Source organism: Cavia porcellus, unplaced genomic scaffold (genome assembly GCF_034190915.1).
Source record: "Cavia porcellus strain 051 isolate PalLab524CR breed Dunkin Hartley unplaced genomic scaffold, mCavPor4.1 scaffold_13, whole genome shotgun sequence".
NCBI lineage: Eukaryota > Metazoa > Chordata > Mammalia > Rodentia > Caviidae > Cavia > Cavia porcellus.
Window position 1 is genome coordinate 29,246,470 of NW_026947496.1, and position 51,463 is coordinate 29,297,932.

The following is a 51,463-nucleotide window of genomic DNA, read 5'->3' on the forward strand; positions in this document are numbered from 1 at the left end:
CTGAGGCTCACTGTATCTGGTTCTGCTCACTTACACAATTCTTTCTACTTTATTAAGATATTAGGACCAAAGCCCCATTTATTCCTGTACCTTTTGAGTAAGGAATTACTTGTCAAGAATTTCAGCCCTAGAAAAGAATATGGTCCATGGGATTTTAGGACACCTGTGGGCTTGATCCATAGACTCACTGGACAGAAATCACAAATTCCTAAGGTGGCTGTGGGTCAGGTCCTTTGTTGCCCCCACAGAATCCTTCTTGTCACCCCTATGTATGTTGGAGAACTCATTTTCTGAAGAGTATATCTTTTTTTCAGGTTCTTCTTCCTTTCACACTCTCTACATAAACATAGCTCAATCATCCAAAGCCAATATCAGGACAACAGATCTTGCATATGTAAACAAACAATTTTTTTGAAATATGACACAATTTTTTTGAAATATGAGCCGAAGTGTTCACAACTGGGGACTATGGAAGCTTATGGAGGTGAGGATTGGGGATACTGAATACAAAATGTGACCCTCTTTGGAAGGGAAGCCAGAGAGTTGCTGTGAGACATTATAAAGCAAAATAACCTGTGTTAGAGTTTTCTGGCACAATAGAGAAGTGAAACATATAAAAAGATAAGAACAGGTTTACTGAGGATGTGGAAAGAGCACACACCCCACGGTAGTTGGGCTGTCTTCTTCGACCAGATACAGAGAGGCAGAGGGTTATAGGGCCTCTGATCAGAAGGTAGAGCGTGGGGCAGGCATTGATGGTGTGTGAGGAACTGATTGGAATTTTCTTTGCATGAAAACAGGAAAGGGAGTCACAATGCGGGCTGAAGAAGAAGAAGGAAGTGGTAAGCACTCCTGCTTTGGCCTTCTGCCATGTTAGGCCACCACCATAACTGTATAGTAATTTATTCCAGGGCAAGAACCTTTCAACCAGCAGGCAGGTGAGCACAGAAATGAGCCTTGAAAATGGGTTAGAGCAAGACCTAGGGAAGAATGAATCTGGGGGACTCCACCTCCCTCAATTTTTCATGAACATACTACCCAGCACCCTATCTATGTAGAGCCAGCCTTACCTTGGGGTCTCTCTGATAAAAAGTGGTAGATCCTCTCTGCCTACATACTACATGGGGAAGAAAAAGAAAGGGTGCTTTTATTTTCATGGCCTGAAATGATACTCTTGGACTTTGGGATTCCAGGGCCTCACATTTTACAAATGGCTCTGGGCTGTGATCTCAAGAAGGATGATAAATATGAGAACTTCTGGAAGTACAGTTGTAAGGGACAAAGCTACCTCACCTTCCATTCACAGATACTCAGAAGGCTGACATCGCTAAGGCTCAAAACATGGTATAGATATTGATGAGAAATTGGACAAATTCCATCACATCTTTGTTAATTTCCTGATCAGAAATTCAACATGGGACTCCCAATTACTATTGTTTCCCATTAATAAGGTAGAGAGTCAAAACTAGGTAAATTTTAGAATGTAATGAAGTATCCCTTCACCTAAGATAAACTATAGTTCTCTCTCTCTCTCTCTCTCTCTCTCTCTCTCTCTCTCTCTCTCTGTCTCTGTCTCTCCCTCTCTCTCTCTGTCCCCCCATACTTAGTAGATATGGAGTTGAGTATTCCCTGTTGTGAATCAGGGCTTCCATTCTTGCTCATGATGGTTTTATATTTTTCCTAATTCCTCATGAATATTTGCTGGTCATTGTTTTGTCTTGTATTTTTGCACATTGTTTCTTCAAACTATGTTTTAATAACCATAGCTTGGACTACAGGGTGTGTGCATCTACCATTAGAATGACCTTAGTCAATTAGTCACATCAGGTAAAGGCTGTGTCTGGGTGAAATCATTTATACAACTGTTCCCTGTACCCAGAAAGCTAGGAAAAACAAAGGTGCCACTTTGATAATATATAATTATTACATGGATTTGGGCTGGAAGAGGAGTCTGCAATAGGCTGAGGTGCCTCTTCAGAGACTCATGGCCTAGAATTATAAATTATGATCAGTTTCTAAAGAATTCTTCCTAGGTAGTTTCTAAAATTATTATCTGACCAAAAATCCCTCATCAGCTAAAAGAAGGGCTTCAATGAGTTTTCCAAAGAGGTAAGCAGCCACATAGCTGGCTGGAGGTAGGATCACAAAACGGAGAAGGTAAATGTGTTTTTAACTCCAGGAAAATTTAGATTTAATATAAGTGATGAAGTGAATCAAACCCATTATGTTTATATTTTGTGTTAAACAAAATATGCATATTTCAATAATTTAAGTATTTCAAATAATTAAAACATTCTGACTCATGAGACTGTACTTTAGAAAATAATTATCCTTGTGATTTTTTATATGGTAATTATTAAATTGATAAGCTTCTGAATAATAATACTTAAGATTCAGCATAGTATTAGCTGATTAGATTTTTTAAAAGCTGTTAATGCATGTGGAACAGTTTTGTTAGTCGGACAAAAATTGCACACATTAAATTTATAATCCTAATTCAAGGAATTTTTTAACATTTTGATTAGTTTTTTTTGTTTTGTTCTGGTTTTTTTTTTCTTTTTTTCTTGTTTCTTTTTTTTTTTTTTTTTTTTTTTTTTTTGGTACTGGTGATTGAACTCATGACCTTGTACTTGCCAGGCAGGCACTTACACTGCTGAGCTAAATCCTCCACCTATTTTGGTTAGTTTAATTGCAAAATTCCCATCAAAAAAGACTTTAAAAATTGAGACATTAATAGTTGCAGTAATGAGCTTTGTGAATTATCTTTAAAAGTTTAAGAGCTAGTTTAGTATTGCTCTAATAGTCAATTGAATGATATGTTTTGAAAATGTCAAAGTAGTTTTTGAACAACTACTTGTATGGAAAAGAACATAAAAGCACGTCCATCATGTTAACTCTGTTTTAGTGGAGAAAGAGGAAACCCCACCTGCAGGATCCAGGTGATGTTGGTACATTTCTCTGCATCTTTCTGCTATGCATGCAGCAACCGCCCTGGTAAGCCCGGTCTCACTACAGACAGCTCAGAGCTGCACTGGCCAGTCCAGAAACCACTAGCTACATGTAGGTATCAGAATGAAAAAAAAATTATGTAAAATTAAACATTTTGTTCCTCGTACACACTAGTCATTTTTCAAGTAGCCACATCTGGGTAGCTATGGTTTTGAATAGTGAAGAAAGATATCTGCCAACCTGGACAGTGATATTAGCACTGTTTTAGAGCATTCTCCAGCTCTTGCCAGCTAGTCAGGTTCCTTACTATCAAAAATAACTTAATTCATTTGAATTTTGCTCAGAGATTCAGCCAAGATTTTTCTGGAGGCACAGACTGCATTATTCATCCTTTATTACCATATCAGTATCCTTGGGTTCCATTGGTCCCTATAAAAATAGAAATCATCTCCTCATAGCTCTGGAAGCTGGGGCACCTATCAAGGATCTGACCAGTTCTGTTCCTGGTAAGAATTGCCCTCTGGGTTTGTGAGAAATTGCCATCTCCCCATGCTCATGTGACGACTGGGCTGTGTGTAAAAGGAGGGCTCTCTGGTCCTTCTTATGAGTACACTAATCCCATTATAAGAGCTGCATTCTTGTAGGTCGCATCATCTTACCATAATTGCCTCCCAAAAGCCTCATCTCCAAAGATCATCATATTATGAATTAGGGCTTTAATATATATGTTTTTTGAGGGGCATGGCTCAGTTTATAGCACCCTCTGTGTTAATTTTATGGGGCTGCAGTGACTGAGTACCTCAAACAGGTTGTTTAAATAACAGATTCTTTCATTCTCAAATATTCTCAAATTCTCAAGGTTTAGAAGGTTTAGAAGATTACAGTGTCATCAGAGTTGCTTCCTTCTGAGCACATGAGAGGAAAATTTAGCCCCTGGTAGCTGCCGCCATCCTTGACTAGAAGGGGCATTCTCCCTGTTTCTTTTCACAGTTTTCCTGTGTTAGTGTGTGTGCTGAATTTTTCCCTGAAGTAAGGTTACTAGTCACAGTAAATTAGAGCCACTCTAGCGAACACTTCTTAACTTGATCATCTGCAAAGACCCTATTTCCAAGCAAGGGACTTCACGACTCTTGGCACGGAGAGATGCATTTCACCCTAAAATGCCTGCTGCACTTTCATGCAGGTTTCTGAAGATGTGAAAGTCTGAGGCTGAAGTGCTGGCTGAAGGCCTGGGGCCAGCTATGTGGAGGACCACCTGGATGACTCTCTTTGAAAAAAGAGCAATCACCTCCATTTTGGCTGTCTGGCCATTTCTATGGCTAAATCTGGCCCTGTTTCCATGTATTGACATGTACAGAGCTGGCTAGGACTTTTCCTTATCCTTTCAACTGGCTTTAAGCAATGCAAATGGGTCTAGCCAAGGTGCTGATGTGTAGTCTTTGAAGCAAGACAACAGATCAGTGTTATCCCGCCCTGTATCTCTCAGAAAACATGTGAACCAAGCAGGAGGGAGAGCCCCCCTACATGCTGACATGCTGTCAGGTGGGATCAAGTCTCAAGATAAAGGGCTATGAATTCCCTGGAGGGAGGGAATTACACATGAGAGCTGAAGCACTGACTCAAAAACATTAAAACTACTCAAATTGTATTATGCAGATTCCTCCTTCTGCAAGCCTTCTCTCTTATATTGCAGAGATGATTTCAGGTCTCCTACCTATACCAGCTCACAACACTCATGTACTTCCCGCCTTTCTCACATACATTCATCCTTGAGCTAATCCTTTCTTCAGAATAAGTAAAATCTGGATTTGGTCCTGGGTCAATGCCTTTGCTTTGGTTGACCATCACCCTAGCTGCATTTAGGACCCCGTGGCTCCCCACAATTGTAAATATGCCTTAGTGTCTTTGTTGTCCCCAGGGGTTGCTTTGGAAGGTAAATTGGAATTAACTTGCCAGGATTCCAATAACTTTTCAATGGGATTACAAATATAAACTTCTCTGACTACGTCAAGGTCTAGGAAGGGCTCTTTATAAGCCTCCAAGTGGTTCTGCATCACACAAAGTACACTAACATCTGTAAGGCAGAGGAAAGCAGCCCTGGGCAGAAGAGAGCTCAGGATTCATTTTTCATTTTGCCTTGATTCTCAGAACCACCTTCAGTGTATGTGATAAGCCATAGGCTTCCCCATAAAGAAGCAGTACTGCAGTGCCAAGCCTGTGTCTCCTCCCCTGTGCTACCAAGCTGAGCTAGTTGAGGGGTTAAGAAGACCTGAACTTGGACCACGAAGGATGCCAGTCTAGTGGGAATGGAATTTGTAGGCTCTCCATGAATGTGATCATACTTAGAGGAGAAGAAGACAGACGTGCCTGCCACACTGAGCATAGAGGCTTGAATGAGACTCTCATTGCCAATTGGGGAGAGGACCTGGGTGTCAGGGTTAGTGGTACAGGTGGTTCTGCTGGATCCACCTGAGTAAGGGATTAAGGTAAAATTTGTGGAATCTCACATACTGGTGAGCTGGGGAAAAGTCAGAAACGCTGTCCTGATACACTCAAACTGCTTCTCGTTTCAGAGGCCTCATCTGCCTCCATGAAGAGCCCTACTAAGTACCCATTTTAGAATGCATTTTGGCCAAGGCTATAATCACTTTCTTTGAAAAAAGTTCTTCCAATCAAGTGGAAAAGATGGGAAAAGCATGGTGGGGTTCACTATCTACTGAAGTCAGTTCATGGAGCCCTAAATCAGAGAACAATCTCCAGTGTCTACTCAGGGAGTAAGAAGTCCAGCTTGGCCATTTGCTATGTTCAGCAAGTTGGGGATGCATAAGGCCTTTAATCCTCCAGTCACAGCCACTGAGACTGAAACAACATTGAGAGAAAGGAGGGAATTATGTATTTACATATTCCTTTTGCCCCCATCTTTGACTCTTACTTGCTTGCAGAAAACCTTCTTAAAGAGGTAAGTGAATATTTTTATTGAAAGTGTTTTATAGAAATGTGTTGGTTTGCATATATCTATTTTTCATTTACTTAAGTAGTGTCTTGTGGTTCTTCTAGATGGCTATAAGGTTGAATCCATCACTCCCAATTCCATAAAACACAGTCAGCCCATCTCTCCACTGTCTCAGTGAAGGTGGCCACTCTGTCCACACCTGTGGCCACCTTTATGTGTTGTATTCTTTGGAAAACACTTTCAAGAGTGGAATGGAAACACACATCTGCACTTCCACCAGTAACATACCAGGATTCCTCTGCCAGCAGATCCACACCAACACTCTCAGCTTTCTAATTTGTTAATGATCTAGTAAAATGATATGTTGTTTTATATTTCTTTTATTATTAAGTGCTTTTGGTTTTCCTATATATAAATTTCATATTCATTTCTTTCACTTGTTTTTTCTTGATCTACAAGAGTTCCTTCTGCATTCTAATTACTCATACTTTATCTCCGTCAAACATTGTATGTAAGTTCCTGTCATTCTATCAGCTGTGTATTCACTGTGTATATAATACTTTTCATTGAACAAAAGTCCCCCTGCCCCACCCCGGCCTCTATACTGGAGATTCAGTTCAAGGGCTTCACACTGGGCCACATCGCCAGCCATTCTATTTTTTTATTTTGACACAGGATCTCACTAATTTGCTAAGCTACCCAGGCTGAGCTTGAACTTGGGATCCTCCTGCCTCAGCCTCCCAGAGTGTTGGGATTCTGGGCATGTACACCACAACCAATACATAAATCTTTTTGATATTAAAAAATTCATTTATCTATGTTTTATAATATGACATGTTTTTGAAATTTCTGACTATGCCATGGGTCTACACTTTGTTAAGTGCTTTTCATTTCAACTTTATTCTCCATTATAGAGGTTAGGTATGTGTTTCTATTTAGGGTGAGCAATTAGAGAGTTTGATATACATAAATATATAGAGAAAAATTAGGTACATACATAGGTATGAACAGAGGTCAGAAAAGTATCTATAAATGGGAGGGAGATTGGTGAAAGTCAAGAATATGTAAATATATGGTGTAGGTGATCCCAGTGCTCCTCATTCAGGTGTCCACTTCTTACCATAGCAGATAAAGGCAGTCTGAGGACTCAAGAAAATGCCCCTCCTTTATTATTATTATTACTATTATTATTATTATTAGTCCCTCATTTTTTTTTCATTGTTGTTTCTGCTTTACGTGACAAAGTATCTCTATGCAATTCAGGCTGGCCTTGAGCTCACTTTGTAGCCCAGGCTGGTCTCAAACTTGCAAAGATCCTCTTGCCTCAGCTTCCTGAGTGTTAGGATTATAGGCACATGCCAACATGCCCTGCTTGGCTAGCCTGTGTTAATTTAAGACTTCAAATACTTTGCTTAAATAACTATTAAAATCACAAGTGGGAGATAAGAATAGGCCAAATATTTTGTAAAAGCTTAATAACAACAAAATACACAAATATTTGTACCTATAGACAGGTATCTATTACAGTATTGCCAGCAAAACATATCATTAACTGAGAGAGAACTGGTCAGAATTTAGACATTTTAGGAAGAGATTTTTAATAATAAGACATATTGACAGTTGCTAAATCTTGCAAGATTATTTTGTTAAAAATAACATTATCAAAGATTACTGTGTTGAAATTTCTTGTTAGCAGTTCAAAGAAATTTCACTCTTCAAAGTATAGAACCTGAATTCCACAAGTTAACACTGCAAAGGGCAGAGATGTTTGAAAGTCTCAAAACACTCATGAAATGCAATAGCATTTAGTTTCCTATGAATGACAACAAAGTATTACAAACCCAGTGACAAAAAAAACTTGTCATCTCGTATTTTTAAGGGTAGAAGTCCAAAACTAAAGGTACTGTTTCTGGTTAGGCTTCCTCTGTAGCCTCTGGGGAAACTTTCCTGGTCACTTCATCTTCCATAGCTTCAGGTGTTCCTTGGTGTAGGCATCATAGCTACATCCTGCCTCTGTTTCCAACTGTCTATTTTCTTTTCTGTGTCTGTGTCTCTTCTCTTCTTAGGACATCAAACATAACTCTGCTGCACCGTGCATGACTCATCTTATCAGTTATATTTCAATGACCCTATTTCAAATAAAGACATAGTCAGAAGTACTAAGAGTTAGAACATCATATGTTTTTAGAAGACCCAAGTTTCCTCATATACATGTTGAAAAAAATGATTAGCAAATGATATACGGGTATGTTAGCATTCCACCACTGTGACAAAATAGTTGAGATAAGTTACTCAAGAAGAAGGATGTGGCCAATGGTTTAGCTCAGCAATACAAGTCATGAGTTTGATCCCCAGCACACACCCCCTGAAAGAAAAGGAAGAAAGAAAGAAAGAAAGAAAGAAAGAAAGAAAGAAAGAAAGAAAAAAGAAAGAAAGAAAGACGTATTTTGGCTCATGGTTCCAGAGGTTTCAGTGCATGGCCACTCATTTTGAGACTAAGAGAAGCTGTTTATCTGGGAGTGGGAGCATGTGGTAAAGGTGGCTAGTCGCTTGATGAAGAGGGGGCACAGAGAGAAAAAGGAGGAGGAGGAAAGAGGAAGGAGAGAAAGAGGAAATATAAAAGAGAAGAAAAAAGAAGAGAGGAAGAAAAGAGAGGAGGGGAGAGGAGGGGAAGGGAGAGGAGGGGAGAGGAGGGGAAGGGAGAGGAGGGGAGGGGAGGGGAGGGGAGAAGAGCGGAGCAGCCCAGGATTGCAAGAGCTCCTTCAGGGACACACCCTCCCCAAACCTAACTTCTTTCCACTAGGCCCCACCTTTTAAGGTTCCACCAACTCCCAAAAGTGCCACAGGCTGGTGACCCACCTTTTAGCACATAGGCTTTGGGGCCATTTCAGATCCAAACCATAACAGGGGAGATGTTCTGTTTTGCATCTACATATCATTCAACCCATTCTTTTCTCACATACGTTTTTCATCCTATTCTGTGTTACATTTATAGGGAAAAATAGTTCACCAGCTACTTCTGTTTCATAGCTTGAGCGACCTTTCTCAGTCCTTGAACTGTAGTCTAAGCATCTCCCTGAAGTACATAGAAACCCAAGTCCCTGCCAGTGTGGCATGATCCTGACTCTCGCATTCCCCTGGAGCCATCTGGTGCCATTCTCATCATACCATCCTTTGTTAGTGTTTATTGTACCATTTTTGTACGGTGAGAGTAGAAGATGGGGCCAGTGAGGAGTGGCTCAAAATTGGGGCCAGAGCTTCTTCCTCATCTGTTCAATCCATTTCTAGATCTGAAATTGCAGCTTTTTATTTGTTTCTTTCATTCCTTTCCAGCCTATTTACCTTCAGGTTCCCATAGAACCATCTGGGGCTGAAATCTTCTGGGTCGGAAAAATCACATACAATGAAGAATTTTCAGATTTGATCTGATTTTATTTCGTTGCAGCTTTTTTTTTTTTATACACTTTAACCACTATGGATTCTAGAATATGATCCATCATTCCTTTTTCTGTAACATGATAACTTTTTATAGATTTGAAACATACACAAACTATACATTGCTAAACAGATTCTAAAACTCATATGAAAATGTGGCAAACCCAGACTAGCTGAAATAAACTTGGAAAAGTGGAATAAGTTTGTAAGAATCAAACTTCTTGATTTCAGCTAGGTATAAAGCTACAACAATCAGCATAATGTCATCCTCACATAAAAACAGAAATATAAGTCAAAGGAACAGAACTGAGGGTTCAGAAATCAACCTTTATAGTTAATTGAGTCTGTTAATGGATTTCGACAAGAATATAGAAAGCATCACAGAAGAAACAGTTGTCTTCTCAAGTGGCAGTGGAATAACCAACTATCCATGTGATAAGAAATGAAATTGAATCCCTCCCTCATGTCACATACCGGACAGAAGCTGGAGAATGACAAACCTCAGTGGTATACTTCATTCTGAGTCTGAAGGCCTGAGAAGCACTTCAGAGTCTGTTTATGTATGTCCCTACAATGGTTTGGATGTGGTTTTCCTATCCAGGAGTCATAGGTTAATCCTACAATCCTTTGGAAGATGATTAGATTATGGGGCCACCATAACCTAATCATGAATGGATAAATGCCTTTCTCTAAATACGAAGTTAGGGTTCTTAAGTGTAAATTAGGTCTTACAGGACTGCATTGGCGTTCAAGAACCTGAATTATTTCCGTCTAGAACAGGTCATTATTGTTATACTAAGATGCTGAAAAATTAAAATAATTGATTAAAAGATAATTAGCAAAAATAGTTAAAAAGATAGTTATTAGCAGTATTGTCATTCTTTACTGAGCTCACTACCCTAGTAACCAAGCACCAACCACATAGTTATAGACTGCATTGTTATACTGTTCTATAGGCTCGCTCCCCCAACTAACTTGTGTGCTGTCAACCTTTGTTCCCCTTGTAAGAGACAAATGATGCTGTGTCAACCATTGTTCCCTTTCTGAAAGTTCCTAAAATTGGCAGACCAAGGGCTATAAATTGGCTAACCACCCACTGTAAAATGCCTCTGACCTCAAGCAAAGGGGAACAAAGGCCTACCTTGTTTCTGATTCTCATCACTATGCACTTAATGATCAATGAGCTAATCATAAGTAAACTATAAAAAGTCAAAATTCTAACTCAGTTGCCCAGTTTTGCAAATTCCATCTGCACTGTGCTGCTGGGCCAGCTAAAATAAAAGCGCTTCTTTTAAAAAGACATCTTGCCCCGTTACTCTTGGGGGTTTTACCCCGTTTTTCATCATGGGGCCTTGTTTTTTGGGTGGGTTACTGTTACAATCTTACAGATATTCTGTTCTAGCAACACAGAATGAACCAAGTCTTAGAGCCTGAAAGGCCAAGGACCAGGAACTACTATTGTAAAGGAAGGAGATCAATGATCCAACTCAAAATTAGAGAGCAAATTCACCCTCCTTCTGTCTTTTGTTCTATTTGTCCCTCAAAGACTAGATGGTGCCGACCCACATTGGTGAAGGCAATCTTCTTTACTCAATTTACCAATTCGAATGCCCCACTGACACACCCAGTGTGCTGAAAATCCTTGCCAAAATTTGCATGCATACTTAGAAAAGTATTGCTCATTGAATGTTAGATCCTGAAAAGATCTTGAGCAAATCAGATGTATGAAATCTGTTAATATAGTTTGCAATGTCTAAGGAAGAATTCCCCAACTTTGGGGAGTTGAAGGGAGTTTTTAAAATCCCGGTACACTGCTGGCTGGGCGTGCTGGCACACGACTGTAATCCCAGCACCTGGGCATACTGAGGCAACAGCTTGAGGCAGAGGGATTACTGCCAATTCGAGGCCAGCCTGGACTATACAGTAATACCCTATCTCAAAAAATTGAAAAAAAATAAGTAAATAAAATCCCAGTACTCTGGTTGTCACATCAGTTAAATCAGTGCCTCAAGGGACTTCATGATTTTTCAGGTATTTCCAGTGTGCTGGAAAGTTTGTGACACAGTCCTCAGGTAATTTAGTTATGTAAACTGCAAGAGATGTTTCAGTAAAATCTCATGTACTAATCTCATTAATTTTAATTGTGGATCAGAATTCCATTTTTAACCAAAAACACTTATAATTCTAAATCAACAAGATCGTCAAGTTACATTAGGAAAAAAAAGTTTTGAAAACATATGGTTGAATTTTTAATGTACTATTTAAATACTGACTGTAAGGATCAGAAAATGTGAGATATTCTTTCCCCAGGAAACAGTACTCTCCCCACCCCCACCTCCCACCTCCCGCCCCAATCTCTATTCAAGGCTGGGCGACCACTGTAGCAGCTCCAAGGGCGTCGCTAGTTGGCATCCCGACATGCAGGGGAAAGTTCGGTTCTGGACACTAGTTTCTGTTCCCTGAGGGCCCGGAAAGGGTTCGCGCTCCTCAGGAAGTTTCAGCAGGCATCCTGGAGCCCGGGCCGCGGCTCCCGGGTGACTTTTTGGGTCTCTCGGGTCTCAGAGCTACCCCGCAGGCCTGGCCCAGGCAATGGGCGCGTGGGCCGGGCTCGCGCTACTGCTGCTCCTCCTCGTGCGGACCCCGACCCCACAGGGGCGACAGCCGCGTGAGTCCTGGGCTCGGGGACACTGGGCGGGGCGTGAACCCTGATCCCGGAAAGCAAGGGTGCGGGGCGAGGGGGCCGGAGTGGGGCCGGAGTGGGGCGGCTCGCACACCTAGGACCGCGCGGCGTCCGGGCGGGTGGCTGCCAGCTGCAGGCGAGCCCCTAGCTCTGGGTCCGGCTCCCCAAACCCCACGCCCACCCCTCTCCCACACCCCACTCCCCACCCAGGCCAGGCGCCCCCAGTCCTGGGAATTGCCTTTGGAACCTGCAACCCGCTCCGCCCCTGTGACGCTCTGATCGTACAATAGATCTCTTGGTTTCTTACTAAGTGAGCTGAGCCCAGAGCCCTGGAACTGGTATCTCTGTTTCATTTTCTACTGCGGCCTGAGTGGTTTCCCCCAGTTATCAGCGGACAAGAAGTTCCTTCCCAGAGTGCCCCGGGGCAGCCTCGGTGTCTCCGCACCAAGATGTCCCTAGCCGGTAGGCAAACAGGGAACCATGCAGACACAGGGCATGACTAGGAGTCTACGGGTCGGGATCCGGATGCTACCCCATTCCTCCTCCCTCCTGCTGAGGCCCGTTGGAGGCTAGGCAGAGAGGTCTATCTTGGGGCTTCCTGACTCACCCATTTATCTTTCCCCTGGAAAGCCATGTGATTTCTGAAGGTTCGCTGATGCATCAGGTTCTGTTATTTCAGCTAGACTTTGATTTGAGATGCGCTGTACGAACCAAGGAGCCTTGTCCAAAGGATGCCGAAGTTATGATTAACATTTAACCAGTGAAAACACTTTCTGATGCATGATTTTGTGGACTCCCGTTATGCTCTGGGAAATAGAGCTAGTTGTAGCTTTACTGGTTCACTGGCCCCTGGGTTATATTAACACCCCTCAGGTTACAAAGAATACAAACAATTTGGTTTGCTCCAAACTGTGAAGGACACCAGACAGGGCAATTTTATCGAGATTCCCTGTCAAAATAAAAAAATTAAAAGGGCTTGGGATGGAACTCTGTGAGGCCCTGGGTTCAGTCTTTGGTGCCATAGGAAGGAAGGGGAGAGAAAAGGAAAGAGGGACGGGGAAAAGCAAAAGAACCACTGGGTTGAATGAAGGGCAGGAAGTACAGTGCTGGAGCCAGAGAGGTGGGGGGAGGACAGCCTCCACAGGCCCGGTCGCAGGTCACAGGCTGTGGGGTAGACTGAGCGGGGACAGGACCTTTCAAGGGTTTTGAAAAGCACACTCTGGCTGCTTTGTGCAAAACACAGTAAAAAGAACAAAGACAGAGAGATCAGCCAGGAAGCCCTTAGGCTAGTCTAGGCAAGAAATGATAGAGCAGGCTTAGCTGGGGCTGGCAGAGGGAAATAGGAAACATTTGAATTTGATTGTGTATTTTTTTTTAACGGAAATTGCTGGAAGATCCATGTATGATACCAAAGAGAAAATTCAAAAGCAACTGTCTTCTTTATTTTACTTTATTTTTATTTTATCAGGCCCACAATGGGGTGATTTGTAATGCCATTCCTGAAATGTAAAAGCACAGGAAAACAGTTTTGGTGAAAATTGAGATATATATTTGAGGTTTCAATCAAGTATCTAATAGGTGTTGTTAAGGAAGATAAGAGTCTAGATAGAGTTCAGGGCCAGAGATAAAAATGTTAAGTTATTATTATTCATCTAACATGCACTTATGAAGTACCTACCATGTGCTAGGTGACATTGTGGGCACTGGGGTGCATCCCTGAGCCCCCTCATTTTGTCATGGACTCACCTGCCATAGAGGTCTTGTCCTCTCAGCTTCTAGGAGCTCTTTCTGTGTTTGCTGGAAATTTGTTTTAAGCTGTGTATCAGCAGATCTTACAGAATTTCACCACCAACATTTTCACAGGTAAGTGTTTGGAGGTGGCAGTTCCTTAGGACTGAATCTAATAGCTGTGAACTTCATCTACTGATTTTGCCCATCACGGCTGGAGATGCTTCAGGATTTTTCCTGGCTTCAGGAGTAATGGCCCAGTCATGAGTACTAGGAGTACCGGGACAGAGGACAGCTAATAGGTGGCAGCCACTTGTGGCAAGGGAGGTGCATGGGAGACACAGCCAGGATTCCCACACAGAAAGATGCAGGACTGTCTCACTCTTCACAGGATGACACAAACCCAGTAGTGATGTGAGCTGATTCAGCTGTGTGGACTCAGAAGCTGGGCAACCTGGTGCCCCTGCTGAAGGCCTCTCCCTCTCTCTCCAGGCTCTCACACTCTACACTACCTCTTTGTATGTGCCTCAGAACCTGGGCACGGGCTGCCCTTGTTTGAGGCTCTGGGCTATGTGGATGATCAGCTGTTTGTGTCTTACAATCATGAGAGTCGCCGTGCTGAGCCCAGGGCTCAATGGATTGGGGACAAGACCTCAAGCCGGCTGTGGCTACAGCTCAGTCAGAGCCTAAAAGGGTGGGAACATATGTTCATTGTGGACTTCTGGACTATCATGGACAACCACAACCATAGCAAGGGTGAGTGAGAAAGGGCTCACCTTACCGAGGTGCTTCAGCATCTCACTGCCTAGGGATGCTTGGAGGAAGAGCTGGGGGCTTAGGGTCCAGGGGAATGAAGAGGGGAAGCATGTTCTTATTGGCATTGTGTGGGCCTTGAGGATGGTGGGGACAGGGGCCTACTCCCTTGATCTCAGTAACAAGCTGATGTGTTGCCAGAATCCCACACCCTGCAGGTGATCCTTGGCTGCGAGGTGCGGGAGGACAACAGCACCAGGGGTTTCTGGAAGTATGGGTACGATGGTCAGGACCACCTTGACTTTCGCCCTGAAATGCTGGATTGGAGAGCAGCAGAGCCTGCGGCCCATGCCACCAAGCTGGAGTGGGAAGAGCACAAGATTCAGAATAAGCAGAACAAGGCCTACCTTGAGAGAGACTGCCCTGAGCAGCTGCAGAGGTTCCTGGAGCTGGGGAGAGGGGTTCTGGACCAACCAGGTATAGTGGCAGCACCTTCCTGTCCTCACTTTCTAGTGAGGGAGTGGAGGGGTGAGAGGCATGGGGTTGTTCATAGCTGAGGATTCAGATGTGGCCAAGACTATGTACGGTCTCTCAAAGGACTTTCCTAATCATAGGGTACCCATGTGCCCTGGCTTTAATTATTTTTCCCCATGCATATGGGTAAAGAGGAAGTATGTATGATCTTTTGAGCTAGTCAGGAACCTTGTGTATATTTATACTTTTTAGAGGTTTAGAAATGTCAACTATAACTTGACTACCAAGGCAAGAAAATACCCGGTGACACAGTCCTTCAGAACAGTAGAATCCTTGCAGGATAAAGTTACTTTAGCAAGACACAGCAACAATCACTACGGTCTACTATCTTTTGAGGGTCTTTCTTGTAAGAATAACTTAGAGGATTGAGCCTGATGGAACTGACAGTCTGTGCACATATTTACATATTAGACAAAAGAGCAGACACCTATGTCTATGGTTGCTCTCCATATAATACTTCATAGAGTTGAAACTTCAAATGAGTTTTAGGACACAGTATGGTCACTTCTGGAGCCCATTTGTCTGAAAAGGATCCGTCCTTCCTCCAACCCATAGAGGGAAGTGAAAGCTGTGGTCTTCTTGGCAAGGGTAAAAAGATTCCCTCTCTTCATCCTTCCTCTTTCCTGTTAAGTTCCTCCTTTGGTGAAGGTGACTCATCGTGTGGACCCTGCAATGACCATTCTACGGTGTCAGGCTCTGAGCTTCTATCCTCAGAACATCACCATGAGATGGCTGAAGGACAGGCAGCCACTGGATGCCAAGGAGGGCGGACAGAAGAGTGTGTTGCCCAATGGAGATGGGACCTACCAGGGCTGGGCAGCCTTGGCTGTGTCCTTTGGGGAGGAGCAGCGATATAGTTGCCTAGTGGAGCACCCTGGCCTGGATCAGCCCCTCATAGTCACCTGGGGTAAGGCCAAGAACCACGGACTGAGTGGTGGGGGTTTAGCTCAGTGATGTAAGTGCCTGCTTGGCAAATGTGAGGTCGTGAGTTCAATCCCTGGCACACACACACACACACACACACACACACACAAAAACCACAAGCTGAGAAAATCTGTTGTTGAGGTACAGGGGTGTTCACCATGGAAGTGAGGGGAGGGTCTGCTTTGGGGGAGCAGTCATGGGCTTGAACTTGCTCTTGCTGTTTTAGAGCCTTCGCCATCTAGTGCCCTGGTCATTGGAGTCAGCAGTGGCATCACTGTCTGTGTCATCATCTTCTTTACTGGAATTTTGTTCTGGACCTTAAGGAAAAGGCAGGCTTCAAGTGAGTAGGAACAAGAAGAAAGCGTCATAATGCCTCTGTCCCAGAGTGTAACTCATCTTCTGGAAGCAAATGGGGTGGAGGAAAAGTCCATGAGAAGATTTCTCCTCTCTTCCTTTCTTTGGGGGCACCAGCATCTCCTGGAAGCAGGAAAGGAAATAATATGGTCCCCTCCTCTCAGAATTCAATTAAATTCAACACGTACCTTTTGAGCACTTGATATTTACAGGTGCTGTGAAAGGCAGAGGAGGCATCCTGAGGTTGATAAAGTTGCTGTGGCTATTCTTAGAACTCAAACAAAGGAGGGAATGGCATGCATGACCACTAAACAGAGCTGAAGATCCCTGAGGCCATAGGGCAGACACAGAGCAGGAGCAAACGTTGTAGGTATCAGAGCCTGAGACTTCTGAATCTTGAGAGAGAAGTGACATTCCCTTAGATGAGGTTTAGGTCTGCAAAGGTGGAATAGCCATGCAACTGAAAAACTGAAATACACAGGAAGTAACAGCTGATGCACCTTGATGTTTCTGCTGGTCACCAATTCTCCAAATTTACGCTCTAAACATCTGTGGCATGGGGAGAAGAGAGGACAGAAGCCAGATAATGTATCTCTTTGGGACAATTATTACAACTGGGGTATCAGTTAAGGAGAGAGATATAGTTTCCTTCAGATGGTAAATGGACTGTTAGGAACTGAGGGTGAGTTAGGAAGGAGATCAGGGAGAAAGCAAATGAATAAAATAGAAGAAAAACCACCAGACCTAAAATTCAGTAGTGGAAAAGAATGGCCTAATTTGAGGTGGGTAAAAGAGGAAAGTAAGGGACAGGAAAGAGGTCAGGTGTTGCCAAGGTCTGTGACACTTTTCCTTGGGTCCCTTGTCTTCTCAGGTGGAGCCACTCGGGACTATGTCTTAGCCAGTTATGACTCGTAGCCTGCAGACCTGTCCTATGGAGGAGACACAACTAGAAATTCAGAGGGAGCGTCCTGGCGGAGTTCACCGTATTTTAGGACAGTAGGACTTAATAAATAGAAACAGTCCAAACAACTTTCTACTCTTAGCTTTCCCTGTTCTAAAAAGTCTTCCTCAGTAGCTCTTTGAGTTCCTGTGTGATTATGACCTCCAGCACCAACTCTTCATGGAGAACTGGTTTGCATAAATATCAGACTGTACCCAGAAGCTTCCTTCATTTCCTTCATTATCTCAGGTCCTCTACATCTATACTGTCTCATGCCCAAGCTCTGGAAGAAGGTTTTTGAAATGTTGGGAGACTTGTGTTTCTTTTTAACATCTAAGAAAAGCTTTCCCTTGGGACATGGATAGTTATCTTCCTACTAGAATTTTGTACACACATCCTGGCATCCAAGACCCACTCAGCTTTCCCCTATGAGTCTGCCATGCAGTTAATTCCCTAGATTCCTTTCCTTCACAGCAAGATCTGGGTCACTGGTGCAGCTGTGAAGGCTGTGCATTGCTCAATCTAAAGAGGCACATTTCCTGGAAAAGAATATGTGTTTTTTGAGCTTTGGTGGTTTTACAGCAGAGAAGAAGAATCTTAAAGGGGATTTTCCAGTTTGTACAAACAAAGGTAACATAAAGGCTTTCAGAGATTAGTGACACCTGAAATTTTGGTCCCTCCCTAGCATGCTGGACTTGAAGTACCTTTGCCTATCTTGTAAGGAAAATCATGAAAAACATAATTATAATGATACTGTGGCTGACACTTATTTTTTATTCTGTTCTGCATACTGCTTAGAGCAATTACTGCATGCAATTACAATATTTTATGATGTAGTTACTTAATCCTCCACCCCTTTCGCAGTGGTGAACCCATGGCACGCAGCTAGCTATTTGTTATTGAAAGCTTTAAAGGGTTTGCCATCACTAGAGGAAGAAGGTAAAATAGAATCTCACAGCTTGCCTAGAATAGGCAGCTCCCAAACCCAACCATGCAGCGGTGAGTGATCCATGCCAGCACTGATACATCCCAGTATAAAGACACAGAGGGTAAATGGAGGAGGAGATGGCTCTTCAGTTGTCTTGTTGCATCTCTTCTCAGTAAGCTTGAGTCATATGAAGGGAATCGACCAATCTATGGACCTCATCTGCCATTTTCTTATCAAGTGGGACCAGTCAATGACTTCCTTGATCCTCTGTTACTCTGTCTGCAGCTCTGCCTAAGGACTGGGCAACTATATTGGACTTTACATTGTCCTCCCCTGGCCAGTGTCTGGAGTCAGAATCTCCTGACAAACTAGCTTGGATCACACCCAGGAATTTTCTTGGGGGCTACTGGGATTCTGTCTTCTCCAGCTGTGGATATTTGAAACAATTTGAACCAGGCCACTTGGGAATAGCTAAAGTCTGGAAAGGGATTTATCCAAACATCATCCAAAGAATAATATACACCTCAATGTCTATCCACATGCCACATGTTTATGTGGTGCATGTATTGGCCAGATAACTGGGGGGTAGCCGGCTCCAGGGGCCAAAGACAGCTCAAAAAGTTTTGCATTTCAGCAGAAATGTCAACTTTCTTAAGTCTTTTTTTTTTTTCTGTTATAAAAGTTACATGGAAAAAAAGTAAAACTAATTTGTACTTGGGGAAAAGTTGTAAAACAAATAACATTAAAGCTATAATTTCGTTAGCTTTTATACTCTATTGACAATTTGTCTAATATTTCTTGGAACCATGTTGATGTATTAAAGTGTATAAAATTAACATATTTTAATAAATGTTCATTTCTGTACTGCATGCTTTTACCAATGTTCTTGTCCCTCTTATATACATAATTATAATGTCATTTGGGGACACTTACAATATTTCTAATTTTTTTCTTACACTTTGTTTCATGGAGTGTTTTCACCAAACTGTGTTAGCTGAGTTAATTGTTTCTCTTCACTATAGGGACGCTAATAGCTAAACCATAAGAAACTGGCTATTTTAACTCCAAACCAAGCTAGAAGCACATTGATGAGTTGTTTCTCTATAAACATCAGCCTATATCAAAGATCTTGCCTTATTCTTCTTCCTCATGAACAGCTATGTTCCAGTTTAGTTTGGTTTTATCACACACAGGCTGAGATTTTAAGAAACAGTACAGTCTTCACCATGTCATTTGGCCTATTAACTTTTTCTGAAACAGCAATAATAAATTAATACCTTAATAAAAGTACATTTTCTTTCATTGTATCTGGCTTTATCAATTTTTAAATCAACCACATTCAAAAAGTCAAAAACTTTTCCTTACTGCGTTTTTCTCTCACTTCTGGCAGGGTGGAAGTCGGGAGGGGAGCGACCCCTGGTGGCCTTGGTCAGCTGTACCTCGGTATTCAGGACGCTGGAGAGCTGGGCCTAGGCTTTTCCTGAGGGTAAATGGCTGCACTCACTAGCTGGTGAAAGTGACACCATTTGCAGAATCTCTGAAGATCAAAAAAAGGCAAACCACTTACCAGCTTTTAAAGGGCTGCAATTCCTGGTCACTGTTGAGCTGAACTGGTAACAAGAGAAGGAAAACAAACAACCTAGTAATCTGAGTCAAGTGGAATAGGTGACTGAGGCCTGCTGGGAGGTGTAACTACAGGTCTCTTTATCACATAGTAATTCAGACATCAAGGTGCTGTGTCTACTTTACACAATATAAAACATTCTTTGAGGACCTATGCACATTTGGAAGCAAAATTCTTTGTTCATAAATGCCAAAATTTCTCATAAAGTTATTAGCTTTAATCTACCATTCTTTTTTAAACTACACTTTGATTTAATAATGATTAGGAGCCTAATTTGTACCTTTAATCATTCAAGATATTCCTGTGTGGGCTGGAATTTGTAATTTTCATTCGCTATGTAGAATTTGGTCATAATTTGTTCTCCTTTTTTGCTTTAGTGAATAACTCGCATTCTCTAACATATCAAACATTAATGCAATATTATAGTGTGTGATTATTTTATTAAAAAGCCTGGAAAGCTTTGAAATCCTGCATACATTTACATTTTACTGGGCATTCTGTTTCTTAGTAACTGTTTAAGATATGAGAGATAAATATGGTGTGTTTTAGGTAGATGCTTTTATTTTCCTGGCTATATGCATTTGCATGCTCAATGAAGTTTTCCAAGGCATGAATGTTTTCTAAAAGTAATTTTTAACTAGTTATTATCAAATACATACTAATGCCAAGGTTTTTGAATTTTAATTCCTTCAAAGACCTTTCTGAAGTATAAACGATTGTTATCCTCTTTATTTTCATTTTATGGAAATCAAGGCACAGGCAGGTTAACTTGCCAGTTTTCATAGAAACTGGTTGTGCTGAAATTTTAATCCATCCATTCTTGCTCAGAGTAGAATGCAAAACAACTGTAATATAATACTTACTTCTCAAGCCAAAAAAGCCAAAAACAAAATTAAAAAAAAAACCATGGTGTTGCTAACTTCTTGGGACAATATTTGAATTATTTATTCATATCCCTAGTCACAGCAGCTCTGATGTTTTCTAGAGTGACTTGGGAATCTGTTTTAATATTTCAGAATCAGTCATATTCCTATTATTTAATCAGAAGAATCTTGAAATATTTTTAGTCATTTACATTCTTAATTTAAAATATTTTTCTAAACATACACAAATTTCTACTACTGAATTCATATTTCTATTAATTCTTTTTATCATTCAGGGAGAAATCTGGTGTGGGCAGTTTAAAGAGCCTGGACAATATTTTATCTGTTAGGTTTGGGTAGGAAGTATTGTTACTATTTTTAGAAAACTAACCTATGCCTTTTGGCCTTAAGAATATACAAAGAATTTTGGAGTCACTTTAGGAAGTAAGTACCAGTATTTATATAAACAAGTGTAAGTATTGTTACTTAATTTTGCAGGCTGATTAAATGTCCTGTTTATTCCTGTGAATAACTAACCGTAGCTACTCAAAAAGCTTGGTGTGTGTATGAACATGTGTTTTAAATAGAAGTGGTTAATGGGCTTCTTTTTGTATATATTTAGGTTCACAATTTCATCATTAAAGCAGGTACAAAATGATTTGTTTTCTGCATGTCATCAAGAAAATATTCAAGAGAATTTTGAAGACATTAATCTCATTACAAATGTTTATAAAACTTTTGAAATAAATATTTAAAAAAGGATAATGCCAGAAATTATCTGTATAAATAATTTTTAAAAAACAAATCAAAGTATACTAAGGGTGTTTGTAGGAGAGCACTCAAATAGGACTCAGGCCAGGAAGTACATGTGAAAATATTTAGTGAAGGAATTTGGACTGAAGGGGAACATTTTCTTAGAAGAGTAAAGAGAGGAAGGAAAGGAAAGAGGGAGAGACATGGATTATGTTACGGAACCAAAGTCATGCCAATAGCATGACAGTGAATTCAGAAAAGGAGGAAAAGAAAATGGATCTTCATGACTAGAGTAAAGGTGGGGTAGCTGAAAAGAGAAATGCTGTGAAACCTGAGTGGAGACTGAAATCATTCCAATGGTGGCTCAAGAAACTTTCTGTCCTTGACCAGGGATAGTGCCCAGAAAAGACTGCTACAGCAGGTCCAGTCTAAGCACTCTTGTAAGACTATATGTATGTGTTTCCTCAACTGCAATGTAGTTCAAAAGTATTTCTATCTTAAGATTTTTTACTAAAATACATATATACAGTTAAAAAGTAATGGAGCATGCAGGGCTGCCTTTGCTTCTGAATTATTTGAAAAAAACACATACATACTATTTTATAATTCCAATATTCTGATGGAATTAGCCTGGGGAGCATTTTAGGCATTTCATACTTTTTTAATCCCTCTGATTAATATGTCAGCTTTCTGAGTTTTCCATGAGTCCTACTAGCCACACCAATTTGCAGATCTTTCATCTGAAGGGCCTAATTCACAAGTCAAATGCATGGTATCATGGCATGCTAGACTCACCTGGAGGATAAGAAGCTGACAGGAAAAACCAATAGTTTGGACTGAAGTGTGAACCTCCCACCTCCCAAGACATACAATATCTGTATTCTTCCAACAGTGACAAAGTCCAAGTACTGTATATTTCTACTTGTATATCTTTTTAAAAAGTCTTTTTCCAGTCCTGGAGATTGAACCAAGGGCATCGCATATACTAGGCAGGTGCTCTGCCACTAAATTACCTTCCCAGCCTTTTTTATTTTTTATTTTGAGACAGAAGGTAGGTAAATTGCCCAGGCTGACCTACAATTTGTAATCCTCCTGCCTCAAGCTTTAACTGGCTGGGATTACATATTGTACTGCCACATCAAGTTTACACATTCACTATTGTCATTGTTATTGTGAAAAGTTAGAAAATTAAATATTAGAAGTAGAGATTAGGAAAAAATAAAATGTCAAAATACATTTTTAGTGCTGAAAAAAATAAAATTTTTAATTCTGAAAAAAGCAAAATAAAATTTTTAATGCTGTAAAAAGCAAAATTAATTTGAAGAAAAGGCAACCTAGATGTGCAGTTATACTGAAAAATGGCATTTCCTGGGATGTATTTTTCAGAGTAGTGTTCACCAAAAATTTTTCCCATAAATTACCATGTTGTATATACAGTATATTTTCATTTTATTCACTTAAAAGCATGTTGAGATTTCAGAGTTTTGCCAGTAACATTGCACTTTTTCTCAGTAGTGGTTAGCTTTTTACTAGCTAAATCTGTTATAAGGTGCATGTTTGTGGTGAGTTGACAATTAGGAAATTAAAAACTTTCAATTTAGATGCAGAAGATAACCACTTATTTTAGAAATCTAACAAAGCATGGCATTTAAATATTCTGCCCTGAGTCTTTTTTCCTTCCCTACATCAGTTTTCATGTGAGCATGTTTGAGGCTATCATATGTTCTCAAAGGCCATAGGCTACATTGTATGTACCCATGGTAGGCATTTGTTTATTAGCCAAGATTTTGTTTTTTAAACAAGAATAATTCTTATCATGAAAACTCCCGAAAGCTGCTGCAGAAAGCTAAGGAGAAAATTGGTTCAAGTCTTTTCAAAACTCATGCACACGGAATTCCACTATTTTACATTTTTTCTTTGTTAAATGGGATTACCCTTATTTTAACATCAGTAATCTTATCAAAGGTCTTTAAAGGGAGGACCTTGTAGGCTTTGTAATGACCTTAATCGAGTATTAGCTCTATACAACTAATTCCCAGTTCTACAAAAGGTATGTTCTCTAAAACTGGAGCAGTCTGAAAAGGGATTTGCAAAAGGAGGAAGACAAGTATGTTTGGAACTTCAGGCATATTAGACAGGCACAGAGGCCCTGGAATAGGGCCAAATTACAGTTGATTATCCCAACAGTAGGCTTTCTGCCTCTCTTACATTCACAGAAAAGGGAATCACCCAATAAATGTTTGAACTGAGGTAAGAAAAAAGAGGAAGAATTGGAATTTAAAAGGTTTCAATTTACAGTTATATTTCCACTTTTTTTGTTCCCGAACATAGAAGCTATGAAGGCAGAGCTATATCCTGGCCAGGTCTGTATGCTAGCACAAGGCTATTAAATGTGGTGTTTTGAACAGAAAAATTAAAAGTGTTTGGAGGTAAAGCCCCTTGTTATATCAATCTACTTGTTTAGACATAATTTATATTTTACTCCATGGAATCGTTACCTAATTAGTGGAAGTTTTAAAAATTAAAAAGTGGAACTGGGATCTTTGCTTATAATGATTGCCCTCATAAAAAAAACTTTTAACTTGCAAGTGTGCAAGACACAATAATGCAATACAAAAGTAAAAATAAAGCTTTCGGTCCAATGAAATCTGTGCCTCTCCATCCAGCCCGCCCAAAGAAAGGCAAGGTTTCACTGGCCAATCAAATCATTGAAATTTTAATATAGCCTTGCCTTTGGCCCACCCCCTAGGTGATTTCCTATTTTGGGAGAAAAAAAAAAGCCTAGTGCCCTGGTTTTCAATGAGGTCCGCATAGCGAATATTTAAGGGTTGCGTCGAGTTTGGGTCTAGCAGAATAGTCGCAGACATGTCTGGACGTGGCAAAGGAGGAAAGGGCCTTGGCAAAGGCGGCGCTAAGCGTCACCGGAAGGTGCTGCGCGACAACATCCAGGGCATCACCAAACCTGCCATCCGCCGCCTGGCCCGCCGTGGTGGTGTTAAACGCATCTCTGGCCTCATCTATGAGGAGACCCGCGGCGTGCTCAAGGTCTTCCTGGAGAACGTGATCCGCGACGCCGTCACCTACACGGAGCACGCCAAGCGCAAGACGGTCACCGCCATGGACGTGGTCTACGCGCTCAAGCGCCAGGGACGCACGCTCTACGGCTTCGGCGGCTGAAAGTAGTCTTCCTTGAGAAAATAAAGGCCCTTTTTAGGGCCACCCACAAAGTCACACAAAGAGCTGAATGTGCTTTTGTGCGTGGTTTCAATCTGAGCAGTTTTGATACCTGTTCTGAAGTGACTGGTAGGTAAACAATTCCTGACGGGGTGGTGGCTTTTTTTTTTTTTTTACACAACATAATTAGAAAAATGGCGGCGAAGTCGGTTTTTTTTTTTTTTTTTTCAAATGAACGGGAAAAATGAGCGCGAATTACACCATAAAGTTTACTTCTGCACGATGCAGGAACTTTGGACTCAAATATGAGAGCGCTCTGGCGGCAGCGAGAAGGATCTGAGCATGAACACAGGCCTGTATGGCTTATAGAGACAACAGCATGTGAAGCTGCTTAGAGGCTGAAAGAATGAAAATTTTGCAAAGAATGGGATGACCCCATGGCTGAGCCCAAAATGACATTAATGAGCAGATTAAACTAGAAGAAACTTGAGTGATTAAGGGCTTGAACCGAAGTTGTTTGAGGCACTGGGAAGCTGAAATTTCAACAACAACAAAAAAAAAAAAAACGTGGAAGTGCATGTGGAAGATCCCGTATTCTGGCTTCTGGTGAGGGCACCAGGACATCTTCATCCTGGGAGTCCTGGTCAGAGGGGCTCATTATCTTGCCGGGTAGTGACTTGCATAATTGCATGATCTTCAATTCCAACTTCATAGGGACAGTGATCATCATAACTAAACAACACGAGGGCTGAAGGGGCTTGTACAAATTGAAACCATTATGTTTACAGTCATTTTGTATGTTAATACACAATTTACAAAAAGTCCTACTTAGTCTAGAAAGAAAAAGACATTGAACCACCTAGTGAACATGTTTCTAGGATCAAGTAATGTACAAAGACATGATTTTGCCTTTCCTTAAAGTTGCCCCCCAAACAGTTCTACATAAATTAACAGCATGGATCTAGTATGTGTGATTAAGGAATGAATAAGAATGCTAAACGACAGCTTAAGAGAAAACTAAAACTACTTTATAAAGAAAGCTATTTCAGATTGGACTCAAAGAGTTTGCTAATAAAATGTTTGTAATTTGTCTCCTAACTGCAGTCACAAACATTCCCATATAAATAATGGGTTCAGTTTTTCATCCTGTAGTGTGCCCTCAGAGTATCATGAGGCCTACACATTTTTTTCATTAAAAAATTACATGAAATACTATTTAGGATTACAATCATATCAAATCAATAATAGTAAATCATTTTTAAAAGGACATCTGCATTTATTTAGATATCTGACATCTAATAATATGTACGATGGTGGCAGTCGATGTATTTCACTGAAAACGCTAAAAAGTTCACCATGATTAGTATATACCATTCCAAAATACACCGAAAGTATTGTCTCCCTTAGAAGATTGTAAAATTTCAACTGGAAGCTAATAAAAATTTTAAAGGTAAAGCTTTTCTATGACCCAAATCCTAGAACACTTTCATAGTTATGGATCCCACATAAGTCATTGGGCAAGGAACCCTACTAAAGAATAAATTAGGACCATAGTACTACTTAAAAAACAGAAGAATAACAAGGTAATAGATACTTTCCAAAGCTGAACATGTCTGTACTCCCATTTTCAGTAGCTTTTGTAGAAAAGGTAATAAATAATTAAGTGATAAGGCTACCTTATAAATTGTTGCATTCATTAACACCTTGTAGAATGGGCATACCCCAAATACTTTTGCACTTTTATACCTATAAATTTAGTTGTCACTTCACCTCATCAGATCTCAATTTGTTAGTAGGAAGTTTGGCTAAAAACCTGAACTTCCTGCAAGTTTTCAGTGTCACGTCATTTTAAAAATTTGGGTGGCTCTTAAAAGAGCCTTTGGGTTCTGTGAAAAAGGGTCTTTCTCTTCAAACTGCTCACTTCTTAGATACTGCCTTCCTGGAGTTTGCTTTCTGCATGGCCGACTTTGGGATTCTGGCCTTGGCCTTCCCCACTTTGGCCTTAGCCGGGCTCTTTAGCTGCTGTAGGCTCTTGGATCTTCGGACTTTCTTTTTTCTGCCTGAGGCCTCCCTGTGTGCAACCTTCGACTGCTTGCCCCCCGTGTTGGTCTTGGTGCTCTTTGGGGAGCTGGGGCCCCCGTCTAAGCCCAGCTTCTTGTTCTTGGCAGAAGCAGGCCTTCCTACCTTGCTCTGGGTGATTTCAGGAGCAGCGTTTTTGCTGAGTCTGAAAGACCCAGAAGCACCAGTCCCTCTGATTTGCACCACAACTCCCTTGCTCACTAAGCTCTTGAGAGCTTGTTTGATGCGGCTGTTATTCTTTTTCACATTATAGCCGGTGGCAGCCAAAGATTTCTTAAGCGCGACAAGGGACATGCCTACTCGGTCCTGTGACTCCATCAGAGACTGGTTGATCAATTCAGACAATGAAGAGCTCTGCGCCTTCTGGTTGACACTTGACTCGCAAATTCCCTTCCTGCCTCGTCTCTTGGCGTGTAGTTTCCCCATGGAGCCCGGAGCAGGAGCAGTTGGAACTGCAGGCAGTGTTTCAAACATACCAAACGAAAGTTATACTGACCACCAGCAAGCGTAAGCGCCGGGTGGGGGAGGTGCAGAGCTTTATACGGTAGGATGCCCTGTGATTGGTGCATCGCTGGAGCACCGCCCCCGCCACTCGGAGGCGGAGCATTTGTGTTTGTTTTAACCTCAAAAGTTGAATCCCACAAAATTGCTCCTTACTGAATCCACTAGTTTCCCCTGCTGAACAACCCATCTGGACTCAGATTTCACCTGACTTTTTACATTTTAGTGACAGATAACCCTACGTGTCAAAATTATTCAAGAAACCCCTCAATTTCTAGCCACATCCAAGGGGACGAACAAAACTTCCTCTTTTCCTTATAATTTAAAAAGAATTTTTAAGTAAAAATTTGTGTCACCTTTTCTGAATGGTTTTCTATAAAGGTGGCTTCTAAATGGTGAAGGAAAAAAATTAGTCATGTCCTAATTTTTCCCAGAAAGTAGTTATATATGTTAGAGAAGTAACACAAATCTTGTAGCTGTCTCACTGCAGTTTATAAAATGAAAAACCTCAGGATATTTTCGTATTTAGGCAAGCACAGTCTAGTAAGACAGATCACAAGGCACGTGAGTTGTCAGGGGTTAAAGCCACGCTGCACTTCCTGAAGTCTTACAGATCTTCAAGAATGGGATAAAGAAAAGAATCTCACATGTGACATCTGCTTGGCCATCAGGTCATTCCCATGGTTAGTGTCCTCAGCTGAGTTTAGCTTCTCTTTACATTAATTTCATACTCCCACCACAGTTTATCCTCACCCAAGGCAAAGAGAAATCATCCCTGCTCTTCTAAGCACCACAAGGCAGATGACCAGTTGAACCTACAGATCTTATCACTAACAAGACTGGACTGGCAAGCATGGCTGTAGATGTGTTGGAAAGGGTCATATTCGAAGCAGTGTACTGCAAAGAAAGCAGTGTACTGTGAACAGAGCTCAGCATATCAGTCAAGTAGAACTCTAGAAGCACTATTTTGTAAAAATCCACAAATGCCTATATAAGAGATATAGGAGAAAATTTACAGGTCAGAAACCGTGAGATGTTTTAAAGAGCAACACTGTCATATTATTATTGTGTTTACCGTGGTTGTAGGTTTATTACATAATCGTTACTAAGAAGAGATCAAAGTCAGAGATTGGAGTTTATTATAATGTTCTTAGAATGAGTTTTCCCTGAAACAATATGGGAAAGAGTGAGCACATTTAAAATGTTTGTAACACAAAGCTAAAACATGAAAATTCACATCTGATTGCAAAGTAAAATGCACTCTCTTTCCTTTTCTCTTCCTGTTTGTGTCTTGGTCTCTGTCTGTCTCACACACAAACAAATCTACATACACACACCACACACTGGCACAAACACCTGAAACAAAATTTGTAAAATTACCTTAAGCATTTGCATTAATCAATTTTTTTAAACACACTGGATTTGCATCATTAGATTGATTTCATACCCGCTAATGGATTATGATCCTCATTTTGGAATATATTTACCCTTCGAGAATGTATTAGTCTCTTTCCTATCACTGAGATAAAATACCTGACACCGGCAACTTACTGGAAGACAGTTGAACAGCTGGCACAGGTGAGGCTTATGGGTTCAGAATGTGCAGTACATAGTTGGCTGGCTCCAAAGAAGAAAGCCTATGGCAGAAGGGCATGGCAGAGGAAGCTGCTCAGTGCGTGGTGCTCAGGATTCATGTAAAGGGGAGATGAAATAGGACAAGACTTTCCTATCAGGTCATGTCTCCAGTGATCTTCTCACTTGCAATCATGCCACAACTACTAATAACACTTTGAGTTTGGAACTCATCAATCAATTAATTTGTTGGTAAATTTAGTGCTTCCATAATCCAATCACCTTACTAAAGTCCCAGTTCTGAGCTCATGAGACTTTGGGTGAGCACTTTAGATATAAACCATAACAGGGAAATCATAGGTATTTTTTTTTCTGAGTATCCTAAGCTTATACCTCTATTTGGATTCACTGTCTTTTGATGATCTCCAAGTTTTTGTGTCTTTAAGTATCAGTGACTTATGGGCCAGGATTAAGTTGATCCTTTTATTTACAGGTTGACAGACTACACCATTCTATTGCTTTAAATGAAACAGACAGCTAAGTGAGTTTAGGAAATTCCCAGACTATAATTTATACTCAGTTGACCCATGGTTCATATTTCATTTTATATAGTTGAAAAATTATCATAAAAACAAATAAAAGGTTCACATGCATAACTTTACCTGTGCCAGTTGTTCAGCTAAGTCTGTTTCCTAAAGAAAAATGCATGATCTGTATGGCATATAAATAAGAGTCAGTCAAAATAATCACAAACAGAAATGATACATCCATAAATACATAGTGATGAAAATTGTTTCTAAACACATTTAGTCAGTTAACAATTACTAATGTATATTTATGATATGATACCTACATTTGCATCTTATGTGATATTTACGTATTATATATACACTATTACATATTGATATTCTTATAGGTAGCTACCTCACACATGTATAAATAACAGAAGACACTAGAAGTTATTTTAATTTTCTTCTTTTATGTTTTTTTGCAAATTTCTACAAAAAGCATTTTTATACTCAGGAAAAAAACCAATATTTTATCCAAGTGTCTATCGATCTTTCTTGATTGCTTTAAAGGATCCAGTGATCTTCCAGTAGGTATCACTTTTCATTGGTTTATTTGTGAGTTAAAACGGTGTCCAGCAGTGGCAAGTAATAGAAAAGATAAGTCTGAAGTCTGTTTGCTCCTCCTGGCAGAAGAGAGACTCTGATTCACTTCTGTGATTTATCCAATCTTCATCATTGTACTTGACTCTGAAAACGATAAAAACAATAATGAATGTTCATCAGGTATTTTCTCTGGTTATATAGATACCAATGCATTTGGTTATTCCAACTGTATTAGGTATCCCCATTACTCTCCCTGTTTCCAGATGAGAAAATTAAGGCATGAGAGATTGAGTTTTCCAGGCAGCACAGCTGCTGGGTAGCAGACCACAGCAATAAGTCCCCACATGCTGTGCATATGTGAATGTATCTCTGTGCATAAGGGATGGATGTGGCTCAGTCAGTGTCCTGGAAGTTCCATTTGATGGAAGACTTGAAGAGAAGGAATTTGTCAGGTGGATAACAGGAGTCAGGACTTTTCATAAGTGATACTGGCCAAGGAGTAGGGATTGTCTAAGGAGGGAAGTAAGCTTGGCCAGGAGCCCCATGGAGCTGCCTGTGAGAGATGCTCAAGTGATGACAGGCAGGAGAGGTCCTGCTTGTGACTTCCACATGAGGTGGCCATTATGAGTTCCCAGGAGATTCCTTCCTGTCCAGTGATGGTCCTTCTGGCCAGCTGGTAGAAATCACTCTTGTGCCCCCGTGTCTGTCTTCCTTTAAAATAAGTGAAATCAAATGAAATATATGATGGAGAAGTGTCCAAATACATGCTGAGTCTGTTTCTTGAGGTATTGTATAATGTCTTTTCTCCCTCTTCTTAATAAGCCAACAAAAACAAATCTCATCTTATGCTACCCACATGTTCAAATCCACTTCAAAGAATGTATGCAAGGTTTGCTTAACAAAGAATCCCCTTTAATTCCTATGAGATGACACATTATTTTGTAGGGAGACGTAGGTTTTTGTGGCAAATGTCCCTTTGTTCTGCTAATGCAAGAGTTTGTAATTGTGACACACTAGATATATCTAATGCCTACGGCCTCACCTTACTTTGGAAAGACAGAGACTTTCATTATATATTTTATATGTACTATTTGTTTAATGAAAAAGAAAAAGTCACTTTTAGATACTTTTTACAAAAGCCTGTCTAGAAGCAGAGCTGGGGGGCACTGGCGATGAGCATGGGAGCAGGCACCCTCTCTCTTCAGTTGGTGAGAGGTACAGAGTCTTCCACAAACCTTTGAACAGCTCTGCTGCTAAGAGGGACCCCTCAGGTTGGAACAGAGCATTTTACAATGTGTCCACTACAGTGATGTTAACATATCCAAGTGCCACGCTCTCCTAAACATGACTACAAAAGCACCAAATTTAAGGACCTTGTGTGTTCACTTCATATATGCCCTTTTCATGTCATGGTACAATAACGGTAGTGAAAATATACAAAAGAATAAGAGATAGCTACTTAGAACAGTTAAAAGCTAGAGCCCAAAGGGCTTCTCCTCTCTTATTCCTACTGGAAGGACTTCCTTTATGCTTTCCTGCTAACATTTTATTGTATGAAGAGTAACTGAGCTAACACAGGAAAACTAACAATGCTTATCCCATATTAAGTACTATACTACTATGAGCGGCTCTTGTTGAATGAAGCATTTGCATTAATATATTAATGTTAATATGTGTATTATTATTATATCTATGCCTAAGCCTGATACCCCTTTGAAGGTTCTAACTTTTCTATATTCCCAGAACTTACTCCTACTCTATATAATTTCTTACAAAAAGAGGACTTGCTGTCTTTCTTCCCTACTGAGATGTAAGATCTAAGAAAGTGATGTGGATTCCTAAGGAGACAGGTCCTGAAGATGGGCTCCTAGGACCAGCTAGATGACGAAGGGCTAGGAATGGTCCTGCAGGCAAGGGACAGAAAGGAAAGAAGCCTTCTTCTTAGATTATCCCAAGACCACAGGCAATCTGTGCTACAGAAATATTGTCACTGATGCAAGGCCTTTGTGGGACTCATCGTTAAGAAGAGAAGGGTAAGAAAAAGAGAGAAAGGAAAAAGAGGATGGCCAAGGAGAACTGGATGTCATGATAGACAGACAGTATTTGTTTACTCTCTATGCATTCATCCTTGTTTGTTCTTCTGCACAGACATGGAGCTAATCTGCATTTCCTTGTTTACTTGGCAGGTGGGTAGGACTAAGCTGAGATTTGGCCAAGGAAAGAGGGCAGAAATGGTAAGTGTCACTTCCAGGCCTAATTCATAACAATTTTTCTCACAGAGGCATTTTTTTCCTTTCTTCCTGTCTTTTAGCTTGATATTGAGGTTTCATAAAAGACTTCAGAGACCCAGTGGTGCCCCAAGTACAAGATGGAAGGAGACTTGCTCTCTGGAAGACTGGAGAAGAGCCTCATCCTCACCATCACACACATCACGTTATAACAAGTCATGAACTGATATGATATTCAACCACAAATTGTATCTGTTTGATACAACAGCAAGTATTATTGCCTAGATTTGACTGAAGGTATTTTTGAAGCAAACTCAATGTCACCAGTCCATAGTAGCACAAACCTACCACTATTTAGTTCATAACTCCTAGGCCCTACCTACAGTCAAATCTGGTAACAAATTATCCCTGGAAAAGCTCAAGCACCTTAAAACTTTGGAACTATTAGTTGGTTCCACTGAGACCCCAGATATTAGGGTTTTGTGTCCAGCTTTTCTTTCATTGGTTCATCAGTGCCATTCCCCAACCACAACACAGTCCTCTTCCCCCTGAACTTACTACATTGTTTGCTTGCTTTGTTTTTCTCTATGACATTCACTTTCTCACAGGCAAATATTTTCCTTACTTACTGTTTATGGTCTTACACGAATCCTAGCCCAGAACATGGCTTTTGTGCCTTTATCGCCTGACCTATACAGAATGCAGATCAATGTTTGATACATAGAGGTATTTAAAACATTTCTTGGGGCGGGGAATTTTAGCTCAGTGGCATAAGCACTCAATGTCACCAGTCCATAGGCGGTCATGAGTTCGATCCCCGGTACTGATTTAAAAAAAAAAAAAAAAAAAAAAACTCACACAAAAAAATTTCTCAGGAAGATAAATCAGTCATTTTTGTGCTTCTATTGTGTACCAATCTTGGTGATAGACCCTAGGGAAAGTGTGGTAATGAAATCAGAACTCACGTCTTGAAGTTGGGGGTGGGAGGCATGACAGCTAGATAAGTAATGACAATTAAGTACAAATTGTGCAACAGATTTTCAGAGCCGCTAGGAGAGCATACTCCAAAGCACATCCCAGAGTAGGCAACAACCAAGCAGATTCCTGCAGAATGAGTATAAACTTGCCAGTAAGAAAGAAAAAGAAAAACTTTCAAGGAGAATGAGCATATGGGTCAAGCAGGGAGCCAGAGAAAGTTGTATGTGTGCATATCTGACTGCAAGACACAGCATGAGAGAGAAAGGAACAGAAGAGGCTCCAACAGGGGCAGGAGCAGAGTCTGTCAAACCATGAATGTCTTAGGAGCTTGCAGAGCACACTGAAGACAAGATAAAATTCAAGTCTATTACAGTTCACCCGCTGCAAACAGTTCACATGCTAAGGAGTTAGAGCTACTTCCTGTCATTTCCAACGGATTAAATTCCAGTCTCTCATTATCGCTACAGAACTGTTAAACACAGTTTCATTATCTATATTATTTTTTTTAATTTTTAAAAATATATTTACTTCACTGCATTCAACAGCAAATGTATTAGTGTTTTAAAACATAATGTCAAAGATCCATGACCCCATTTCTTTAATAAAGTCCAACAATCAAACTAAATTTTATTAAAAATTAAAATTTTCAGCATTTTTGTGTTTTGTTCTATACATGAATTTAGTTCAATAATAGACGAGAAAAATATGAAATGAAAACTTAAAACAAGAAAATGAAGAAGGGAAGAAGAGGAAGAAAAAAGGGGAATGAGAAAAAAAGCTTACTCTTATTGCTCTTGAATTCAGTTTTTACTGTTGGAGACCATGAGGTAGGCAGAGGATAAGCCTAGGGTTCCCAGCCTTCAGGTCAAGGTTTTACCTAGGGTTGCTTCTGTTAGGTAGGTCTCTCCCTCAGAATGAAACAGACTGTCATTTCTGTCCCTTCAACCTTTCTGAACCAGCTGCAAGGAGATCTAACATAGAGTACAAACAACAATAGTGAGATGAAGCCAAACTTTTCTATGAATTATTTTCCAAGTTGCTCATTGGGTGAAAAGATTCTATGACAACTCTTTAAATGAGTGGATAAAAGTTTCATTCTTTTTTCTTCTCCTCAGGGATGGGAAATAGGGGAAAAGCAGCTCTTTCTTCAAACTGATTTACCTTTCCCTAACTTATATTCAACCCATAGGGGTTGATAACATGTCAAGCCAATTTTTAAAATCTAAAGAATTTAGTCAGAGCCTGGAATGTCTTGTAGAAAAGGTCACATGCAACTGTGTATTCTACCTAATTTAATTTTATGATTAACTCAGTATTGAACATGGTGACAGTTTTAATAGTTTTGAATTCCTTTTAACTTAAGATTGCTGGGATTGTCTGCTAATGTGATGAATGTATGAACCATTGCAAATGTGGAAGAGTCAAGGTTGATAACGGTTTCTTATATCTTTAGGAATATACCTAAAGAAATAAATGTGTAGCAAAATATACATTTCCTCTCAATCTATTGGATGAGTACAATATAACCAGATGTCTTTTTATATTAAATAATTTACAAAATTACAATTTTTATCAAATTCCTATTATTTATAAAATTCATATTATTTATCACAGACTAACTTCCATTGAGATCCATGAGTCTTTTTAATGTAAGGACAGTTGTAAGTAATTGTTATTTGTCAAACAGCAGTAAAATGCTTCTTATGAGTTTTAGTCTTGACCCACAACCAGAAGTTACTGTTTCCCTCATGCTCCAGGCACAGATGAACAGAGATATAAATGACTTGCCTCAGTCTCATACCTCAAAAATGGTGAGCCAGAAGTCAAACCTGGAGGTTCTGTCTACAGAGACTTTACTTTGTCCATCATGGAGCAACGCTTTCAACCACTTTCCTGATATGATACCATTTCTGGAACTAGTGTTTCTTAATTCCTATTTCATTGCATCTTTATTGCTTATGAGTAGGTAGTTAGTAGTATACTACAGGCTCAGGGTGATTGAGCTTGTTTAATAATAACTCAAGAATATTATGTTAATTATTAACACACATTTACTTGTATACAAGGTATATCAAGAAATAGGTTGAATTCATCCAATAAAGGTTAAAAAGTATTATGTAATTGATAAAGACAACACTTGCAGACTATCTAGAAATAGGCTATTGTGTTTGCACATTATTTTTAGTAGAATTCAGAATGAAAAGTCTATTCTTCCATAGAGTACGAAAAACTTTCACAGCATTTCTTTTATCGATTATAAGTTATTTTCTAGAAACTCCTAAATGCAACTCATTATTTTAGTATTTTTATGGTGAGCAGAAAAGTTGTTTGTTACTCAGCAACTATCAAGTGAACCCCAGATATAGGTTTTTTTTTGTTTGTTTGAAGTTTTTTGGTATAAAAGGTATCTTAACAATTTTATTATGTTAAATGTAGAGTTTGAATTTAGAATAGTTAAAATATAAAGTTGGCTGGGGGTTTAGCTCAGTGGCATAAGTGCCTGGTTGGCAAACATGAGGTTGTGAGTTCAATCCCTGATACCAAAAAATAAAAAAGTTGTCACAGAAAGTTTTTATTATAATATGAATATAGATTATAGGTATATAAAAAAACAAGAAAAAAGCCAGTTTTATTTTAAAGTGACTAACATATTACATTGAATTACAATATTACTAAAGAATATCAACTTTCTTAAATAATAAACATATCCATTATCTTGTATGTTTATTTATTCTTCTCTGTAGCTATATTAGCTGGCAGCATCAGAGTTGTTTGTGTTAGAAGGAGCCCTTAAATAGAGCAGGCGACTGCGTTTCCTTCAGTGCATGGAGAAGAAGTATTGACACTGACCTGCTTGGTTCTCTAGGCCCAAACAAGTATACTATATGTCCATCCATTTTACAGATCTAAAGTGGCATCATGGGTCAATATAAATTATATAAAAATAGACTTAGGAATTTGCATTTTGTAAACACATTAGAAAGTGTACAAGTACCCAAAGATTAGTCATTAATTTCCTCAATTTAATGTTCATCTAAATTCTTTACTTTATAAATCATAAGTTGTTTTTAAGATGACACATTGATTACTTACAATGTGTAAAATTATAAAATTAATTCCATTTTAAATGATGTTATGATTTAATTTAGTTCAATTTAGCTACAATTTTAAAATTATAGTAAAGTGTTTACTTATCTAACCAATAAATCTAGTAAAAAGTTACTTGAACATAAGTAATTTAGGGCTGGGAATTTAACACAGTGACTCATGTGCTTAGCTCTTTAAGTGCAAGGTTGTGAGTTTGATCCCTGGTACCAAAAAAAGAAAAATTGATTAGCTTTTAATACAATAAACATTAGTCTATTATAACTAAACTATGCTAACATTATTTTTATTATGATCATAAAGACATAAAACCATTTTAAAACGATACTATTAAGTCAGTGAATTTTTCCAAAACTAATCTTAATTCAAAACATGAAAATGTTTTCTTCTTATAAAGATGTATACCAATTACTAAAGATTTTAGATTGAGGCCAGCTGTGGTGCCATACAAATGTAATCACAGCTCTCAGTGGGCTGAGGCGAAAAGATCTCAGTTAGAGGCCAGCCTAGGTTACATAGTGAGTTCCAGGCCAACCTGCACTACAAAATGAGACCCTGTCTCAAACCTCCGGTTTGCACTACAAAGTGAGAGACTCTACCACCCTCAGAATAGTTGTTTTTCAACATGGAAATACTTTATTTCTTATAACCTATAACTAAAACCACTAAAGTCCCACTTAAACTTTTCTTTCAGTTACAACCTAAAGAGATAGAACTTTTAAATGGACATACTTGTAAATGTTTATATAAACCAATTAAAACTTAATTTACATTAATAAAATGTATCAATATCATCATAACCAGAGAGAAAAACACTAACTCCAAGACTCCGGTTCCCAAATACAGATAATATCAGAATCCTTAGACAAATACCAACAAACTTAAAAATTAACAAATAAATCTTGTTTATGGCCAACAATAACTAACCAGAATGAGAACCAGAACAAAAAACAAACTTCAGCAAGAAAAAAGTTTAAGCATGCAACAGCCAAAAAAACTGGAGCAAAAACCTCAAAAGACAATGTTAAAAGAGAAGTATTTTTAGGCCACACATTATTGTAAATTCCTGTTCCTGCATTCAATCATTCAGTGGAACCTCCAGAAACAAATGGTCAAAGTTAATCATTAGTCTAATGCTTTCTTGTATTGAAGGGAAAGCAGGTAGTTGGTTGTATAATTATTTCATTGCACGCAGGAAAAACAGCATTTATATAAGAAAGAAAAATGCTAAGTGGAGAAATTTGCATTCTACCTAGGTACAGTAAATCCTGTTACAGGTTTTTAATTCGTTAGCTGCAGTAAAGGAGAGAGGTTAAACTGTGCTGAATATCAGTTCTTCCACAGACCACCTAGGAACATAGGAAAATCAGCTGTGAAGTACACTACAATCTTGAGGCTTGGCTGTGGAGAATGTATAACTGTTGGTAATATCCTGTATTTACACTTTCACCTTTGGGTTCCATCATTCGTCAGAGAAATCTCCTGTAACCCAATTATCAGGTAGCCCACGGTTGCAAAGCCTTGTTCAAGGCAGGTGGTATTTATTTTATACTTCCGGATCAAACAAAACTGTAGACTTCAAGTCCCTGTGGTCTTAATTTTGTAAGACAAATTACCTAACATCTTAACAATGTAAAATCGCTTAACATTTTGCCTCTACCTTCTAAAATCCTAGCATAACGTTTCAGGACAAAAGATGGGTGAAGAGCTTCTTCCATCTTAAAATCTCTCTGAAAGAATAAGAGTTAAAAGGAAGATTAGGATTTCCCGTTCCCGGAAGTCAGTCTGCGTTGGCAAACGTGGAAGGGCTCCAAGACACTAAGCCACGCCTACGAGCTTTCCTATTGTCTCAGCTTTGTTCTGGACCTGCCAGTAGCCAGAAGCCTTGTTTTTGCAATTTACCTAGTATTACAAATATGGAATCATCCCAAGCGTGATTTAAAAATTTTACGCTTGTTTCAAGCATCAACTCTAGATCAATACACTCAGACACCGACTAAATATCCATACATACTATTAATTTCAGTCTCAAACTGAGAGATACAATTTGAATGCCTAGCTTCCTAACGCCGGCGATCTTTTTACAGTGGTCCGTTTACGATTGAAATATCCTTTGCCTGCCACCCCACAACCGAAAGGTGCGTAAACAGCTCTCTTTGTGGACGTATGGGTGGCTCTTAAAAGAGCCTTTGGTGATAGGTGGAGAAAGCTTACTTGCCAAGTTTACTTGGAGCTGGTGTACTTGGTGACGGCCTTGGTGCCCTCCGACACGGCGTGCTTGGCCAGCTCCCCGGGCAGCAGCAGCCGCACGGCAGTCTGGATCTCCCGCGACGTGATGGTGGAGCGCTTGTTGTAGTGCGCCAGGCGCGACGCCTCGCCGGCGATGCGCTCGAAGATGTCGTTGACGAAGGAGTTCATGATGCCCATGGCCTTGGAAGAGATGCCCGTGTCGGGGTGCACCTGCTTGAGCACCTTGTAAACGTAGACCGAGTAGCTCTCCTTGCGGCTGCGCTTGCGTTTCTTGCCATCCTTCTTCTGCGCCTTGGTGACGGCTTTCTTGGAGCCCTTCTTCGGGGCAGGCGCTGACTTCGCAGGCTCAGGCATCTCTAAGACCTCAAAACAGAAGTAGAATGAAAATACCAAGCGGATTTCTGCTATTTATAGGGCATTTATGCTAATGAGGGATTCTGAGACACTGTTAGATAATTGGAAGACAAACGGCTCGGCCGTCATACATGGGTTGAGCTATGCAAATGAAGGATGGTAATACAGCTTTTCTATTGGTTACTACTGAGATGCTTTTACTAGCCAATCAGACAGTGAAATTTACGATCCAGGAACTATCTATAAAAGCAGCCACGTTCTCAGTCTTTCTCTATTCTCTCTGGTTTCCTGTGAGCTTTATATTTTTTTGATTGTCTTGAGTTTGAGATGTCTGGACGCGGCAAGCAGGGAGGCAAAGCTCGAGCCAAAGCTAAATCTCGCTCCTCTCGCGCTGGCTTGCAGTTCCCCGTGGGCCGTGTACACCGTCTGCTTCGGAAGGGCAACTATGCCGAGCGCGTAGGCGCCGGCGCCCCGGTCTACCTGGCTGCTGTGCTGGAGTATCTTACGGCCGAGATTCTGGAGCTGGCGGGCAACGCGGCACGCGACAACAAGAAGACGCGCATCATCCCGCGCCACTTGCAGCTGGCCATTCGCAACGACGAGGAGCTCAACAAGCTGCTGGGCAAGGTGACGATCGCGCAGGGCGGCGTGTTGCCCAACATTCAGGCTGTGCTGCTGCCCAAGAAGACCGAGAGCCACCACAAGGCCAAGGGCAAGTGATTTGATAGACGTTTGAGCTTCCGGAAACCGCACTAAAACCCAAAGGCTCTTTTCAGAGCCCCCATCTTCTCAAATAAAGAGCTAAGAACACTACCTTATACCATGGGAAGTTTCACTTTCATAATAGTAATTTCGTTACCATTACTGAAAAGTGCCCGGATGTGGTGTTGCATGCCTGTAGTCTCAACACCTTGGAAATTGAGGCAGAGTTTGAGGCCACAAGGCTATCCTGAACTACATAGTGAACTTGAGGACAGCCCTAACTGTTTCGCATAACCCTATCTCAAATTCACAGTTGGCAAGAAACTATCCTTATAGGTAATGATTGATCAGTAGTACTCATCCAGAGTTAACTGGAAAGTAAAGTGAAAACATTGCTATAAGAAGTATGTGAGTTTCTTGACAAATTTCCTGATAGGATAACTTCCCTAGCTTCATGCCCTAATAATCTGATACTCATGAGCTTGTACTACATAGAAATATGTTAGGTACGTGGTCTCCCTAAATTTCTAAAACTGAAAAGAAGGTATAGAGGGCCCCCAGGTCTCGCAAATATTTTTGCTACCATGGTAGGTGTCTGGTAGCAATTTCACAAGAAACTATCTGGAACCATGGCCTCAAACTCTGCCTCTAGGGTACCATTCTGGGTTCTTGGTCCTATTGGGCTTTTTTTTTTTTTTTTTTTTTTTTTTTTTTGGATGACATGGTTTGTGACTTGGCAGATGGCCATTGAAGGAAGCACATTGGGTAAGGCTGACCAGTGCCCTTGAGCTCCTACTGGCCAAGCAAGACAGTCACATAATCAAGGCTCCCAGAATGAAAGCATTTTTAGTGGAATCCTTTCATCTGGGGTTCAGACCTGCAGGGGAGAGGGGTTTAATCCAAGCAAAAGCTGTTTCCTGTGGACACATCTTGCCAGATGCTGACGTCCCTTCCTTTTTCTTGTGGTAGCCTCAACTTCCGTACTTTGCCCCAGCAGTCATCCTGAAAAGGAAATGGTTCAGTGTCTTACTGCTTGGTGAAGGCAAGGAAAAATCAGGAACCACTGGTGATACGTAGTAGAGTTTTCTGGGGCATTTTTAAAATCACAGTGATTATACAGGGCAGTAGGGATGAGAATCATCAGATTGAAGAAAGATCTGGCCTCAGAGTGTCCTCCTGGCCTGGGTTGTCTGTGAACATCATGTTCTTTCAGCCTAACAGTTCTTGTATATAGGACAATTTGGCAATTTTTTGTTTTGTTTTGTTTTGCTTTTTTTCTTTTTTAGATAGAAATTACTACCTATGAGTCTTGGAATTCTTTTCATATACTTGCCAAGCTTCCCTTGAACCCAGCTCCCACTCCCTAGGTTACTTTACCTCGCTCTGCTGTCTCTTGTGCCTTTACCCACCTTGCTATGAGAAAAATTCAGTTCAGCAGTGTAGATTTAAAAATCAGAACACAGACTGATCAAGAGAGATGGTCTGTTGGGTGTTTACTGTGTAAGACACGTTTTTGTGTGCTCCCAGCAAATGGATTTATTTAACAATTTTAGAAGTGAGAGATTTAATATCGAGGCAACAGAGAAACAGGTTAAAATATTAAGCCCCCATTTCAAGAACCTAGAAGTTTTAGTGGCGATTCTTTCATAATCACCCCTCCCTTTGATAAATAGAAAAATGGAAATAAAAAAATAAAATTTGTAATGAAAGAACTTTACTCATATGTCAGAACGTTCCTGATGTTATCCTAAACTGGAGAATTCAAGGTAAGAAGGAGAATTAATTTTCCCCAGAATCAACTGTGTAGTACAGCACAGTGAACTCAGAGAAAAAAGCCAATAGTTATTTGATTTAGGGTGCAATAAACGAAACAAAGGGACTTAGTTTGGTAGTAGATGGTGTTTTAAGGGCTACTGGACTTGATAAACTTATTTATTATAGTGAGTAAGGAAAGGAGATTGGAAAGACTGTGTGAATTCTCCTCTGGACTCCAACAGCAAAACTTTGAATTTGATTATTTAGTAATGAATTCATAAATTTAGTAATGAATGATAGTTAACCTCAATGTTTTCATATTCAGCAAAAGCTCCACAAAGTAAAGTATTTCATTTTGTTAAATTGTAGATTATCACTATAGATCCTCCACTACACAATAGAACTTAATAAAGGGACACTAGTAAATGTTCAACTCAGTGAATTGGTGACTGCAGATGGAGGAAGCACTTTGTTCTACAGAGACAGTTTCTCGCCATCTAGACACTAAATATGTGCCATACTTAAGGTGGCAAAAGCACCTTTATTTTCCAGTAGAAAATGCCTTCTAATTAATTTGCATTGAAAGTCTTTGGGAAAGTTCAGATAAACAGAAAGTGCCAGCTAATCACTTCTTACCTAAGAAGGAAGCTAAGATCCTTCCCCCAAGCAAAAGCCATCCCTCACATCTCTGTTTTATTCCCTATTTCCAACATACTTCTTCTTTACTTTGTAGTTTATAATGTCACTATTTCTATCTAAAACTCTGTTTTCTTTAGGGGAAAATTCTCTAGTGCACAAAACAAAACAAAATAAACTCTCCATAATTACAATTGAATTCCAGCCCTTGAACCAGTCTCCACATAGCTTCCCTTAAGGGTCCTGGGAAGACTCACTTGGTCCACATTCATGATATGCTATATCTGGGCCTCCCAGAAATAAATGTTCATCTCAGATTTTCTTGAGCTTTAAGGCTGCATAGAATCATACCTGGATATATAAATCATTGTATCCTAAGCAAAGTAGGTCAGTGTAATACAGTACCCCCAATTGCAATATTCCTTTTTAAATAGTGAAATAATCTTGGTACCAATAGACTCTCCTTTACTCTGTCATTATACTTTGTTTTTTTGTGTCATCAGAACTGTTTTTACAGGTATGAAGTTCTGTAACCACTTGTAAAATAAATTATATGTATTTCATGGTTGAATTTAGGTTGACTTCTAAATGTTTGTCATGTGTTGATCCTAAATTGTAATTATAAATATACATGTTCCTGTTTAGTATAATGCTGTATAATAGAAAGTTAATTGATTAAACTAAAACTAAGTGTTTAGAAATAACCACAGGATTCTCTGCTAATTTCTCCCAATACTTCAAATATTTTACAAAACTAAGTGAAATGAACTTCATGAAATGTGTACTAAAAAACAGGAATCACTTCTATTTATACGCAGGAAGCTACTCTTAACATATACACATCTACTTTTTAAACAAGTATAATTGGAATATGGAATAGATTTCAAATTAAAATGTGTTGGTAAGCAGTGAGTTAGTATATATACATATTTTCTTAAATTAGACCTTCACAGGACTTCATTATTATTATTTCTTTTTGTTGTAGTTTGGAAAAGGTGAGAAAAACCTAGGTTCATAGGATTTAGAACCTAAGAGACTTGCCTGTAGTTGAGGCTTTTTCTGGAAGAGCTAAGTGTGCTGAGCTCTACAATCTTCATGGCATCTGCTACCAGTTGAGGCTTTACCAAATGCTTCAATATTTGTCTTAGTCTTTTTAGATGGCTATAATAAAATGATGCAGATTGGATAGTTCAAACAAGGTAAATTTATTTTCTCACAGCTTTTAGGGTGTGAGAGACCAAAGTGCAGCATGGTTAATTTCCCATAAGACTCTATTCCTGGCAGCTAGGTAACGGGCTTCTCCAAATGCTTGCCTGGCTTTCTCTCAATGCAGGAGTGTGTGACGACTGTCATGATTCTTCTTATAAACACAGAAGTGCTACAGAATTGGAGTCCCATCCTTACCACCTTCTTTATCCTTCATGAACTTGTAAAGGACGTGTTTTCAAGTAACTGTTACATTGGGATTTAGAGCTTCAATATAGGAATTAGGGGAATACAAGTCAGTCTGTAACATTTCCTCCTACAGCAATAAAATTCATGTCTGTCTCTCCTGCAAAGTGCATTCACTTCATCCCACACAGACCTCAAAGTTTTATTCCATTCCAGCACCACTTCTATGGTTCAAAGTATCATTTACATAATCTAAGACACACATGAAGCACAAGGTACAATTCAACCCAAGTGAAAATTCCTTCTATCTATGACCACGTCAAACCACATATGTTTAATGCTTCTAAAATATAATTATGGAACAGACTTGTCCAGATCCCTCCATCCCAAAGGGACAGACAGAAATAAAGGGTGAGCAGTCCTGTCTAAGTCTACAAACAGGCAGACAAAGCCCATTAGCTATTGTATCTGGAGGATAAGCCTGCTTGGCTCAGTGTCCTGCCTATGAGGCCAACTGGGGTGGCAGTGTCACCCATGGCTTTGTGTGCAGCCTACCCCTTCTTCTCCTGGGACCCTGCTCCTCCAGTTTGCGGTGAGTGTTCCTGGTCAGCTCTGTAGGAACTGGCCTCTACATACCTCTTCAAGGTGAAGATAGAGATGGATCAGCATTTCTCCCTGCCTACTGCCACCACTTGTATGTCCACAAAGAGCCTAGATGGAAGTGAAAGTCCAAAGGGTCTCTGCATTGCCTTTAGGTCCCTTCTTTCTTTCTTCTTAAGGGTAGTACATATTTATAGCTGAATAAGTCTAGGTTGTTGTCTTCTAGAATCAAAAAAGAATCACAACCTTTTACCTTCCAATTTTCCATTTAAAGTGGCAGCTTCTCTGTTGGCATCTCATCTTTCCTTTTGGCTTCTGCAGAGATGCCTGACTGAATTCCTAGTCCCACCCAGGACATTTGTATCAAATGGTTACTCAACCATAACTCTTTAAGAACAACTTTCTCAATTCTAACAATATAAGCTGACAATTTTTCAAGTCTCCAAGTCCTGATTCTGTTTACTCAATAATTCCTAACTTAAGTCTTCTCTTTCTGCTAGCATTTTTCTATAAGGAGTAAGCAGGACCTAAACTACATTTTCTAGATTTTGCATGGAAATCTTCTTTAATGAATATACATTTTGTTGCTTGTAAGTTGTCTCCATAAAACACTAAAACACAGTTAAGCCAAATGTGTGCCACTTTATAGCAAGAATCACCTTTCCTTCAGTTTCTGATCACCTGTCCCTCATTTCTAAGACCTCACCAGAATGGTCCTTATGCTCATACTTGAGTCAACATTTTGGTCATGATTATCTATGTATTCTCCTAAGAAAATGGAGGTGTTCTCTCTGCAGCTATTCTTTCCTTGCCTTGCCCTCAACAGAATTGACTTTTACATTTCAAATAGTATTTTTTTATAGAGCTTTCAAAGCAAGTGATTTTTTCTGGCATGAACCTTAAGCCTTTTTCAACCTTTACCATTTACCCAGTTCAAAAGCCACTTTCATATATTCAGACGTTTGTTGTGGTCATACCCCCATTTTCTTGATAGCCAATTCATCTGTTGGCTAGGGCAGACATTGCAAAATACCAGACTGGGTAGCCTAAACAACAAAAGTCTATTTCTTCACTATCCTAGAGGCTGTCAGTAGCTGTGTGGTCAGTTTTCTGTTAGTCTGTATTCGTGGCTTATGGGTTATCCCCCAGTGCCAGGCAGGGGAACGTGTTTGCACTCTCCTTTATCTGTCTCCTTTATCTTGAGCTGAAAGTAGAGGGCTTTGACTTTATGTTGTAGCAAGTGGCCATTGACTTATACATGTACCTCAGAATGATCACACTGACCTGAGTTCTAAATTTTAGAAACTTAGAACTTGGTTTGGGTCTCTGCTTTTTACTCTGTCTCCTTGATGACTTCATGAAGATTATAGTTTCAAAGAACATCTAACAAATGTAAATCCCCATTTTAGAAAATGTAAACCCTCCAATTTTACATCTCTGATCTATTCCCTGAAATGCCAGTATACATCTATTAATTTTTACTTAACGTCTTCACTTGGAATTTAGGCCTCTGAACCTGAATCCTTAAAGACAGTGCTGGTATAGTGTTCGCTGAGCTTGTTAGCTCCTCCTGTCCTCCCTACTCCAGGAAGCAACACAAACCTGTCGCATTGCTGAAATCAAGATTCTGGAAGTGAGATTTGCTGCTATTCCTCCATCTCTACAACCCAAACGATCTGTTAGTTGAATCACCTCCACACTTTATCCACTTCTTATCCTTTGCTCTGTTCCAGTCAAACTGGTTTCTTATGCACTCAACCAGCTAAACTGTTGCTTCCTGATGTTTGTATATCTGTGATCATTCTCTGATCCATTGAATTTTCTTCTATGGTGTTCATTTTCACCCTTCAGATTGGAGCACTTTGGTAGACAATACTACCTAAATAGACCTACCTAGAAGAATTACAGATCTAAAAAGATCCTCCCCCGCCGCCCAAAAAAAAAACCCGACCCCAGGCCCAATGGGATAAGTTTATAATCCCAGCATGGAGGGAGCTAATGCAGGATAATCACAAGTTTATATTCAATTTAATGAAACTGTGTTTCAAGTTAAAACCAAAATGCTAAAAGCATTAAATATAAATATCAGATAACATTTCAAGAGGTTTTGTAGTATATCTCAGTGTGTATGAGTGTTTTGGGGAGGGGTGTCATTATTAAGCAAGAAAGAAATTAAAATTTATAGATATTTTGGTGAAAGCCTACAATCCCAGCACTCAGGATACTGAGGCAGAAAGATCCCAAGCTCAAGGCCAGCCTGTACCACATAGCAGAATCCTGTCAAAAAAGAAAAGAAAGAGTATATATATATATATATATATATATAGGCCATACAAGTAAAAGAGATGTAAGACACAATATATATAAATAAAGTGTACCACTTGACAACTGCAAAAATATTAGGAAAAGGCAATGTACCATGGAAAAGGAATCAACAGAGTATTTTATATGCTATATTAAATTCAAATGACAAATATATATGGAGAAAAATTGCTAGTAGTTATATTATGCATGTTATGGCAACAAAAGAATGCCATTTCTCACTTAGAAGTAGAGAACCACTAATGTCAGTGATATCAGTACTACTGAGAGTAAGAAATAGCTGCCACGGTACTACAGTCTTTAAGAACCTACCCATGTGACATCTGTGAACCTTCGTTATAGACACTTGGGAAGGAAGATGTTTATCAACTAGCAATAAATGAGTAAATAGATAGCTATATACGTGAGAACTGTTTTTAATGCTGTACTGAAAAAAAAATCTAATTATAGCTGTAAATCACCTAAAGAACATAAGAAAAGTTCACTTAAACTATGGGGTGTCTATTCACACAGTAGAATATTATGTCGCTACCAAAAATACTAAGGCAATGAGACAGAGTCATATATACAATTGATGAAAATAAATGAAGAGTAAAAAAAGATTTGGAAAAAAATCCATCACAGTATTTATCTCAAGGAGGTAAGAATAGATGAAATTTGGAAGATTATTAACCTATACAGAAATTTGTGTTTGAAATATAAAAATGATCATGTATTGATCTTATAGCTTAAAGTATAAAAAGAGAACAACTAACCTCTGTCTTTCCACTTTCCCATAATTATTTTTTTCTAATCAGTGATCCTGTTTAGATTCTGTAAAATATAATCTGAGACGACTTTTATCAGTTCTCTTGTTATATGTCTCTCACCACTACACTCTGCTAAATTAAGTAGTGACCTGGTAGGTTGGGAAACTGTAATGTTACAGCAGCTAGCAGAAAACCAAACACTTTCTGGGCTCTCAGATAGCTGGTGAATGAATGTTTTAGACACAGCAGCCCTTTCACGGCCAGGCATGGGTATCTGAATTTCTATATAGAAATATTATCTGCTCATAAACCACGTGTAATATGTTACCTATTCACCCTGCCTGGCTACCAGGAACATAAGGAAATTTGGAAGTATGTTTCTTTTGTTTTTCCACGCTCTCTTTCTCCCTGTTTCTGCACTGTCCAGCTTTAGTGTCATGATGACCCCATTTTGCCCAAGTATTATAGTTGTTAAATCTTTTAAAGACTCATTGTCTGCTCTCTGGATCATACATAAAATAATCCTTTTAAAAATGTTCTATATCTACGATAGATAGCTGTTTAGCTAAAATAATGCAAGGATGAGGGTCACATAGCTGGCATGTGGTCAAATCAAGAGAGTTTGATCCATGTAAAATGTGTAACCTGCAATAAGGCAACCTCACTGATTTTTGTATTTTAACTGCTGTGATTACTCAGCCTTTTCACCTCTAGGGTAGATTTGTTGAAAAAATAGATTTCACTCATTTCTATACTCTGACACTTCCCATGCTTCCAATAAAATAGACCTTCAGTAAATACTTGAAACCAAATAAGTATGTTAACAATGAATTATATCTGCACAAAATGCGGTATTCACTATCTAATGTGTAGGTACCTGTTATTCTATTGCAGATTATGTCCCATTTTAGTCCCCATTTGGCCATAAATTCTAATAGCTAAATTTGGAGAGAAGATACATGATAAATTCTAGAACTTTCTGTCCAATACAACAATCATTAACAACCCGTGACATTTTATATTTAAAAGTTCAATTTTGCAGTCTCACAAAACACACTGAAAGTTGCCAGAGAATACTGTACTTGACAGTATGGATATAGAACCATCTATCATAACAGAAATTCTGCTGGCTAGCCCTGGACCAGGTACTTCTTGTACCTTCCAACTACCAAGTGTACTTAACCATCTTCCTCCGGGTAGCATCTGAGGGTAAATCCATCAGGTAAAATACAGAACAACACTTAAATCTGAACTTCAGATAAGCAACAATTAACTATGTTAGTATTAGTATGCCCCACTCCAGTATTACAACTCACACGCACACATACACACTTACTGTCAAAAACCAAAAGAGTTCTTATCTGAACCTCAAATTTAACTGGACATTCTGCATTTGTATTTACTAAATGTAGCAGCCTTATCTGAAAAGCAAAATTACAGTATATTCTCTAGGAGTCTGGGTATTTTAACCATGCGGAATTGTATTTGAGGAACAGACAAGAGTGGATATTTGAAAAACAAACTCATTATAAGGAAAGGGATCTATAAATTTTCTGTACATGTGGAAACTGTAAAAGAGGTTTCTAAATACATTTGCTTTGATTGTTTTCTTTTTCTTAGGTTTTAAACCTTCTTATTACCAAGAAATGCCAATATTCTAAATGCCCGCTAAACACACCAATTGCCAAAAATAAAAGGATGATGTCAGCGCTCTGTATCAGACTATTTATTTTCTATTAAAAAGGTATTCTAGGTATATTTCTTTGTGTTTATATGTATGCACTGAAAATGGAGGAGGTAGTAACATTATCAAGAAGAACACTGATTCTAACAAAATGTGTCTAAAACAAGTGATACATTCCCAATTTGAAACACCTTGAAATAACAAGGCATATATTAAAATTCTACCTCTCCATTTCCCTAGTTGATTAAATTTTTCACTTATGTGTCCACCCAGTGAAAATTTGTGATGATGACAGGAATAAATATATCTTTTATGTCCCTCTCCCTTTTTATTCTTGAAAGGAAGTCGGCTGTATATATTATTTTGCATTGTTGTTTTAATAACAATATTTGGAAAATTTCATATAGGAGAACACAGAGCTTCTACTAGATGAGTGGTATTACACTGCAAGTTTGTACTTTAATTTACGCAACAGCTTGTGTATTTGTCAGGACTTTGGAAAGACAGAATCAATGGGAGCTAGCAAAAAAGAAGAAATCCAGTTATAGGAATCTTCAGCCTAGATAAGTGGGTAAACCAACTAGTAGTTTGCAGATTAGGGACCCAGGGTAAGAGGTAACAATGCTGAGTCCAAGTGCAAAGGCCTCAGAAAGAATGGACACGGTGTATCTCTCAGTTCAAAGCCAGAGCCTGAAATCCAGCAGGCTTATGTAAATGCTGAGCCCAGACGCCACAGAGCTATACCTTCTAATGTCCAAGGGGAAAAGAGAGATGTATCCCAGCTCTAGAAGAGAGATCAAACATCTTTCCTGTTTGTGTTCCCTCCAGGTTTCCACCTGATTGGATGATACAATAAAAGTAGACATCGCCCAACTTCAACTCATGACTTGGGATATTAAATTTCTAACACATGAACCTGGGGAGAAGTGAGCTACAAACTGTTGAGTCACTTGGATTGTTTCTAGTCTTGCTACTGAAACAATCCTGGAATGAATAACCTCAATTTTTAATTAAATTGAATTTATTCTAATATCCTGTTGGGATGCTGGATAGTGAACTAAAATTCTAGTGGCTCAGGTTAGACTAGGGACTCTTTCCCTTTGGAAACTAATGTGGCTATTAAAAGATTAGTCATCTTAAACCTCAATATCTTCATCTCAAAAATAAAGGTAATGCCAACCTAAGACATTAGGAAAATGAAAAAAAGAAGTGTAACAAATATTTGAAGCTCCAACAAACAGTCCACATAAAATTATTTAATAGTCAACATCCTCTCTTTTGTGGGAGTTGTAGCTATAGTATGTTTGATAGGAGCCAATTGCCCACATTCCACTGTGACATGAAGAAATAGAAGATAAGGCAAGAGAGGAAGGCATTGCCACTAGTTGTCTTCTTGAGACACCTCCCAGTTTAAACTGCGATTCCTTGCCCTTATTTGTAGGAATTAGGAAACAGACTTTCCAATCTGCTGGGACCCTATGTCTTCAACTCCTTAACCTACAGTAGATTTCAGATTTTAAGAATATCTCTGCAGGGCTGAGAATAGCTGACTGGCAGAGTTCTTGCCTCACACATGTGAGGACCTGGGGTAGATCTACTACCTGGCAAGAAAAAGTCTCAGCTACTCTAACAATTTTCTGTGTGTCATGGGTGGGGCTTTTGAGTCCACTGCTGTGTTCCTTTCCTCAACTGTGTTATCTGACATTGCCTGCCATTCAGTAGCCCCTCAAGATGATGCATTGTGATTTCATGAGACCCACTCTGAATAGAGATTTAACTTCTGTCCCTGAACTTCCAGGAACTGGAGGAACAACTGCTCAGGCTTACAGGCTGATTGGGAAGAAGGGGACACTCAACCTACCCTTAACATCTCTGCGCACACATCTACTCATGTATGTGGAGAGACACAGACAGGTGTTCTGGCAAGAAAGGCTAATCTGAAGCTAAAGATCTTGCAGTTGTGTTCCAGCCCTGCTATTTACCAGTGTCTCACAATAGTTTTGACAGTAAGTGTGTCTCCGAAGGTCAGGCTTTTCATCTATGAAATGAAATAATGACATCTTTCATAAATGAGATGGCACATAAAAAAAACACTTGACTCCTTGGGAAACATATGGCCAAGATTAATGAATAAGATATTGAAATTTCTACCAGGACTGTCTTGGCTTTCACCTGCAGAGCTTGAAATGGTTGAAATTGTTAAGCAAGAGCACTGTTTCATCCCTGTGACATCTGGAGGCGCCACCTGGTAGACACATCCTGCTGAAATGCAGTGGGGTGTGCCCACATACTTCCTAGCAGACCTGCCCTGGGTTTTAAAGCATCAGCTCCACTGGAACAGATGGGTATTTCCATCTCAGCCAAACCCCTTTCCAGGAACAGCTCTCAAGACATAGAAGTTCTCCACATAACCAGTTCTGTAAATCGTGGACTTTCTGAGCAACAGAGAACAAGCAAAGAAAAATGAGGACAAGCCTAAGGAGGAAAATCCTGGGCAAGTTGGTCCTGTGCGTGGACACAGGATGGAAGTGAACGCCCATTTCCTGTAGCACTGTTTGGGTTGTAGGTGAAGAGGGTGGAACCCTGAACTAATTGGTCTTGTTCTTACGCATAGTCAGAAAAACAGGTCAGTTGTTTGCTGGCATTCACAAGCTGAGCTATATTTCTGTCCTAGTGTTATTCCTCCAATCTCCAGCTGAAAAAAATCTATGCATCTTTGGTGCTCAATATAAAACATCAGTAGCCTGAAATCAGCTATTTGGAAACATTTACACAGTAGGAAAAACTACAAATCAAAGTTTGTGACTGGTTTCTACAAAGCTGGTTATTAAGCACTTTGCGGAACACCACCA

General features: G+C 39.7%; 5 protein-coding genes across 7 annotated transcripts; 3 read left to right on the top strand and 2 right to left on the bottom strand.

Moving 5' to 3' along the window:
* The first annotated feature begins 11,701 nt into the window (after positions 1–11,701).
* Positions 11,702–19,485, top strand: Hfe (homeostatic iron regulator). 2 transcript variants are annotated; one of them, XM_013151430.3, is made up of 6 exons: positions 11,702–12,002; positions 14,238–14,501; positions 14,700–14,975; positions 15,664–15,939; positions 16,183–16,296; positions 17,182–19,485. In XM_013151430.3, the coding sequence occupies exons 1-6, from the start codon at positions 11,927–11,929 to the stop codon at positions 17,223–17,225; spliced, it is 1,050 nt and encodes a 349-aa protein (XP_013006884.1). In that variant the 5' UTR covers positions 11,702–11,926; the 3' UTR covers positions 17,226–19,485. The 2 variants fall into 2 exon arrangements, with proteins under 2 accessions (XP_013006884.1, XP_013006885.1); XM_013151431.3 differs by lacking the exon at positions 11,702–12,002 and adding an exon at positions 12,337–12,479.
* A 4,765-nt stretch (positions 19,486–24,250) lies between these two features.
* Positions 24,251–24,645, top strand: LOC100728045 (histone H4). The gene has a single exon (XM_023564735.2). The coding sequence runs from the start codon at positions 24,284–24,286 to the stop codon at positions 24,593–24,595; it is 312 nt and encodes a 103-aa protein (XP_023420503.1). The 5' UTR covers positions 24,251–24,283; the 3' UTR covers positions 24,596–24,645.
* Positions 24,646–24,847: 202 nt separating this feature from the next.
* LOC106027455 (histone H1t-like) lies at positions 24,848–28,140 on the bottom strand. Its single transcript, XM_013151433.3, has one exon. It carries the CDS (start codon positions 27,143–27,145, stop codon positions 26,510–26,512), a length of 636 nt encoding a protein of 211 aa, XP_013006887.1. The 5' UTR covers positions 27,146–28,140; the 3' UTR covers positions 24,848–26,509.
* A 1,563-nt stretch (positions 28,141–29,703) lies between these two features.
* LOC106027456 (histone H2B type 1-C/E/F/G/I) lies at positions 29,704–38,808 on the bottom strand. Of its 2 annotated transcripts, none has more exons than XM_013151437.3 (2): positions 38,386–38,808; positions 29,704–30,000 (listed from the first exon to the last, which is right to left on the bottom strand). In XM_013151437.3, exon 1 carries the CDS (start codon positions 38,769–38,771, stop codon positions 38,391–38,393), a length of 381 nt encoding a protein of 126 aa, XP_013006891.1. In that variant the 5' UTR covers positions 38,772–38,808; the 3' UTR covers positions 29,704–30,000; positions 38,386–38,390. The 2 variants fall into 2 exon arrangements, with proteins under 2 accessions (XP_013006891.1, XP_013006890.1); XM_013151436.3 differs by having other exon boundaries at positions 38,382–38,808.
* A 228-nt stretch (positions 38,809–39,036) lies between these two features.
* On the top strand, positions 39,037–39,584 carry LOC100731378 (histone H2A type 1). The gene has a single exon (XM_003468794.3). It carries the CDS (start codon positions 39,099–39,101, stop codon positions 39,489–39,491), a length of 393 nt encoding a protein of 130 aa, XP_003468842.1. The 5' UTR covers positions 39,037–39,098; the 3' UTR covers positions 39,492–39,584.
* Positions 39,585–51,463: the final 11,879 nt, after the last annotated feature.

What these genes read in the sequence shown, in the direction of transcription:
- Hfe (XM_013151430.3), top strand. Translation starts at nt 11,927, where the DNA reads ATGGGCGCGTGGGCCGGGCTCGCGCTACTGCTGCTCCTCCTCGTGCGG. An exon ending in GCCCCTCATAGTCACCTGGG is followed by an intron (nt 15,940 to 16,182) that starts GTAAGGCCAAGA and finishes TTGCTGTTTTAG; the next exon opens with AGCCTTCGCCATCTAGTGCC. An exon ending in AAGGAAAAGGCAGGCTTCAA is followed by an intron (nt 16,297 to 17,181) that starts GTGAGTAGGAAC and finishes TTGTCTTCTCAG; the next exon opens with GTGGAGCCACTCGGGACTAT.
- LOC100728045 (XM_023564735.2), top strand. Translation starts at nt 24,284, where the DNA reads ATGTCTGGACGTGGCAAAGGAGGAAAGGGCCTTGGCAAAGGCGGCGCT.
- LOC106027455 (XM_013151433.3), bottom strand. Translation starts at nt 27,145, where the DNA reads ATGTTTGAAACACTGCCTGCAGTTCCAACTGCTCCTGCTCCGGGCTCC.
- LOC106027456 (XM_013151437.3), bottom strand. Translation starts at nt 38,771, where the DNA reads ATGCCTGAGCCTGCGAAGTCAGCGCCTGCCCCGAAGAAGGGCTCCAAG.
- LOC100731378 (XM_003468794.3), top strand. Translation starts at nt 39,099, where the DNA reads ATGTCTGGACGCGGCAAGCAGGGAGGCAAAGCTCGAGCCAAAGCTAAA.